This window comes from Aquila chrysaetos, chromosome 9, assembly GCF_900496995.4.
Source record: "Aquila chrysaetos chrysaetos chromosome 9, bAquChr1.4, whole genome shotgun sequence".
In the NCBI taxonomy this organism is placed as follows: domain Eukaryota; kingdom Metazoa; phylum Chordata; class Aves; order Accipitriformes; family Accipitridae; genus Aquila; species Aquila chrysaetos.
Genome location: NC_044012.1, coordinates 23,879,915 through 23,950,058, shown reverse-complemented (window position 1 = coordinate 23,950,058; position 70,144 = coordinate 23,879,915). Strand labels below are relative to the sequence as shown.

Here is a 70,144-nt window from a genome sequence, read left to right as displayed (position 1 = left end):
TTAAATTATTCTTCTATGCCTACTATGCTCCCTATCCCTGTTTTTTAATTGTTTCCTGCCTTTCACATACCCTTTCACTTAAAATATTTACTTTATATGTCTCTATTTTAGTTTGTTGTCTCTATACTTTAATGCTTTTTTCTTTACTTCTCCTAATCCTCCTTGCTTTTAAAATGTTCTATGTCTGCTTTCATCCCATTTGATATCTTTAGTTTTGAATTATTTCTTGTCCTTCCTTAGTGCTGTCTCTTTTAAAAATTTTATTTCTATGTCTACCTTCTAACTGCTGTCCCTATTTTTTAATCTTTTCATTTCTTAATCCATTGGCTTTTAAAATTTTGTCTCTATGTCTACTTTAACCTATTTTGGTGTTCCTATTTTAAATTTTATCCTGTCTGTCCTGTACCTCATAGCTTATAAAGTGTTCTTTCCATGACCACTTTTATGAACAGGCCTATCCTTAGTTTTTAATCCTTTCCTCTCTGTCATTTAATATGTTGCTTTTAAATTATCTTTCTGTGTCTGCTCTAATCCAGTTCACTGTCTTTATTTTTTTATTATTTCTTGCATTTCCTTAGTGCCCTCGCTTTTTAAATTTTCTATGTCATTGTTTATTTAGTTCACTCTCCCTATTTTTTCATGCTTTCTTCTCTTACTCCCTTTTGTTTCTTTGTCTACTTCTGTCAAGCTCCCTATCTCCATATTTTATTTCTTTCCTGTCTGTCATGTACCCTGCCGCTTTTAAAATGTACTTGCTATATCTCCATTTATTTAGTTTGCTTGTACCTATTTTTAATTAATTTTTCCTCTCTTAGTCCCATGGCTTTTAAAGCTTTTTTTAGATCTACTTCTATTTAGTTTTCTCTCTCTCTTTTTCCTCTGTTAATCCCCACCACTTTAAAAATTTACTTTCTATGTTTCTGTTTATTTAGTTGGCTGTCCTTATTTTTCAATTTTTTTCTTTTATTTTCTTAATCCTTTTTTTAAAATGCCCTTTTTATGTCTATTTTTATGCTATTCACCATCTTTTATTTTTTTTAAGTGTTTCTTGTCTTAGTGCTGTCACTTTTAAAATTTTCTTTCTATGTCTACTTTTATCAAGCTCTCTATCCCTATTTTTTAATTCTTTCTTGTTTGTCACATAGCCTGTTGCTTTTTAAGTTTTCTTTGTGTCTTATTTTTTTGCTCATCCTAAGGCTTTAGAGGGTCTCCTCAGCATGCTTTTATCTCTGAAGCGTCTTTTGCACCCCTCTGTTTCTCAGAACATCTTCTCTTCCTTAGAGCAGTCTTTTTATCCTCTCCTCCGTCTTGCTTGACTCCAGTGGGTCAGTGTCTCCCTCATGACATCTGTACTCTGTTCAAATCCTCTCCCGAGTATCTCTGTGCCCTCAAGCCTTCTTCTGTGTCTTTGGCCACCTCAGCACCCCTTTATGTCTGTCACGATGCTTCCTGCGAGCGCCCTTGTGTTCCATCGCTATCCTTGAGTTCTGCAGCAGGCTTTGCTTCTTTCTTATTCAGAGACAACTCTTCCTCAGGCTTTCCTTGTGCCCCAGAGCACTCTTACCTTTCCTTCCGCCATGTCGGATGTCTCCATTCAGTTGCTCATTCCCTGAGGACATCTGTACGTTGCTGGGACACCTTCTTGAGTTTTGCACTGTGTCCCAGAGCCGCCTTGTGTCTTTCACTCTCAGCACCCTTCTTCTCCCATCATCATGCCTCCTGAGGCCATCTTTGTGCCCCACAGCCCTCTTTTGTCTCCATTGTGCACTTTGCACCCTTCTCCCTCCCTGAGAACCCTTCCTGATGCCATCTTTCATCTCCAGAATGATCATGTTATCCTCTATGCTAGCTAGGATACTTCTGTTCAGTCCCTGGTCTCCTGAGGACATCTGTAGTCTGTTCAAATCCCCTCTGGACTTCTTCATCATGTACTCAAGCCTTCTTTTGTCTGTCCCTCTCAGAAGCCCTCTGCCACTGTCACAATGTCTCCCAAGGTCCTACATGTTCCCTGCAGCACACTTTTAGATCTATAAGCCCCCTTTGGACTCATTTTGTTGCAATTGGGCCTCTCCTAAGATCTCCATTCCCAAAAAAGAGCATTCTTTTTCTTCTCTATGCCATCTAGGATGCCTCCTGAGACCTTCCTTGTGCTCCACAGCATTTTGGTAGCACTTTGCCTCCCTTTCAATCTCTCTTACCCCACTGTGCCTTTCACGACTCCTCTGCTCCCAGTCATTGTGCCTACTGAAATCATCTTTGTGTACCACAGCCCTGTTTTAGCTCTGCAGCAGACACCTTCTGCTAGACCAGGTTGCTCAAAGCCCCATCCCACCTGGCCTTGAACACTCCCAGGGATGGGGCATCCACAACTTCTCTGGGCAACCCATTGCAGTGCCTCACCACCCTCGTAGTGAGGAACTTCTTCCTTGCACCTAAACTAAATCTACCCTCTTTCAGATTAAAGCCATTACTGCCTTGTCCTATTGCTATACACCCTTGTAAAAAGTCCCTCTCCAGGTTTCTTACAGGCCCCTTTAGGTACTGTAAGGCTGCTCTAAGGTCTCCTGTGAAGCTGCATGCTGATGAGTGGTCTGAAAACGTGAGGCGGTTGTCGGCTGGATTGGTGTTGAACAGCAGAGTATTACGTGGCTGCTCCATTAAGCATTTACCTTTTGTTTTGCAGGTGCTGTGTGGGACACCTTTGGAATTGGATGAGCATTTGAGGTGAGCTGTGGATTAGCGAGGAGGAGCATGGGGCCGGTGACTTTTCACAAGCGCCATGCTAATTTTGTGTCTCTTGGTATCTCAGGTAGCATGAGCGATGATGGCTGCAGGGTCTGGCTGTGGAATGAGCAGGTAAGCAAACACTGCGGCACTTGTGAGGAAGGGGGGATTTGGGAAAGTAGTTGGCATTGGCTGACAGGATGCTTATTGCCTTCACCGGTTTTCTGGTTTAGTTGGTTTGGGGTTTTTTTGTCTTTATTGCAGATGATGAACAGGAACCTGGTGACTGCAGGAACATCCCAGTTAGCCCTTCTGGTTTTTGTTGAGGATGGATTCAGACCCTTGGCCCTCTGAAAGCTAAGTTAAGGGACCAGGGCTGGGGAGAGGCTGGGAGGAAGGGGCAAAGTTGAGCATTGCAGGAAGGGTTTCTAAAGTTAGTGTAGGAGGGCAGGGCTGTTCAGGAACAGTCCCCTTTGGGCAGGTAGAGGGAGCAGGTTGCTTTTCAGCACAAGACCAGTGTGTGCTGGGTAGGGCAGTTGCAGCCTGTGTCTGTGGTGGTGTGTAGTTTGTGTAGTCTTCTGTGCCTTAGACCTTCCTCGGGTCTTGATGTCCTCGTCGCTCTCTGCGCCAGAGGAGCGTGACATGCGCTTCGGGCGCCATCCCTAGGGTCTCGAATGCCCATAGTCATCGACATGGTGCCAACTGGGTGCTGCTTTTCTTGTGGTATGAGCTCTAAAGCATGGATCGGTCTCGGAAGGTTCCAGTTGGTCCTCTTCTGCAGCATTCTTCTGGGCTGCGTTGACAGCTCTGCTCGCTAGCTGTCTGTTTTCTCAGACTGGGACTTCCTCCCTGCATCCTGATGTTCTTAGGTCTTGATGCCAGGCTTCTTGCACATCCATCGTCTCGGTTTTGACCGTACCGCCTTGTAACAGGCTGTTACTTCCGACTCCTCTTCTCTGGGGCTGCTGTAGAGCCTCCTGGCCTCGCAGTTGCGGCCCCATAGGTCGTCTTGCCTGATAGTGTCTCCTGTCCAGGAGTCATTCTTCTTGCTGGGAGCTTTCTCTCTTTGAAGCACCTTGTTTGTAGCATTCTGTGTAGCATTGGTCTGTGCATGTGTGCGTTTGGTTTGGAGCTGCTCTGCCCGGGCACGTAGAGTCAGGGGTAGGTGGAGTAGCAATAAGAGTCTACGGGTGAAATGATGATATGCCTAGACCATTTAGGTGTGGGTTGTACAGTCGTCTGGGATCGAGTAGCCATCGGTGGGTTGTGTGGACAGCCACATCAAAAGTGTTTTATGGAGACGATTGGAGCCATGTGGCAGGGGCTGTTCAAGGGTAGTGAAGTGGATTTGAATCTCTAAGGTGTTAAGGCTTGCATGCGATGGGCTTAAAGTTTGGTGTGGGTTTTTTGGTTTGGTTTGTTTGTTTTTTTTTTTTTTTTTTTTTTTTTTTAATGGCAGGCTGTAGTTGGACTCCAGATGGTATTCCTAGGTGGAATCAAGACCTCTGGAATTGTTAAGCTATTGCTCTGCATCCAGGTGACTTGTTCAATTTTTTATTTTTTTTTTTTTTTTCAGATGGTGAGGGACAAGATGCATGTCAAAGAGCGATGGAGGAGGGCAGCAGAGTGCTGTTAGAAGGTGGGTCTGTGAGTACAGTCGGAGGGAAGATGCGGTTGGTGGCTCTATGAGATTGCCTTGCTTTGCTGCGCTTTGCGTTGTTTTGCATTGTATTGCTCTGTGTTTGGTTTTGTCTTGTGTTGTATTGCTCTGTAGTTGTATTGACTGTCACGTGAGACTGTCTCACATTGCTTGGCCCTGTATTGTGTTTTGTCTGGCATTGCAGTGCTCTGTACTCGCGTTGACTGCCACCTCAGACTGTCTCGCATTGTATGGCTCTGTATTGCGAGTTGTATTGCTCTGTACTCGTATTGACTGCCATCTGAGAGTGTCTTGCAGTCTGTGGCTCTGTATTGGTTTTGCATTGCATTGCTCTGTGCTTGTATTGACTGCCATCTGAGAGTGTCTTGCATTGGCCCCGTGTTGTGTTTTGTCTGGTATGGCAGTGCTCTGAATTGTTCTGTCTTGACTGATATAAGAGTACTGCCTTGTATGGCATTATATTTGCATGTGAATTGCATGCCTCTATGTTTGTGTGCGTACTGTATGGCATTGCAGAGACCGCATAGAGGGTTAAACGATTTTGGGGTCTTTTATGCGAGGAGTCGAGTGGATCGCAATTGGATTGTGAGGTAGCATGGGGTAAGGCAGTAACTGGGCAATGGTGTTCATATTGTTCATGCGGACGCTTTGTGGCAAGCCTCTAGAAATGGTCAAGGCATTGAGGTCTGAGTAGCAGCGTGTCAGGCCTTGGAGCAGTTGGTAACTTTGGGACAGCTCTGTGTTTGTGACGCTCTGTTTTTTCAAGTGCCACGGAGGACTCTGACTGTGAGGATGTGTTATTTTTGGAATAGGTGGGAAGCAGGGGAGGGGAGCTGTGGAGGACTTCTCTCTCAAGGATGAAGTGTCTATTAAAAAGCTTTGTGTGTTGTTTTTGTAGGTGATCACAGGGCACGAGGCGATTGAAGGAACCTTGCGTTTAGGTGACGTGGCTGCTGTGCAGGTTGGACCGTGACATGTGGCACTGTGAAAGCTAAGTAGCAGGTTGAAAATCCACGGGTGGTGGAGATGGTGTGTGTTGAAACATTGGTGTAACAGAAGGGTAGTTTGTGGGGAGTTTGGAAGGAGGTTGGGCTCGGGCTGGGGTTTTTGCAGGCAGGGTCATTTCTGAGGCCCCCGGTGCCGCAGGCACAGGGCCATGGCCTCTTGAGGGCGGTGGGATGGATGAGTTGAGAGTGAGGGCTGGCGTGCGTGTGATCTGAAGGAGTGGTGTGTTGTGAGTGTGCGTAACCTTGTAGGGTTATATGGTTTAGCCTCTTTATATTTTTTTTCCTTGCAGGTTGGATGTAGAGTCGAGACGTTTTTCAGGCAATTAGAAAAAATAAAAAATTAGAATTAAAAAAAAACGACCTGGGGGGGGGGAATCCCCTGGCTGGTTGGTTGGTTTGTTTGTTTTTTCCCTGGTCCCGGCTGCTCCGTGAGGTGATGTTCACTGCTAATGTTCCAATGGGGGTCAGGCTCGGGCTGGGGTTTTTGCAGGCAGGGCGATTTTCTTCATGGCTCCCGGGAACGGCGTTCCTGTGGAGCGCTCCCCTGGAACGTGGCAATTGCTGGTCAGCGCAGGGAAATATGTTGTTCAGCGGATGGTCTTGGGAAGACAGTGGAGGATTTTGCAGGCAAAGGGTGTGGGGAGTTGGACTAGGGGGCCAGCATTGTGGAGGACAGGGTTGTGAAGTGCATGGGTGTAACTGTATTTTTCCGTGGTAGGTTTGTAAAATCTCTGGGTGGTCTTTGTAGTTTGTGATGTAAAGATATTTTTCAATTTTTATTCTTGTGCCTAGGTGTGAAAGTCGGCAGTCCGTCAAGATGAGGGGAGCTCACTCGTTTTCTGGCCGGGAATAGGGATCATGGAGGTAATGTCACATCGGGGAGGAAAACTCCTTGACATGAAGTGATAGATGTAATGGGAGCGAGGAATGAGGAGAAGACCGCTACGCAGAGAATCGCAGGCACTGAATAGTGGCAATTCTTCTTAAGGTAATGCTCAATTTGTGGAGTTTAAGTGTATTTGTAAAAATAATGATTAAAAGGGGAATAAATGTAATAGCGGCCAATATCTGACCGGTGAGGCCGTAACTATTTTCTATACGTTGTAGTAAAAGTACGTTGCAGAATTGAACTGTAAATCCTGACATAGCTGAATGTACTTGGAGCCAGTAATGGACCTAATGAAACAATAAAAATAAAATGGAAAAAAAGACAGGCAATTAGGCGTCCCTGTGAGAATCGCGGCATTAACGGCAATCGCAAAGGCACGTACGGAGCCAAGCGTGTGTGTTTAGTGCCCGGAGGTCAAACTTAGCTGCTGTAAGTAAGTGAAAGCGTCCATTAGAATTAGGCATCCGAGGGAGAGCTGTAGATACCTAGAGGTAAATGCAGCTGCGGACGGGTTAATAGAAAGGGTGCGCATCGCCGGCTCTAGTAATTGCGTAGCTTTCAGATTTGCTCGGTAGCTGCGTAACTCTGAGAGGGGCTCGGGCGCTGTGGAACGTCTCTGAAAGGGGCTCGGGTCAGTGTGTAGCCCTCAAATGGGCTCGGGCGCCGTGGAACGTCTCGGAAAGGGGCTCGGGTCAGTGTGTAGCCCTCAAATGGGCTCGGGCGCTGTGGAACGTCTCTGAAAGGGGCTCGGGTCAGTGTGTAGCCCTCAAATGGGCTCGGGCGCTGTGGAACGTCTCTGAAAGGGGCTCGGGTCAGTGTGTAGCCCTCAAATGGGCTCGGGCGCCGTGGAACGTCTCTGAAAGGGGCTCGGGTCAGTGTGTAGCCCTCAAATGGGCTCGGGCGCCGTGGAACGTCTCTGAAAGGGGCTCGGGTCAGTGTGTAGCCCTCAAATGGGCTCGGGCGCTGTGGAACGTCTCTGAAAGGGGCTCGGGTCAGTGTGTAGCCCTCAAATGGGCTCGGGCGCTGTGGAACGTCTCTGGAATGGGCTCGGGCACGTGTAACCCCGAAAAGGGCTCGGTCACTGTGTCTGTAACATCCGCTTGCCTCTCTGCGCCTTCCCGCGGCAGAGCTGGCATCGAAGGTTCCGGTTCCCAAGACATCAGGGACGGACGGGCACCTGATGCGGCCCCTGACGCTGGCAGTGTGGCACGGGAGGAGAGCGGAGCCGTGTCAGGCTGCTGGGGAAAAGGCGAGTCCGGAACGTGGCCCTCGGGCTGGGGGAAAGAAGAGGGATGGGCGTATGCTTCTGGTGGGTATGGCTCTTCTTCAACTCGCGGATGTAACTGATTCAGTGTGGCAGGTTGGAGCGCAGAGCACAGATCAACAAGGTTAGTGGAGCGAAGAAGTCGGGGGACGGTTTACTGTTGGTTAGGGTATTTGCCAGCAGCTGGTTGACTTGGCTTGATTTTGTTGCTGCAGGCGCACAGCAGGGAGGCTGATGCCGAAGGGAGGTGGTGAGCAGAGCACCATAAGAAGGGGAGTCGGCACGTGGCTGGGGTGGCGTTTCTTCCCCCACCCCATCTCTTGTGCTGCCCCGCCCCCCCCGCCATGCCCCACTCTTATGGAGGCAAATTAGGCCACAAACACTTCAACACTGTTTCTTTAAATCAAATCCTCTAAAGCTCTCCTGGCCTGCAAGCTGTTTTCAGCTAGCAACACAGTTGAAATACAGTGTTGGTTGAAATCTAGCTGTCATCTTGCTTTGATAACAAAAGGCTTCTGTGACTTGAACCCCTGACTCTTTTGGCATTAAGACTGCAAGGCAAGAAATATGCCTCTACTTGAACATGCAAGACACCTGCCAAAAAGCTGCGCACAGTGATATGTGGCTGCCTGTGACTGACACCAGAACATGGTTCCCTTGTGAAGAGCCCCTGGCAGTGCAGAAAGTACCTTGGCTTTTCCTGCACCGAGTCCCCAGGGAACAGTGTGTTATTCTGACTGGAGCACACAGCAGCCTCTTTTCATCCCAGCCCCTTGCCCTTGAGAAAGCAGCTGCCTGTAGCAGCAGCAGAACCGCTGCTGCCCAAGGGCAAAGGAATGACTTGGTGTAAAGCTCTCCAGGGTGTCTGTGTCCCACGCAGTCAATGACCTTGGCAGCCTGTACACAGATAGGGCCAAGCTGACAACCTGAGAAGGAGGCATAGGGTGTAGCAGTTTCTGCAACAACTGTACTTTCCAGCCTAACTAGACAGAATAAGAGGAAAGAGAAAGGGGTCTTGCTGGGTCCCTCGAGAGGCAGAATTGCTGTAGATATTGTGCTGTGGCTGTTTTGCTCTTGGCCAAGTTACTTCCATGCTGTTGGGAGACAGGTATGCTTGCATGGCCCATGTACTGCTGCTTACAGAGCAAAAGGCGCTATAAAGCAGCAATGAAGACAAGGATGGCAACAATAACATGGAGAGCCTAAAGCATTAGCTAGGCTTGTGTTGTGGTTTAATCCCAACCAGTGATGAAGTACCACACAACCGCTCACTTACTCCTCCACCAGCAGGATGGGGGAGAGAATTGGAAGGGTGAAAGTGAGAAAACTCATGATTTGAGATAAAAACAGTTTAATAATTAAAAAGGAATAACAACAATGATAATAAATTGTAAGGAAAAGCACAAAAAAAAAAAAAAAACCCAACCCAACAGAGAAAAATAAAACCCAAGACAGACAAGTGATGGAAATGAAAACTGCTTACCACCAACTGACCAATGCCCAAGCAGCACCCCACCACCACGCTCTAGCCCCAATTTTATTGCTGAGCATGATGTCACACGGTCTGAAAAATCCCTTAGGTCCACTGGGGTCAGCTGTCCCAGCTGTGTTTCCCTTCCCAGCTCCTTGTTCAGCCCCAGCCTGTTTGCTGGTCAGGCAGAATGAGGAGAGCAGCCCTTGACTCTCTGCAAGCACCACTCAGCAATAACTAACACATGCCTGTATTACTAACACTGTTTTCAGCACAAAACCAGAACACAGGAGGAAAGAGAATGGGGTGGGAATGAAGTGCAGGGAAGTAGGAGGGGGTGTCAGAGTTTGGGGGGGGGAGGGCAATAGGCAGGCTCAGGGTATAAGCAGCACCCCAGGGGTCTGGAGGCAGAGGGGTTATTGGGGGGGTGGTACAGAATATAACAGGGGGGGTTGAGGGGAAAAGGGGAGGGTACAAGATAGGACAGCAGGGGATGTGAGTGGAATGCTGTCCAGAAGAATCTACATAGGTAAAAAAAAAAAAACCTCACAGGGGTAAAGGGAGCAGACAGGAGCAAAACACGGACATGCATACGGACATATGGAGGGGGTGAGATGGACACCGGAGGGGGGCGGGCAATGGGTGAGCAGGTGGGTGGGGAAAACACAGAAAACAGGGGCTGAGGAGAGTGAGGGGGCTGTAGGGGAGGCACAGACATGGGGGGAGGGTAGCAAGGGGGCACAAGGGAGAAACAGTCACTAAGTTGGGGGGCCATCAGGGAGACATGGACACTGGGGGGAGTGGTTGGCAGAGGTCCAGGAGTCTGGAGGCAGAGGGGTTATGGAGGGGGTGTGTGGGGTTGGGGTGGGATGGATGGGGGGAGACAGGGGGAGGATGGGGGGATAAGAAAGGAGGGCAGGTGATGTGGGTGGTATGCTTTAGGGAAAAACCTTGACTGGGTAAAAGTGGCAGACTGAAGCAAGAGACTGTCACAGTGGGTGGGTGGGGAAACACAGACACCAGGGGGATTGACATGGGTGGGGGTGCGAAGGAGCAACAGACACCCAGGGTAGGGGGATCGTGGAGAGGAAAGGGTAATGGGACAGGGCAGGGGGGCATGGGGGACAGGGGTGGGAGGACTATGGAGAAAAGATGGACACAGCAGATGGAGGGAAGGGGGAGAGAGACAGACACCAGGAGTTGGGGGGGAAGGCGTGGGGGAGACAGAGACACCAAGGGCTGGAGGGAGGCATGTGGAAGAGAAGGACACCAAAGGTGAGGAGGGCAGCATCTGGAGACAGACAAACAGACATCAAGGGGCAAGGAAAGACAAACACACACAGACAGACACAGGGAGGGGAGAGACAGAGAAATGGATACAAGGAACAGAAGAAACAGTGATGCAGAAATGGGGAGGGAAAGAGAAATACCCACAGACATGGGGGGGGGGGGGGAACACCCATGGACATGCAGGAGAAGGGGCAAGAGACACCTATGGACATGCAGCATGGGGAGAGACACCCACAGATACAGGAAGGGGGATAACAGACACTCCCACACACATAGCCAGGGGAAAGAAACACACCCACGGACACAGGGGAGGCTGGAAGAGACACACTGTGGACATTTGTGGAGTGGTGGAGCAGCAGCCATGCCCCCCATGGACACGCGTGGGGCAGGGGCAAGTGACTCAGCCACAGAGTGGGGCATGGCGGGGGGGCGGGGCAGCACAAGAGATGGGGTGGGGGAAGAAACGCCACCCCAGCCACGTGCCGACTCCCCTTCTTATGGCCCTCTGCTCACCGTCTCCCTTTGGCATCTGCCTCCCTGCTGTGCCCTGCAGCAACAAAATCAAACCAAGTCCACCAGATGCTGACAAATACCCTAACCAACAGTAAACCGTCCCCATTCTGACATCTTCGCTCCACTAACCTTGTTGCTCTGTGCTTTGTGCTCCAACCTGCCATGCTGATTCAGTTACATCAGCAAGTTGAAGAAAAACAGCAATACCCACAAAAAGTATACGCCCATCCCTCTTCTTTCCCCCAGCCCGAGGGCCACGTTCCGGACTCGCCTTTTCCCCAGCAGCCTGACACGGCTCCGCTCTCCTCCCGTGCCACACTGCCAGCGTCAGGGGCCGCATCAGGTGCCCGTCCGTCCCTGATGTCTTGGGAACCGGAACCTTCGATGCCAGCTCTGCCGCGGGAAGGCGCAGAGAGGCAAGCGGATGTTACAGACACAGTGACCGAGCCCTTTTCGGGGTTACACGTGCCCGAGCCCATTCCAGAGACGTTCCACAGCGCCCGAGCCCATTTGAGGGCTACACACTGACCCGAGCCCCTTTCAGAGACGTTCCACAGCGCCCGAGCCCATTTGAGGGCTACACACTGACCCGAGCCCCTTTCAGAGACGTTCCACGGCGCCCGAGCCCATTTGAGGGCTACACACTGACCCGAGCCCCTTTCAGAGACGTTCCACAGCGCCCGAGCCCATTTGAGGGCTACACACTGACCCGAGCCCCTTTCAGAGACGTTCCACGGCGCCCGAGCCCATTTGAGGGCTACACACTGACCCGAGCCCCTTTCAGAGACGTTCCACAGCGCCCGAGCCCATTTGAGGGCTACACACTGACCCGAGCCCCTTTCAGAGACGTTCCACGGCGCCCGAGCCCATTTGAGGGCTACACACTGACCCGAGCCCCTTTCAGAGACGTTCCACAGCGCCCGAGCCCCTCTCAGAGTTACGCAGCTACCGAGCAAATCTGAAAGCTACGCAATTACTAGAGCCGGCGATGCGCACCCTTTCTATTAACCCGTCCGCAGCTGCATTTACCTCTAGGTATCTACAGCTCTCCCTCGGATGCCTAATTCTAATGGACGCTTTCACTTACTTACAGCAGCTAAGTTTGACCTCCGGGCACTAAACACACACGCTTGGCTCCGTACGTGCCTTTGCGATTGCCGTTAATGCCGCGATTCTCACAGGGACGCCTAATTGCCTGTCTTTTTTTCCATTTTATTTTTATTGTTTCATTAGGTCCATTACTGGCTCCAAGTACATTCAGCTATGTCAGGATTTACAGTTCAATTCTGCAACGTACTTTTACTACAACGTATAGAAAATAGTTACGGCCTCACCGGTCAGATATTGGCCGCTATTACATTTATTCCCCTTTTAATCATTATTTTTACAAATACACTTAAACTCCACAAATTGAGCATTACCTTAAGAAGAATTGCCACTATTCAGTGCCTGCGATTCTCTGCGTAGCGGTCTTCTCCTCATTCCTCGCTCCCATTACATCTATCACTTCATGTCAAGGAGTTTTCCTCCCCGATGTGACATTACCTCCACGATCCCTATTCCCGGCCAGAAAACGAGTGAGCTCCCCTCATCTTGACGGACTGCCGACTTTCACACCTAGGCACAAGAATAAAAATTGAAAAATATCTTTACATCACAAACTACAAAGACCACCCAGAGATTTTACAAACCTACCACGGAAAAATACAGTTACACCCATGCACTTCACAACCCTGTCCTCCACAATGCTGGCCCCCTAGTCCAACTCCCCACACCCTTTGCCTGCAAAATCCTCCACTGTCTTCCCAAGACCATCCGCTGAACAACATATTTCCCTGCGCTGACCAGCAATTGCCACGTTCCAGGGGAGCGCTCCACAGGAACGCCGTTCCCGGGAGCCATGAAGAAAATCGCCCTGCCTGCAAAAACCCCAGCCCGAGCCTGACCCCCATTGGAACATTAGCAGTGAACATCACCTCACGGAGCAGCCGGGACCAGGGAAAAAACAAACAAACCAACCAACCAGCCAGGGGATTCCCCCCCCCCAGGTCGTTTTTTTTTAATTCTAATTTTTTATTTTTTCTAATTGCCTGAAAAACGTCTCGACTCTACATCCAACCTGCAAGGAAAAAAAATATAAAGAGGCTAAACCATATAACCCTACAAGGTTACGCACACTCACAACACACCACTCCTTCAGATCACACGCACGCCAGCCCTCACTCTCAACTCATCCATCCCACCGCCCTCAAGAGGCCATGGCCCTGTGCCTGCGGCACCGGGGGCCTCAGAAATGACCCTGCCTGCAAAAACCCCAGCCCGAGCCCAACCTCCTTCCAAACTCCCCACAAACTACCCTTCCGTTACACCAATGTTTCAACACACACCATCTCCACCACCCGTGGATTTTCAACCTGCTACTTAGCTTTCACAGTGCCACATGTCACGGTCCAACCTGCACAGCAGCCACGTCACCTAAACGCAAGGTTCCTTCAATCGCCTCGTGCCCTGTGATCACCTACAAAAACAACACACAAAGCTTTTTAATAGACACTTCATCCTTGAGAGAGAAGTCCTCCACAGCTCCCCTCCCCTGCTTCCCACCTATTCCAAAAATAACACATCCTCACAGTCAGAGTCCTCTGTGGCACTTGAAAAAACAGAGCGTCACAAACACAGAGCTGTCCCAAAGTTACCAACTGCTCCAAGGCCTGACACGCTGCTACTCAGACCTCAATGCCTTGACCATTTCTAGAGGCTTGCCACAAAGCGTCCGCATGAACAATATGAACACCATTGCCCAGTTACTGCCTTACCCCATGCTACCTCACAATCCAATTGCGATCCACTCGACTCCTCGCATAAAAGACCCCAAAATCGTTTAACCCTCTATGCGGTCTCTGCAATGCCATACAGTACGCACACAAACATAGAGGCATGCAATTCACATGCAAATATAATGCCATACAAGGCAGTACTCTTATATCAGTCAAGACAGAACAATTCAGAGCACTGCCATACCAGACAAAACACAACACGGGGCCAATGCAAGACACTCTCAGATGGCAGTCAATACAAGCACAGAGCAATGCAATGCAAAACCAATACAGAGCCACAGACTGCAAGACACTCTCAGATGGCAGTCAATACGAGTACAGAGCAATACAACTCGCAATACAGAGCCATACAATGCGAGACAGTCTGAGGTGGCAGTCAACGCGAGTACAGAGCACTGCAATGCCAGACAAAACACAACACAGGGCCAAGCAATGTGAGACAGTCTCACGTGACAGTCAATACAACTACAGAGCAATACAACACAAGACAAAACCAAACACAGAGCAATACAGTGCAAAACAACGCAAAGCGCAGCAAAGCAAGGCAATCTCATAGAGCCACCAACCGCATCTTCCCTCCGACTCCACTCACAGACCCACCTTCTAACAGCACTCTGCTGCCCTCCTCCATCGCTCTTTGACATGCATCTTGTCCCTCACCATCTGAAAAAAAAAAAAAAAAAAAAAAAAATTGAACAAGTCACCTGGATGCAGAGCAATAGCTTAACAATTCCAGAGGTCTTGATTCCACCTAGGAATACCATCTGGAGTCCAACTACAGCCTGCCATTAAAAACAAAAAAAAAAAAAAAAAAAAATCAAACCAAACCAAAAAACCCACACCAAACTTTAAGCCCATCGCATGCAAGCCTTAACACCTTAGAGATTCAAATCCACTTCACTACCCTTGAACAGCCCCTGCCACATGGCTCCAATCGTCTCCATAAAACACTTTTGATGTGGCTGTCCACACAACCCACCGATGGCTACTCGATCCCAGACGACTGTACAACCCACACCTAAATGGTCTAGGCATATCATCATTTCACCCGTAGACTCTTATTGCTACTCCACCTACCCCTGACTCTACGTGCCCGGGCAGAGCAGCTCCAAACCAAACGCACACATGCACAGACCAATGCTACACAGAATGCTACAAACAAGGTGCTTCAAAGAGAGAAAGCTCCCAGCAAGAAGAATGACTCCTGGACAGGAGACACTATCAGGCAAGACGACCTATGGGGCCGCAACTGCGAGGCCAGGAGGCTCTACAGCAGCCCCAGAGAAGAGGAGTCGGAAGTAACAGCCTGTTACAAGGCGGTACGGTCAAAACCGAGACGATGGATGTGCAAGAAGCCTGGCATCAAGACCTAAGAACATCAGGATGCAGGGAGGAAGTCCCAGTCTGAGAAAACAGACAGCTAGCGAGCAGAGCTGTCAACGCAGCCCAGAAGAATGCTGCAGAAGAGGACCAACTGGAACCTTCCGAGACCGATCCATGCTTTAGAGCTCATACCACAAGAAAAGCAGCACCCAGTTGGCACCATGTCGATGACTATGGGCATTCGAGACCCTAGGGATGGCGCCCGAAGCGCATGTCACGCTCCTCTGGCGCAGAGAGCGACGAGGACATCAAGACCCGAGGAAGGTCTAAGGCACAGAAGACTACACAAACTACACACCACCACAGACACAGGCTGCAACTGCCCTACCCAGCACATGCTTGTCTTGTGCTGAAAAGCAACCTGCTCCCTTTACCTGCCCAGAGGTGACTGTTCCTGGACAGCCCTGCCCTCCTACACTAACTTTAAAACCCCTCCCTGCAATTCCCAGCTTTGCCCCTTCCTCCCAGCCTCTCCCCAGCCCTGGTCCCTTAACTTAGCTTTCAGAGGGCCAAGGGTCTGAATCCATCCTCAACAAAAACCAGAAGGGCTAACTGGGATGTTCCTGCAGTCACCAGGTTCCTGTTCATCATCTGCAATAAAGACAAAAAAAACCCCAAACCAACTAAACCAGAAAACCGGTGAAGGCAATAAGCATCCTGTCAGCCAATGCCAACTACTTTCCCAAATCCCCCCTTCCTCACAAGTGCCGCAGTGTTTGCTTACCTGCTCATTCCACAGCCAGACCCTGCAGCCATCATCGCTCATGCTACCTGAGATACCAAGAGACACAAAATTAGCATGGCGCTTGTGAAAAGTCACCGGCCCCATGCTCCTCCTCGCTAATCCACAGCTCACCTCAAATGCTCATCCAATTCCAAAGGTGTCCCACACAGCACCTGCAAAACAAAAGGTAAATGCTTAACCCAGCAGCCACGTAATACTCTGCTATTCAACACCAATCCAGCCGACAACCGCCTCACGTTTTCAGACCACTCATCAGCATGCAGCTTCACAGGAGACCTTAGAGCAGCCTTACAGTACCTAAAGGGGCCTGTAAGAAACCTGGAGAGGGACTTTTTACAAGGGTGTATAGCAATAGGACAAGGCAGTAATGGCTTTAATCTGAAAGAGGGTAGATTTAGTTTAGGTGCAAGGAAGAAGTTCCTCACTACGAGGGTGGTGAGGCACTGCAATGGGTTGCCCAGAGAAGTTGTGGATCCCCCCTCCCTAGAAGCATTCAAGGCCAGGTTGGATGGGGCTTTGAGGAACCTGGTCTGGTGGAAGCCATCCCCACCCATTGCACGGGGGGGTGGAACTAGGTGCATGGTCCTTTCCAACCCAAACCATTCTATGATTCTATGGCATCCAAATCCAACTGCAAAACTGATCTGAGAACGGCTGATGAACCCTCCCTCCCTTTCCCCAGCAGTCCCATATCTTTAGAAACCCCTTTTCTTCTTCTGAACTGCCAGGAAAGGAACCCCACTGCTTCCTGACACCTCCTGCCCTGTATTTGCACCCCTGAACCCCCTTCACCGACTACTTCTCAGGGGCTGCTCTTCTGAGCCACATCCTGAATTCTGTGGGCACCTCCTAACTTACAACTTCGCAGACACTGAGCTCTGCTCCATACCCACAAAATAAAGTCAAGTCCTAAGGTTTATAATCTACAAGGGGCCTGCCACAAGCTGCAAAGGTTCTAGGGACATGGCACTCTCATAAGCGATCAGGTGTCGTGGTTTAACCCCAGACAGCAACTAAGCACCACACAGCCGCTCACTCACTCCCCCCCACCCAGTGGGATGGGGGAGAAAATCAGGAAAAGAAGTAAAACTTGTGGGTTGAGAGAATAAGGGTTTAACAGAACAGAAAAGTTTAATAGAACAGAAAAAAAGAAACTAATAATTATAATGATGACACTAATAAAATGACGACAGTAGTAATAAAAGGATTGGAATGTACAAATGATGCGCAGTGCAATTGCTCACCACCCACCAATCGACACCCAGTTAGTCCCCGAGCGGCGATTCCCCCCCCCCCCACTCCCCCCAGTTCCTATACTAGATGGGACGTCCCATGGTATGGAATACCCCGTTGGCCAGTTTGGGTCAGCTGCCTTGGCTCTGTCCTGTGCCAACTTCTTGTGCCCCTCCAGCTTTCTCACTGGCTGGGCTTGAGAAGCTGAAAAATCCTTGACTTTAGACTAAACACTACTCTAGCAGCAACTGAAAACATCAGTGTTACCAACGTTCTTCATATACTGAACTCAAAACATAGCACTGTACCAGCTACTAGGAAGACAATTAACTCTATCCCAGCTGAAACCAGGACACCAGGAAAAGCAATGAGACATCCCAGACCCTGAAAGACACTGTGCCTTAGGTCCCTGCTGCTTTCTCAAGAAATACTAAAACTCCATATACAGATGCATACAAGAGACTCGCCCTAACCCCTGCTAAATGCTGTCACCATAGGTCCTATTAAGAGAGATAATATCAGCAACTTACACAGTACACAGCAAAACTGGTGAAAAATACAAGGTTCTGTTTTCAATAAAGTCAGGAACTCCAGGAAAACACAACGCATCAAGAATTTCAGAAAAATAATGCACACTATTAAATCATCTTTTCACCACTGAACACTCAAAACAAAATTACTGATTAAAAAAAAAAAAAGCTGCATGCAAGCGTTACTTTCTACTACACATGCTGCTGAACCTTGAGTGGTCCTGAAGCTGTTACCTTAGACAGACACCTCTTCCCAGCAGGCTGAGCCAGCTCAAAAGGTGCAAAAGACTCAAGGAAGAGCTGAACACCAACACCAGAGAAACCCAGGAATACAATAAGCTCCCTGAGTAGAGGCTGTGGCTCACATACCCCGGGCCCTGCCCACCACCCTTCCCACAATCACCTGGTAAGGGCAAACCACCAGAAGTTATAAAGTCACCTGGAGGAGCAGCAGGAGTGTTTCCACCTGCCTTAAGTTTACAGCAAGCAAAGCCCTAAACAGAGAAAGTGACCCTTGATGGAAATGATGATACCTGCTCTTGTGCTACAGCTACACCCATTGCATTGGCAACGTGACCGGGTAGGGAATTAAACTTAATTCTTCTGGGGTGTAGATAGAAAAAGACAGAAGTCCATCTAACCTATGTAAGAAACTAGCTTATTAAATGCAATAACAATGTTGTTATCAAAATTTATGTGCTTTAGTTTCCTAAAAAAAAAAAGCCAAAATGCTCTGGGGTTATGCTTCATTTCTAGCAAGACTGCGCATACCGCCTAACTTCTACCAGAACTACCTTCTGGATAGGAGTGAACCACAAAGCAGAATTAGATTCCTTAAGAATTCCATCTCAAAAATATCTCTGGTTGTGAAATAAATTATTTAGTGTGAATTGCTGATGATTCAGAGTCACCCTGACTGTATCTCCAACTGAATGCCTTAACAGAGGTGCAAGAGTCCCAAAGTGCAAAAGACACCAAAAAACCATGGAACTACACGAACACGTGGGGGACCGGCAGCCCCAGACTCCTCCAAGTAAGTTACTCGATATATTTTTTTCACCTATAGATAAATCTCTCAACTCAGGGATGCACCTGAGACTCCTCCCACGCATCTCCCAGAGTCTTTTGACATCTGCTGTAGGTACCTAAGATCTCAGGTAGGAGCACAGAATCCTCCAAGGAAGCTACCCTTCATGATTTTTCTATTTTGGAGGAAGCTCTCCTCTCCGGGATCCACCTGTGACTCTTCCCAGCAACTCCCAGAGTCTTTTGACCTCTCTTTTGGGAACCTGAGATCCCAGGTAGCAGCCCCAGACTTCTCCAAGTAAGTTACTCGAGATATGTTTTTCTCCTTTAGATAAATCTCTCAACTCCAGCAGCCACCTGAGACTCTTCCCAGGCATCTCCCAGAGTCTTTTGACCTCCTATTTAGGGACCCGAGATCCCGGGTAGCAGCCCCAGACTTCTCCAAGGCAGCTACCCAAGATGATTTTTCTCCTCTGCAGGAAGCTCTTTCCTCTGGGATCCACCTGGGACACCTCCCAGGCATCTCACAGAGTCTTCTGACCTCTGCTTTATGTACCGAAGACCTCAGGTAGCAGCCCCAGACTCCTCCAAGTGAGTAACTCTTCCTCCCAGACCCTCAACAGCCATGACGGGTCTTCAACGGTTGCCAGCGAGTAGTGGAGCCAGCTGCACCCATCGCTGTCGCACTTCCCGGACAGGCTCCGGACACGCTGGCGGGGCATGGGGGGGCTGCGCTCCCCGTGCGCAGCAGAGAGTCTCCGGCACTGGGGACCTCTGGGGCCCTACTGCTGCCCCTGCCACCGCAGCCCTGGCCCCGCATACGGATGGAAGTGGCCGCGGGGACAGAGAGCCACCCCAGGATGGTCATCCTCCACCGGCAGGCAGTGGATGGCCATGATGGGCTGCCGGCAGAGCGGGCAGGTGGCAGCAACGGCAGTGGCAGCCCAGCGCTGGGTGCAGGCGTGACAGAATTCATGCCAGCATAGGTCCACGTCAGCAGGGTCTTCAAGGGGGCTCAGGCAGATGGAGCAAGTGTCCTCCTGCCGGGACCTCATGATGGGTCCCGGCACCCCCGGCTCATCCCTGGACCCCTCTAGTGCTGCTGCCGGGACTTGGTGTCTCCTCTGCTGCTGGTGGGACTCAATGGGTGCCGCTGGTGGGACAGGAAGGCCCGGGTTCCACTGGTGGGACTTGGTGGCTGCTCGGCTGCTGGTTGGTCACAACTTTTGGTGTGCTGTTGGCAGGACTCAGCGTCTCGGGTGCTGCCCACAGGACTTGATGCCTCGTGTGCCGCTGGCAGTACGTGACGCTGGCATGTATCATTGCCCACCACAAGTGACGTCATGGGGTGACTGTGACTCTCTGGTGACATCTCAAAGCTCTCGGGGGTGCACTCAGGAGCTCCCCCAGCCTCAGAGACACACCCTGTGATGCAAAACCCATCTGTCAGCGTGCTTCACAGCTCTGCATTTGCTCAGGCCCCTTTCAGGCAGTCCCTGCTGTTGTTGTGCCAGCATCACACACTCACAGAGTGGTTGGGGTTGCCAGGGACCTCCAGAGCTCATCTGGTGCAAGCCCCTGCTGAAGGAGGGCCACCCTGAGCCAGATAGACCCTGAGCACCCCTGAAAAGAGCCAGGCTCCATCTTCTTTGTACTCTCTCTTCAGATATTGATATATCTGGAGGAAATTCCCCCCAGCCTTCTCTGCTCCAGGCTGAACAGTCCCATCTCTCTCAGCCCCTCCTCATTGGAGAGATGCTCCAGTCCCTTCCCCATCTTGGTGGCCCTTTGCTGGACCCTCTCCAGTCTGTCCCTGTCTCTCTTGTGCTGGGGAGCCCAGCACTGGACACAGCACTCCAGCGGTGGCCTCACCAGTGCCGATCTCCTCCCTTGACCTGCTGGCAGTGCTCCTCCTCATGCAGCCCAGGACACTGCTGGCCACCTTTGCTGGCTCAACGTCAATGCGGTGTCCACCAGGACCTTTTCTGAAGAGCTGCTTTCCAGCTGGGCAGCCCCAGTGTGTCCTGGCGCCTGGGGCTGTTCCTCCCCAGGGGCAGGATTTTGCGTGTCCCTTGGTTGAACTTCAGGAGGTTCCCATCAGCCCATTTCTCCAGCCTGTCGAGGTCCCTCTGGGTGGCAGCATGATCTCCTGGTGTCTCAGCCACTCCTGCCAGTTCTGTATAGAACCGTGACTGATTTTGTTGGTTTGGTTTCTACATTTTGACTATCAAATAAAAGCAGAGGAAGGAAATCAAGGGAACGAGGGGTTGCATACCTCCCATTTCTTTAATTTGCAAATTTTGACTAATCAGAGACCGTTGAACTTTGAGAGAATGAAGAACCTGCTTATTATAATATCCTATTTGGTACTAGCTCTAGGTCAAGAGAATTTGGTTTTACAGCTTATCCAGTCCTTTGAGCGAATCCAGAATGTTAGCAGCGTAACCGCTTGTCTCCCTCCATCTGAGTCGGCCAACAGTCCTTTAAATTGGGGGATATTAATATTAATTAATAAATAATGATATTTTTTTCGTTAGTCTTGGGATTAGGGAAGTGGTCCCCCATGTTTCAAAACCTTACACACAATAATTCACACACTGTCGATAATTGGTGCAGAGAGACCTGTCCAGGAGACGTTACTCACGTCCTCAATTCTGTTGGAGGAAACAAGAATTTTCTCCTGGCAAAGGCAATAGAACAAAATATGACCAGGAATTGCTATTTGTATCCATGGGGATTGCATCTTAAACCATTATGGTCCAAACACGAAGAGAGTAAATGGAATCACATGAGGGGTAATAACTGGTGTATAACGTGGGGACCCCTAAAAAAGAAAAAAAACCACCCAACACCCTGAATGGAATTGCACTCTGATATTCAATTGCTCTGCTGACGATTACGGGGTTCAGCGATTAGGTCCTGTAGCTAAAGCTCTACAACAGGGATGCCTGTGGAAGAATCAAATTACTAGCATAAATGACACTTGGACGGGTGTTGGGATCCAAACTAACCCTCTCAATGGGCCCTATAGTATGGGTAAGTAGCGATGGAACATGGGCCGCTCATTTACCTCTTAGGAAAGAAAAATATCAACATACGTTAGATATGTTGCTTCTCATATTCCTTGCCAGCCCCATTGCCCACTAAGCCATGGGTGTGGGCACGTATATTCCTGAATGTAGCAGCAAGTCTGCTACGTAAATAGTAAATCAGGCAAGGAAAGTATGCGCCTGCTTGCCAAGCAGGTTGAGTGATACAGCAACAGTAAATGCAGGCAAAGCCGAGGTACTCAGTGCCGCCTTCATCTCAGTCTTCACTGACACTGTTCCCAGCCATTTTAAGCTAGAGACAGGGCTCAAGGAGCAGAGGAATTCCGGTATCAAGAGGACGTTCAACTCAGGGGTCTCCTAAGAAATCTTGTCCCATACAAGTCCATCGACCCTGATGGGATTTGTCTGAGGGTGTTGAGTGAGCTGGCTGTTGTCACTGTGAGGCCGCTCTCTGTCGTCTTCGAAAGGTTGTGGAGCTTGGGGGAGGCACCAAAGACCCCATCTTTAAAAAAGGCAAGAGGATGATCTGAGGAACTCCAGGACAGTCATCCTCGCTTCTGCCCCTGGGGAAAGTATGGACCAAGTCCTCTTGGTAGCTATTTCTGGCCACATGAGAAACCAACACGGGTGGGGATGGTGATGCCAACGACATTGTTAGAAATACCCAGACTATTTCTGTAGTTTTCATACATTTATTGTATTATTTGATCATTAGAGCTACTAATGACCATCTCGCGGTCCCTTTGGGGGCTGGTGGGTGCCCCAGCTGCTGGCCTATCCCTGGTTTCGCCAGCTCCTGGGGCACCCTCCTACCGCTGCCGGTGGGGTGGCCTCTTGTCCGGAGGTGACGTGGCCTGAGGGCTGCCAGCCCTCCTCTTTGGGGCTCTCCGGGGTCCCCCAGGGGAGTGTTCGCTGCCCCAGCTGGGAGTGGAGGGCCCGGGCACAGCCTCCCCTGGGTCCTCCTGTGGCTCTCCTTGCTCCCTGTGGGTGGGAACAGGGGCAGACGGAGGGCTGCCAGGACCCCCACGAAGGGCAGCCGACGAGGTGCTGGGGAGCTCTTCTGCCTCAGATGTGTCAGGGCTGCTGGAGAGGGCTGGGCTGGGGGCAGGAGGCCCCCTTTGGGAGGCAGCGGGGCTGGGGGCAGCCGCAGAGCTGCCCTCCCACTCCTCAGCAGCACGGGCATCCTCCAGGCCCATACGGTGTCGTGCCTCCCCGCCGCACCGCTCCACGATGGTGTCGATCAGCTGGCGCACGAAGGTCCTTGTGTACCTGCCCAGGGCCCCCCGCAGCAGCTGGAACAGGGTTTCCTCGTCCAGGCCGAAGAGGTGCAGGCTGGACAGGACGAGCCTCTGCACTGCTGCTGTTTCCCAGCGGCCACCTTCGAAGAACAGCCACAGCTCCTGTCGCAGCCAGAGCATCACGGGCCGGAGCAGAGCTGGGTCCTCTCGGAAGAGGAACGCCCAGACGTGGGGATGGAGGCCGCCCACAGGAGCCCTGGGCAGCGGCTGTGCAGTGATGAGCACTGATGGCTGGGATGCTGCAGCTGGACGGCCAGGAGCACCTCCTGTCACGTGGATGACAACTGATGGTACTGCAGATGGTGTGAGAACGTGCTCCTTGAAGTTGTTGTCCGCCTGCACCGAGTGCAAGATGGAGGTGACCTTCCTCTTGCAGAGGGGGCACTCGGGCTTGCTCTCAGCCCACCGCAGGATGCATGGGTAGCAGAACGGGTGGAGGCATGGCATCACGTAGCTGGCCTCCTCCCAGCTGTCCAGGCATATTGGACAGCGGTTCTCCAGCTCCGTGGCCATGCTCTCCACGTGCTGCGGTGGACTGGGGGGAGCTGGGGATGTTGAGCTGCTCCCTGTCACCGGCGCTGCAGCAGCGGGTGTCACGCTAGAAAAGGAAGAGAGGCCAGGGTCATTGGCTGGCCCGGGGAGGGCTGGAAGCAATACCCAGGTCCCTCAAGAAGGAAACCCTCCCAGCCCCCCGCCCCAGGCTGAGGTTTCCCCTGCCAGCTCACCTCTGCTGCTGCGAGCGCACCTCCTTGGTGCCCCGGCTGCCTGAACCTGGCAGGGCTGGGGAAAATCCTCGGATGGCTCTGAGGTTGGACACGGAGAGCTGCAAAAAGCAACTGCCCAAGCCCAACACCAGCACCAAAGGCCTCGCTCGATGCTCCAAACCTCGCGACCTCGCTCAGCTGGAGTGCAGGCACGAGCCGGCTGGCTGAGACTCGGCGCCCGAAAATAAGCAGCGAGGGACGCGTGGTCACAATCCATCGCTCGGGGACGTCATAGTCCGTCCCTCGGTCACATCAGAATCCATCGCTCGGGGACGTCATAGTCCGTCCCTCGGTCACATCAGAACCCATCACTCAGGGACATCGCCGTCCACCTGGGGGATGTCACGACAGGCCATCCTCACCCGTGGTGCTCACCCCACATCTGGGGTTACCGCGACGCCACTGCTCACTCCATCCCCCCATCTCTCATCTTGTGCTCGGCATTGGTGCTTCGCGCCAGTCACGGAGGCCTCGGCCGTGTCTTCCCAGGGCCCCGTCAGGTCGCTCTGGCCAGGGCAGACGTCTCCAGGCGCATACGGCAAGAGGGTTCAGTGGATAACACCTCATGCCTCCCTGGGAGGCTGCAGGACAAAGTCCCACAGACCCTCCCCACAGCCCAGCACTGCTGGCCACCCCTCCGGGCTCCCCTGCTTCCTCCCACAGGGGTCACAGGCAGCACTGGGCTCGCTCTCAGGGGCTTTCTCTTCTCTTTTTCCCCTAGCCAGAAGGCACAAGGGTGATCCCCCCCCTGCTCAGCACCCATCCAGCCTCATCTGGGCACTACATCCTGTTTGGGGTCCCAGACAGGAGATACATTGACAAACCAGAGGGGCTCAGGGGAGGCAAGGAGGGACTGCGGGACTGAAGTACGCACCCTGAGAGGAGGGTCTGATTCAGCATGGAGCAGTGAAGGGTTTGGGGCACCTCACAGCACCCCCCCGTGCCTATGGGGTTGGGATCAAGGGGATGGGGACAGGCTCTTCCCAGTGGTGCCGGGCTGAAGGGCAAGAGACAGAGACGTCAGCTGAAACTAGAGAGGTTCAGCATGGTTAGAAGGGAAAAAAATGAGAAGAATTAAGCCCTGTAGGAGAAGTCAGAGAGGCTGTGGGATCTCTGTCCTTGGAGGTTTTCAAAGTCTGGCTGGATAAAGCTCTGAGCACCAGGGTCTGAATTCATTCGTGACCCCACTCCAAGTAGAAGTTTGGACTAGAAGCTACCCACGTCCCTGCAAACTACAATGCTTCTCGGGTCTCTGTGACCTAGGAATTAGTAATGTTTAGATACAGCTTTATGTGGACAAAGTAGCTACACATGCAAGTGAATTCCTGATGAATCCAGAGGACTCGCACTCTCCAGCGGTCAGGTTACACACGTGCTAGGAAAGCAACGTACTGCAGCAGCTACATTAGTGTCCCGATCCAATGTCGGGGAAGGTTTCGATATGAGCCCAAGAGTGAGATTAAGACACAAACAAGGTCAAATGCCGTATACCCAGAAGAGCTTTTATTATCAAAAGTATCAAAAGTGGAAAATAATGGCGATAGGATAGAATGGAAGAAAAGGTAGAAATTAAGCAAGCAGTCGGGACAGGATTGCTAGGATAGTCACCACCACGGATCCAGCGGCGTCCCGTTGGTCCTCAGGCAAGCAGTCGGTGGTGGGAGTTGCAAGGATGGTCACCACCACGGATCCAGCGGCGTCCCGTTGGTCCTCAATCTTCAATTCTTCGGTGGTGAAAAAAAAAGCCCCACGGCTTGCCTCTACGGGTTTTTATAGGGCATATTTCGATGATGTCACACGCTGCAGGTTTCGTCTATCACACATCCTTCGCATGATCAGCACCAGAAACCAGTATCTTATCAGCTCCAGCCCCGTTTCCTCCCCTGGATGCCTCAATGGCCTGGTAATCGTCCTTATGGACAGAGGAGTGTCCTGCTTAAACAGGCCATCTCGGAGACAAAGGGCTCGAGATAAACAGTTCACAGTTCCTTGAGATGACAGTCCAGTCCCTCACACCTAACAATCTTTGAGGCAAACGGTTCAAGATAACAATTCAGTCTCTTACAATTAGTCCACAGCAGATGGCCTGTACAAGCTATGAACACTGTGACAAAGCCTCAGAGCATAGCATATTGTCCTCTTTTCTCTGGCAGTCGGGATAAAAAGCAAAGTGTTGGCAAGTGCATGCTCAAAATCAAGCAGTGCATAAATCTATAGTCAGGTCTCTATAGAAAGATCTACTTTGGTGTCCCATTCCTCACAACACACTGGAAAAGATTGGTCTGTGTGTGGGGCAGGACAGTCGAGGCCAAATTTGTTTCAATGAGTTTTAACTGCATTTTGATTAAATTAAAATACTTTCAGATAAACACAGTGATGCCTGTAATATGATTAATGAGTCATACAAAAATAAACTGATCTAATTTATTCATAGTAGCCCCAGTTAGACCTGTAGGATTTGATTCATTATTTTTCAGATAAATACTATGCTTGGATTCAGTGTTCCAGATTAATTGCTGCCAATTTCTGATGTCATTTCCCTAGGAGTTTTCATAGTGCCCTCAGCAATCCATTCTGCAACTGTTCAGTCCAGCCCTGAAGTTGGGAAGACCCTCACTGTGACACGGTCCAATTGCAGAAATAGCAATGGGCTTCCCTGGCTGATCGCATTACTTGCCATTCTAACGTCTCGTGCAATAACTGGCCTTGCTTTGGAAATACTGAGACATCTGGCCTTTCCATAGCAGGTCTGCAGAACTACAGAAGGCCGATATGCAGTTTCCGGCTTCCATTTGTGCTTGTTCTTACAGCACAGGCAGGGACCAAGACAGGACAGAAGCTCAAAGCAAGCCTGAATATTAAAACAGTTGGCAAAGAGTCTGCACTCTGAAACACTGTAAAATCCCCCCACAGCAGCAACAGCCCTTCCTGCTAACAGACCCAGCCATCAGATAACTGTCCTCAGAGACACACATTGGCAATTGTCAAACCCCCACCATTTTAATTCCCTTCCCTTTCAACTGTCTAGCACTCCAGCGAAACCAGTTATTGAATAACGAAAGTTTTCACGGATAAAAAGATTTGTGCGTTTCCAAATAAACTCTCTTGAAGCATACAGAAGTCAGAACCTTCCTCTCCTTACCTGTACTTTAGGTACCTAAGATCTCAGGTAGCAGCTGCAGACTCCTACAAGTAAGTTACTCAAGGTATTTTTTTTTTTTTACCTTTACATAAACCTCTCTCTCCTCCAGGATCCACCTGTGACTTCTCCCAGGCATCTCCCGGAGTCTTTTGGCATCTGCCTCAGGTACCTAAGCTCTCAGGTAGCAGCCTCAGACTCCTACAAGAAAGATACCCAGGATGATTTTTCTCTTTTGGAGGAAGCTATCTCCTCCAGCATCCACCCAAGACTCCAGGCATCTCCCAGAGTATTTTGACATCTGCTTTATGTACCTAAGATCCCAGGTAGCAGCCCCAGACTCCTCCTAGGAAACTACCCAAGATGATTTTTCTCCTTTGGATGAAACTCTCCTCCGGGAACCACCCGAGACTCCTCCTAGGCATCTCCCAGAGTCTTTTGAACTCTGCCTTTGGGACCAGAGATCCCAGGTAGCAGCACCAGACTCCCCTAAGTTACTCAAGATACTTCTTTCACCTTTAGATAAGTCTCTCTCTTGATTAAGTACATGCCTAATGTATTTGAAAAAGGACCTTTCCAGTTTTCCTTACAATGTATCATTCAGGCAGGGGGGCAGGAGGAGGAACTCCAAACGCACAAGCGATCGGCTGGCAGGAGGAGGCACAGCCACAGCCACCCTAACCACCAGCCACCCTCTGGGCCCGGCTGCTGGATGGTTTTCCATCCAGTGCACTGCTCATCAGCCCATGTGCTGTTTGCCTTCTTCCAGTCCTCAGGCACATCTGCCTTTTGGAGGGTCCTCGCAAGCCCATCTGCCAGCTCCCTCGGCACTTGAGGATGCACCCCATTGGGGACCAGCAGGGGCTTGTGCATCTGCACTTTGCTTAAGTGTTCTCTCATCTCTTCCTCTGACACCTGATCATCTAACTGGATCCTCTGCACTAAGGGTACTTCTCCTTTGCTCCAGGCTTTCCCCCAGGTCTCCAGAGCCTGGGATGTCTGAAGGCTGCTCTTGCTAGCACTGTCATGCCCCAGAAGGATTGGCAGAACCTAGAGCAACCCAAAGCACTGGCATAGCCCATGAAGGCCAGGAGATTTTGAAGAGGGAGCAAAATCAGTCCGAGATGTGACTGTATGATGAGTTCTTGTGGCAGTGGGGAACTGGGCATCACAACTGTTTGCGTTTCCTTGTCCTGTGTGCAGTCCTGCCTTCCAGTACTCAACAGTGCTGATCTTCACTTTTTGACCAGCGGTTTTGTGGGGAAGCACTGGTGGCTGGGGTTTCCAATCAGCATGAATGCAGTGTTGCCATCTGCTTAGGAAGGAGGTCCCTAAGCCACTGTGCCTCACTCAGGGGAGTGTCTGGCTTTCCTTGTGCCTGGGGCATCCACAGCCAGTCCCTCCCTCTATCCGCAGCCCTCCCTGGGCCACTGGGATGAGGATGACAAGTGCATCCTACCTCTTTCCAAAATGGGAAGGCTACCTCTTGTTAGGGGACAGGGAGAAAGAGGATGAACCTTGGTGAGAGTCCAGAGACAGAGTTTCCCCAGAACTCCGTCTTTGTTCCTTAACTCCATCTTTTTACACCAGCTCCGTGTTTTGTGCTTTCTGCATTGCTCAGCATGCATCCCAGATTTACTGCATCATGTCACATGAGAAAGCACCTCTCCTCCGCCCATCCAAGCCAGATCTCTCCCATTTACAGGACAATATACTCTGTAAAGTCAACTGAATTTTATGAGCTCATTAGGAAAGAAAACACCCAACCATGGCAAACAAGGGCTCGATCCCCTTTGTACAGAGCAGTCTAACAGGTGATTTCTCTCATTCACCACGCAGTTCCTGAGGTTTCTAACTGACAAGTTCTGTCATTCCTGACTCGCAACTGGTAACTGCTGCCCCAGTGTACTGGTTTTGGCTGGGATAGAGTTAAATTTCTTCCTAGCAGCTTGCATGGGGCTATGTTTTGCATTTGCGCTGAGAACAGTGTTGCTAATCCAGGGATGTGTTAGTTATTGCTAAGCAGTGCCTGCACAGCATCAAGGGCTTTTCTGCTCCTCTGACTGCCCTGCCAGCGAGCAGGCTGGGGGTGCACAAGGCTCTGGGAGGCAACACAGCAGGGACATCTGACCCCAACTGACCAAAGGCATATCCCACACCATAAGATGCTGTTGTGCTCAGCAATAAAACCGGGGGGGTGGAGGTTGACGGGGGCTGCCCTTGCTCGGGGACTAGCTGGACATCGGTTGGTTGGTGGTGAGCAAGTGCTTTCCTTTGCTTCACTTGTTTTTCATGGGCTTTATTTTCCTCTCTCTTTCTTGTTCTTTGGGGTTTTCTTACAATTTGTTTTTTAATTGTAAAACTGCCTTTACCTGAAACCTTGAGTTTTCTCCCTTTTACCCTTCTGATTCTCCCCCCCATCACTCTGGGGGGGGAGGGAGCGAGTGGCTGTGTGGTGCTCAGCCACTGGCCAGGGTTAACCCATGACAACTTGTGAGCAAAACAGTTACCTACCTACCATTGCCATGAGCTGGGGGAGGTCTGAAGAAACTGCCTGACAATTAGTGTGCAAGGAGGATGGCTAAGTGAGCCTGCTTGAGCAGAGGGGTTGGATGACCTCCACAGCTCCCTTCAAACCCCCACCCTCCTGTGTAACTGTGCTGTGGTTTCACTCCTAAAGCACCTGAACTCAGCCCTGATGCCCGCTGGAAAGGATGCTGGGACAAGGCATGATCCCAAACTCCTCCCCTAGAATTCATCACCAAACAACAGCTCTCCACTCCAGAATAGCCTATGGCAGACACACTCGGAAGGGAGAAAAGATCATTTTATTGTGGACATCAACTGTGGCAGGGAGTGGGCCCAGGAGTCACGGGTGTCCAGCAGTAACAGAAAAATGGCACCTACAACAACAGAGCCAGAAAGCTCTGATAAATCCACAAAGGCAGGAAGAGGCAGGATTCGGTTCCCCTTTCTTTGGGGAACACTGTTTACGAGGAATTTTTTATAGCCCAGAAGAGAGAGCTATGGCTGGCATTAACTAGGGGACGGCTCTGGTGTTTTATCCCCATGGGTAATGCCTTTAGAGACCTGTGCACGTGCAGAGATACACAGGGCCCTGGTGCCACACAGCAGGGCTCGATGGGGAGCCCCTGGGGAGCAGCCACAGAGTTATTTCCAAACCCTGTGCAGCACCATCCCTCGCCATCCCTTGCCAGCGGGTTGGACTGACTTAGAGCAGTGCTGAGAGTTGGGAAAGATGGGCAGCAGAGCCTGGTACACACCTGGGCTTCTTGACCTGCTGGGCCTTCCTGCATCTTTTCATTTTTCGATCCCCTAGAGTGTTTTCTCTCCTCCTCCTTTTTATTTCTTTTTGGCTTTCCCTCTTATGCCAGGCCCTCGCTGCCACTCCCCTCCATCCCCTCCTGCGGACCAGATGCCTGGGGAGCTCCTGGCATTGGGGCTGAGCTGCTGCCCACATCTGCCTGCCACCTTGGCAGACCTTGCTTCCCAGTGAGCAGACCCAAACGTTGGTGTCAAGAGTTTTGGGGACCATGTCTGCTCCAGCAAGGGCAGCCAAGCATGGGGTGAGGCTCCTCAGGGCGACCACGGCCTTTCAGTGCCTTCTGCCCCAGAGATGGATGCAAAGATGAAAATCTCTCAAATACTGCAGAAAAAGCTACTTGGGCCATTCCACTGTACTTACTCTCCTTCTTGTAGAAGGAAGAGCTTACGAGGTTCTTCTGTTTCCTTCACTTCTTCCCAGTATAAAAGAAGCCAAGGAGAGTGTAAGCTTCTCTATCTGCTCCTTTCTCTCTTTCATCGGCTTTGAAGATGGAAGTAAGGACCAGAGGAGTGCAGGCCCTTGCTGAGATGGTGGTCTGACATGGATACTAGACACTTGCCTGATGTTCCAGTGATCAGGTTTTGTGAGCAAGAGGAACTTGAAGTCCAGCGGCAGGGACAGGCTGACCAGCAGCACTGAGCCCGAGGCAAAGTCTGCCGTGGGTGTAGCCGAGGGTTGGCACAGCCTTAGTCCTGGCTGGCCCTTGGCACCTCTGGAGAGCGCTGGCGTCACGAGAACTGTCTCAGTCTCTTTGCATCGGTGTCCTTGTCACCAGGGGCAATTGCTGCCAGAGACGCAGGGCCCCCCCCGGGTCGCTCCCCGGCCCCTGGCAGTGTCCCTCTCCATCTGCCCGCCCACCTGCCCCTGCCGTGGGCAGGAGGTCTCTGAGCCCACGCTCCCCCACCGGAGCGGCACTGGACGAGGAGCTGCAGCACCCGGTGCGCGGTGCAGACGGGCCGGTTCCTGCCCACCATCACCTGCTGCTGGAGGAGCCGCACCGCCTGCTCTGCCCACCCATGCTGCTGTGCCTGACTGCCTCTGCTCAGATCGGCTTGGCTCCGTTTGGCTCGGCTCAGCTTCACTGGGATCGGCTTCACTCAGCTAAGCTTGGCTTGGCATGCTTGTCTCCACTCGGCTCGGCTCGGCTCTACTCTGCTCGGCTTCGCTGGGCTTGGCTCCACTCGGTTGGCTCGGCTCCATTCAGCTTGGCTCGGCTTCAGCGTGCTTGGCTTACCAGCCCCAGACTCCTCCAAGGAAGTTACCCAAGATGTTTTTTCTCCTTTGGAGGAAACTCTCTTCTCCGGGATCCACTCAAGACCCCTCCCAGACATCTGCCAGAGTCTTTTGACCTCTGCTTTAAGTACCAAAGATCTCAGGTCACAGCCACAGATTCCTCCGAGGCAGCTACCCAACATGATTTTTCTCCTTTCAAGGAAGCTCTGCCCTCCAGGATCCACCCAAGACTCTGGACAGGCTGCAGAAGTGGGCCTATGTGAACCTTGTGAAGTTCAACAAGGCCAAGGGCACAGTACTGCACCTAGGTTGGGGCAACGCCCAGTATCAGTACAGGCTGGGGTTTGAAGTGATTGAGAGCAGCCCCCATGCACGACTTGGTGGATGAAGAGCTGGACATGAGCTGACAATGTGCCATTGCAATCCAGAAAGCCAGCCATATCCTGGGCCACATCAAAAGAAGCATGGCTGGCAGGTCGAGGGAGGGGATTCAGCCCCTCTACTCTGCTCTGGTGAGACCCCCACCTGGCATACTGCATCCAGCTTTGGAGTCCCCAGCAAAAGAAAGACATGGTCCTGGTGGAGTGGGTCCAGAGGAGGGCCACAAAAATGATCAGAGGGAGGAGTACCTCTCCTGTGAGGAAAGGCTGAGAGAGTTGGGGTTGTTTAGCCTGGAGAAAAGGCGGCTCCAGGGAGACCTTACTGCAGCCTTTCAGTACTTTAAAGGGGGCTTATGTGAAAGATGGGGACAGACTTTTCAGCAGTGCCTGTAGCAATAGGACAAGAGGGAACGGTTTTACACTAAAAGAGGGTAGATTTAGACTAGATATAGGGAAGACACTTCTTACAATGAGGGTGATGAAACACTGGCACAGGCTGCCCAGAGAGGTGGTGGATTTCCCATCCCTGGAAACGTTCAAGGTCAGGTTGGATGGGGCTCTGAGCAACCTGATCTAGTTGAAGATGTCCCTGCTGATTGCAGGGGGGGGGGTGTTGGACGAGATAACCTTTAAAGGTCCCTTCCAACCCAAACCATTCTATGATTCTATGATTCCTCTGTTGTTTCCCTCTTGGCTCCCATTACCTCAGGAGCCCCTGGCTCATCTCTGTAAGACTTCACAAGTGTGTTCCAGTGTGCCCTGCACATCTTTTTGAGCAACAGGCTGAGGGCCCTCGCTAGCATCCTGTCCCTCTAACCTTGGCGTGTCATCCCACAGCTTGTCACGGGCGAGCCTGATACTATTCCCCTCCCCCTTCGAGTGTAGATTAAAGCTCTGCCAATGAGCCCAGCTAGCTCATGAGGCAAGACCCCCTTCCCCCTTTGAGAAAGGCGAATCCCATCTGACACCAGCAGGCCTGGGGCCATGCTGGCCATCCCATTATTGAAAAACCCCAAACTCTGGCAGTGACACCAGCCACAAACCATGTATTAATAGACTGGGTCTGTCTCTTTCTTCCAGTGTCGCTGCCTGCAACTGGAAGGAGAGAGGGAAAAATAACCCATGCTCCAGATTCCCTTCCCAACCGTCCCAAGGCCCTGAAGTCTCTTTTGATTGCCCTTGGACTATGCGTCGCAGCTTCATCACCACCCAGGTGGAAGAGCAGTAAGTGGGCAATAGCCCGAGGGCCATCCCAGGCTAGGAAGTTTCCCAGTGCTGCCCTGAACCCAGGCCCCAGGGAGGCAGCAGGCTTCCCTAAGAGGAGGCCCTGTCCAGCATCTCGGACCCTCTGTTCCCCTCAGAAGGGAGTCACCCACAACCCTAACCCATCTTTTCTTCCTTGTGGAGGTGGTCATGATACGGGGGTAGGCCTTTCTGACCTTGGCAACACCTCTGGCATAGCTGGCCCATCCTCCACGTCCCCCCTTGACTGGCCTTCCACCTCCTGAGCCTCATGCCTGTTGTAAAGAGGCACCTGGGAAGGCGTGGTGGGTGAGGAGGGGGTTTGCCTGCTGCCCCCAGCCTGGCCTTGCCTCCATTCACTCCTTTCCTTTTCCACTGCTGCCTTCAGCCTGGCAGCGGGAGGATACAGAGTCCCCTGGCTCTTGGGTGTTTTCCGGCGGCTGTTTCTGTCTCGGGGAGGGCAGAGCATGGTTCCAGCAGCCTCTCTCAGAGTCCCTGGTGCGCCTTCACCTTCCTGCTGCCTCCTGGGGCTCTGCCAGCGGGCTGAGCAGATTGTCCGATTGGTCCCACCTCACAGGGCTGTTCCCGCTCCTGCCATCCTTTCCCAGGGCCAGGCTCTGGCACGCCCTGCCGCCTGAGGCCGGGGCAGCTGCGTGCTTTCTGGGAGCTCTCTCTGGGTCGCCACATCCCTTCTGGAGAGTGCAGAGGACGTGGCTTTCTGCGGGGGGATACCGTCGCTAAGGGCCTTCTGAGCGGGTGATGGCCACCGGCCGAACTCTCCTCTGGAGCGGGCGGGGGGACGCCGCCCTTCCCCGCCAACTGCCACCCCGGCTCTCTTTGCCCGCTCTGGCCACGGCTCTCCGCAGGCCGCTTTGGAAAGGGGTGGGGGTGCCGCGGCCCCTGGGCCGAGACCTGCCGCTCCGCTCCGCTGCGGGCCGGGCCGGCTCCGGAGCGACTCCCCTCGGCGACGGAGCGCTCTCTCCGTTACAGCGCCTTCAAACCTCCCGCCGTTGCCCGTTGCCCTGCCAACGCCCGGGCCTCGCGGCGGCTCTCGCGAGAACTGCCGGCTGCCGGCGGGAATCTCCGCTGCCGCGGCGTGTCCCTGCCTCAGGAGAGCTCCGAGCGCTGAGACCTGCCGCTCCGCTCCGCTGCGGGCTGGGCCGGCTCCGGGGCAGCTCGCCTCGACGACCGACTGCCAGTTGCAGTGACAGCCGCGCAGCGGCCCCAGGGTCCTCCAAGGAAGCTCCTGGAGATGAGGGTTCTCCTCTGGAGGAAGCGCTCTCCGCCGGGAGCCACCCGCCACTCCGTCCGTCCTCGGGTCCCCCTTGTCCCGGCAGGCTGCGCTGGTGCCCGGGAAGGGCATCGGGAGAGCTCCGGGGCTGGGCTGGGGCCGGCTTTGTCCTGGCGGCGACCCCCCTGTGGCGGGGGCACGGGAGGACCCCCTCCGGTCTGCCCCGGGGCACCGGGACTGACTGACAGCGCTGCCCTCACAGCGGGTGACTGACTGAGAGCGGCGTCACGCACAAAGCTCTGGGGAGCTGCCCCGGGGCGGGGGAGGGGCCGCCCCCCCTCCAGGCGCTGGGGGACGGCATCGCATCCCCCTCGGCCGCCCCTTCCTTCCCCAGGCAGAAGAAACCCAGCGCCCTCCTGCTGTCCTCCTCCGTCGGCGGTGGGGGGCGAGGCGGCAGACAAAAGGGGGTCCCTCGCCTCCCTTGCGACACGGCCATGGGGGCTTCCTGCCCTGAACGGCTCTGCCACACATTGCCACCAGTGCCGCAAGGTCCCCGCTAGCAAGTGTGCCCGGGATTCAAAAAGCAAGTGTCTGTGTGTGTGCTGGGGGGGGGGGCTGTGTATCTAGCTAGCTAGCTCTCTCTCTCGAGCTAGTACAACTAATTGCCAACAATCGATAACAGCAACAATCAATCAGAGGAGCACTGGGTGCCTATATAGTATTACACAAACTTATCTCCAAGAAAGTAAATCGCTAATAAAGCAAAGCCAGCAGCAGGACAAACAGCGCCAGGGCAGAGATCTCCCCTTTTGGGGAGTGGGTAAGCAGCACAAAAACATCCTGCAGGAAGAGGAAAAACGGAAAAGCCTTTTCCAGTTCCGACTTCCCTCACCAATGAGCTCTCCAGCCTGATCACACTGACTTCAGCAGCTAGGAGCATCAAGGTCCATAGTCACCAGTGCCAACAATACAGCATTGGTGCCACGAGCCCAGGTACCGCTGGACACATGTGGCTTTTTCCAGCTTTTATGGGATGCCAAGGGGAAAAGAGGGAAGAGTCCCCTCGAGAAATAGCCTGGCTTGCTTGTTTCTGCTTGTTCTTTTTTAAGTACCTTTCCCTTTCCTTTTAGAAGGCAGCCACTTGTTTAAAGAACAAGGTGCTTTCTCAAAGTTAAAAGAATGCCTATCCCAGTTAAAATAAAACTCATTTTTGTTTAGATTTCATTAAACCATTTTCTTTATCACCTAAAATGATTTTCCAAAATGGATACACATCTTGCAAATATTGCCCATAATTCTATAATGGCATTATCCAGATTGAGACATCAATGTCTTTGTGTGTATGTTGTAGCCTCAGCCAGCCCAGCTCTTGCAGGGCAAAGGCCCTTTCTTATGCAGCTGCATCTAAGATTAGGGAAGTGGGACATCCTCCTCTTGACAGAACCAGTGCTAAAGATCAACTCATGGATATCTTCCCTTATTTATGGCTTGTTATCCATCTGGTCAACTCTTTATCCATTCCCTGGTCCTCACTGCTGTCCATCTCACTGTACAGCCCCCCAGCAGAAGGGACTGAACCCTGGTGCGCTCAGCCTTTACCACAGTTTGTGGGACAGGACTAAGGAGAACGGCATAAATGGAACCAGTTTCTCAGCTCCATTTCTTCTTGGAGGGAAAACATTCTTTCACTGCTGATGAGAGTCCTGGAATGAATACAGCAGTATGTAGGGTGGATAATCTGCACCAGGGTGGGAACAAGCCAAACAGACCCCGTGTTGCATTATCTGACTCGCTTACAGCATCGCCTCATTCTGCCAGACATGTTACCCCTGAGATGCAGTCAGATGGCTGTGCGCCGCTACTGCTAAAGTAACAACCAGTAACACAGTGTTATGTGTTAGACCAGCATTGTGCATGTACGTGCTGACAGTGCCTCAGCTCAGGAGATGGCTGAAGAATGATGGTTTATTGTAAATGCACTAGCGTGATGTCAAAAAGCTGCCTGAGCATGCCCTAGGCATGTCTGAAATCTTAACTCCCAGCCTCCTCCCACTACCTGTTGAAGGCATAAATAACTACACAACTTGTAGCGGAGTGATAAAAATCTAATCCAAAATATTTTCACCAATTTTGACCTTTTTAATGCTGTGAAGCATAGTGCAGGAGTCCATTCAATACTAGAAACCTCTACTTCTTGGAGGGAAGGAGTGTTTTCTGCTAGGTTAAGACTGATTAAAAACCCACATGATTCCAAGCTAATGCTTGTTTTATTAGAGTCTCATATAATGATTTTTAAATGTAAAATTCCCAATTTATGACACTCAAGAATCAAAATCTTAAAGCTTGTTGCTCTTTTTCCAAAAACTCTAGGTTGTGAAGAAAAAGACATTCTAACCTGACATCTTCAGTACATTAATTTGAAAATGTAAACAAAGTAGAATTTAATTTAAAGCATTAATAGTGGAGACAAGCAATGTGAAAAGCTGAATTACAAAAGAAACAATACAACTCGATATTCATGCTACAAGTTTACCTTTCCACAACCATTAGTGCTTCCAGGTCAGTTCTTCCCACCAAAGAGATGCTGTAGTGGTGAGAAGATTATGCTGAGGAAACAACAACAACAAAAAACCCCACATTATACTTAAAGTACTTCTCTGAGAATTCTAACAACAAGGTAATTTCTGTCCACCAGAAAGACACAAGTCCAGCACAAAATAATAGAGCAAGACTGAAAAAGTAGAGGAAACAAAGAACAACCTGTGCCATAACGGTCTAGTCTCAATAGTTAAGGAGACTAGCACACATTATGATTTACAAGGAGTTTCATTGCTTCCAAAACCAACCCACCTATCAAAGAAACAGTTACTGCCTATGTTCAACACGTGCTGTGCAGCGAATAGACCACTCTTGCGGCATACAGCTTCAACAGCTTTAGAGCACTAGTTTAGTCAGCAATGTCCAGCAACTGTTGGCATGGTTACTTTCATGTTGGTTTAAAATGGTGTCTTTGGGAGTCAAAGTTACAAAGGCCACAGTTGCTAAGCGGCCAAATAAAGGCCATACTTACCTTAATGGGACTGAAGGTCCCTCCCAGGAAGGCCCTGCAAGAAGGGGGAGCGTTTAAGGCCTTTAAAAATCGGGCTGGAGATGGCACTCCTCAGCTGATAAAAGCCACATCCTATGAGGGCTGTGACTGAGGTCAGTAACCCTCCCGTGAGGAGTTTTTGCCCCAAAAACAGCTCAGAAGAGGAACATTTCCTGGGAATGTTGCACCTTACCGCAAGACAAAAGGACATCCCTGAATGCTCCTTTGCCTTGGCAGACTTTGGTTTAACCACAGAAAAGAGGTACCCATTCTTCAAGAGAATGCAGAATCACCTGAACTGCCAGAATCAGGCACAGGCTCTGACACAGGCTCGGACAGAGCCAGGACTGCTCATAGCTGCAGTATTAGTACCTTCTCCAGAACCTGGAGAGACCTCTTCCTCCTGACTCCACGTTTCGTTTGTTTATCATTTGGTCCATTTGCTGCAGTAGCTGCACCGCACCCTCAGCCTGACCGGTTCCTGTTCTTTGTTCAAGGTTAGATCCCACACGTCCCCCTGTAAGAAACAGCAGCAAGAACAAAAACACAAGCTTGCTCTCTCCACACTCCCTGCAGACCCAACGGCAGGCCCTGAAACTGAGAGGTGGGTCCAGGCTCTTGACTGACGTGACACCTGGGAGCTTTCAAAGCAATCACAATGCAGACTGGTTTGGAGGTAGGCTCCCCTCCTGCAGCCCAGCTCTGAAAGAGCTACATAGCCTGGCTCTATGGGTGGGATTTGCTTATAGCCAAAATCATTGCTGACCTACCGCTCTATGGTGGTTCTAATTCCTAGTCTCACGTGCTGGAAAATACCAAACACCATTTTTAAAGGAAAACTAATACCAATGTCATCCTTGCAGCTTTTGATTTCACACGACTAATCTGAATGAAGCAAACCAGGAATTCCTTACTTACACAAACTCATTTGGTTACTGCCCACAGTAAGGGATGCTGGACTAAACTCACGCTCATTTTCTTTGGAGTAATTCTGAAAGGAAAAGGAACCCAAGAACTGTCACACAATGTAAAATTCTGTTCTACAGGAGATTTTTGTTTCTTTGCTTGCTTGCTTGAAGAACTAAAAGGCAAGGTCTACTCTCTTGTTCTGTGATTTTATTTTCTTTCCTGCTACTATGAGGGCTTTCTTCACCAATATCTTTCTACCCCTCCCTCCTCAGGACATTCCCAGGCCTAACATAAAGCAGTAATTCATTGTGTAGACTTTAATATAGCAGAAAGTGAAAGAGTAACAGCAGCTATGGCACAGAGATTTTAAAAAACATCAACAGAGGTGCTGTGGGAAATAACAGCTGCTGGACAATACAGGTCCCTAGACATCAGCCCTGCTAAGACACAGTCATAGGAAGCAGAGTAACAGGGGAGGGACAAAAGTGAAAAGTGCCAGAAGCAAGAGGTGAGCCAGGAATACCTATTAGCAAGGCTATCAGCAATACAAAGGACCACAAACAACAAAATCACCATGTAAGCTTCTTTAGGAGACCGTAAAACAACTTTGTCACAGACATAAGATCAGAGAAGAATAGATCCACTCCCCGATGGTGCTTCTCTTGCACTAAGCTCAGGTTCATGTGAAATTCCAAACTTCAGATGGCCAGAGATCTTTGCAGCTTAGTCTTACAGCATTAACTAAGTTACGAAAATTATCTGCAGTGACAGGCTGAGCGGCTCTCAGTTCTCTTTCTTCCTTTCTTCCTTGGACTTCTACTGGTGCTCTTGGTAAGCCGAAAGATGCATAGGCTCGACTCCAGTCATCCTGACCAGACAGCCTACTGTCAAAATCGCAGGCCTGGAAGGCATTTGGAGGAGAGCTGAAAATGCAATCTATTTAACAGCCATCTGACTGCAGCACTTCCATGCTCCTCCTTTTGAATCGAGTGCTGATGCTGTAAAGTCAGTCCTACGTGTACTAATCAGACAGATTTCCTCCATGTTTTAATGAGACCGTTCCCTTTTCGAGATGCACTCTAAAACACCAGCTGGATTTGGATCTGAATTCATACACTGCTGATAAACTGAACAAGAGCCCTGGAGGAATGATCAGAAGAATCCTGAGAAAGTACAGGAGCTACTGAGATGTTTTTTCCTAAACCTGATCTTTCTTCTCATCCTGAATACCAAAAGAAAAAAAATGGCAATCAAACCAAATGGAAAGCATGTCACAGAAGCACCTGGCTCTTATCTCCTAAAAATGCACATAAGGGAGAGGTCATCTGCCCAGGATTTCATGTTGTGCTCCTGACACCTGGTCTGGTATTCATAAAGACACCAGTTTGTGTCTGGAGCTCCCCTCAGTGTAACAGTGCCCTGACTAGTGAAAATTGCAGGTACGAGTCATGGTGGCACAAGCATCTCTTCTGGAGAAGGTTCTCACCTGAACTGGTATTTGCTAAGTTGATGATTCATTCATCATAGTTCCAGTTTACCTGGAAAGAGCTCAGGACATGTCCTCCCACATCAGTTAACAACAGGAGGTTACGGTGATGTCTGCCACCTACCACATCATTTCTCAGGGTCCAACATGCTAACCCGGAGCTCCAGCTTCCAAGGACCCTAATGTTTGGGAAATTCAGCCACTGTACAAGGAGCGGAGGCATTCTGGGGACAGCGATTATAGCAAAGCGGGAATAAAAAAAGCATTTCAGAGGATGACCTTATCCCAAACAGTGTTTGGAGCACCTGAGGAAAGAAGCCAGAAAGGGCATGTGTAGAGAGACCTGTCACTAATCCTGCAAAGGTAAGCTGAGGGGAAAAAAAAGGGATACAGGTTTTGGAGACTGCAGCCTGCTTGTTTTAGAGAAGTTCTTCTGTACTGAATGCTCCTGAGGAGTTACCAGGCAGTCTCCTTCCTATCTTGAAAATCCAACAAACCTGTCAAAAACCCCTCTTCTGAAAGAAAGTTTTGGGCTTACAACAAGGCGAGGGCTGTTTCAATACAGGAGTTTACCTGTGCAGGCTGAAGGTAACCATGCAACTAGCAGCACCTGAAATTGCAGGCCACTGTATATGCAGGGGATCCCTGCAGAGCAATTATGCTGAGATTGGCCCTTTGAAACCAGTTCTACAGGAGCAAGCAGGCAGTATGACCTGGCCACCAGGCAGCAAGCCCACAGACAACATTTCCGTAAAGCTCAACCAGTTGTGGAGAGGTCCAAAAGGTTTCTGAAACGGGGGCAGCATGTCATCATGCAGAAACACACAGAAATCTGGGCATCTGATGCAACTGTTCACCTCCCAAGGAACAGTGGGAGAAGAAGCTGTTCCTTTTATACCACTGGGCAACTTCCTTTCTGGACAACCCCAAGAGGAATGAGCTTGCCTCCTCGGAAAAGACTCTCTCCAAAGAGCTAGAGAAGGAAGGCGGCCCAGAAGGCAATAGTGTGGCAGGGATTTGAACTAAATGCAGAATGGCTATCAGGATCCAGGAAATGGATGAAATGCACTGGGACATTTGGGAGGATGGGCAACAGACAGGAGGAGGAGAACAGGGGGGTGAGGGAAGACCCTCTTAACTAAAGGGTGTGCCTAACAGCAGCTCTGTCAAAGCAGCCGTTTAGCCTGTGGGCTAAAAAAGAAAGAATCTCACCCTCCTGACAAGGTCTCTGGAGAACAGTGGGTTTAGAAAGCAACTGCCAATCCCTCTGAAACAATCCTGTCGTAAATCTGCCTTCTGATGACATAGCGAGAAAAGGCATGACACTGTTTCAAGAAGAGGGAGATGCTTGCAAGGCCATCTACACAGAGAGAGGACACTGGTGGGGAGTGGCAAGTACTCGCAGCAAAGCCAGTGTCAAGGTGTCAGCACCCACTGTTGGCCCTTCATGGAGTTCTTCACAAAGGGGCATCTGAGGTAAAAGAGGACTGGAGTCTCTTGAAGACAAGGCAGGGCATCCTTCAGGTTCAGCTCCGAGAGGCTAAGCTCACCCCTAGAGTTTGTAGCTTCACAGTCAGAAAAGCCTGTGTTGGCTCCTGGTAAAACTCATCCCGTGGCTAAGTTTGATAAGCAGGAATCACAAATGTCTCCATGCAGGTGATGCAGGTGAAAAAGGAAAAAAAGTTACCTGAAGGCATTTTTATGCTTGCCACTTTAAGAATCTAGGACTAAACAGATGCTGTTGTCTCTTCTTGAATATTCTGTAGCTTACCATTTCAAATCCATGCTCTGCTTTACTTGTATGGCGAACACACTCGGCTCCAGTTCTAAAAATAAGTCAAACAGGTAAGAACTGAGTTTACAAAAAGTCACAAAAAGGAAGCAATCTTGTAAATGGCTACTCAAGTATTTCATTAGAAATTAAGGTTTTATTACCTCTAGCCAACAAGATAGATACCCTTAATCTGTATTTGTACTCATGTTTCAAAGTCTCATTTAAAAAATGAAAATAGGCACTCATTCCAGTATTAGGCTTTCTCCTTTTCTAGTAAGCCCAACAAGCAGTTAAGGAGAAAAACAGCGTGACGTGACAGGGAAAGGCGGATGAGCAGCGAGGTGAGAAAGCTTGCAAATCCTACAAGATTACTGACACAAGAGAAGGGCAGGTAGCAAAGAACCACAGAAAGATCTTACAAGACTCAGTCGTGGAGCAATAAAAAGGTACAGAGGTACAAAGTGATGCACGTGGGGAAAAAGAGTCCTGGCTTCACACACAAAATAGTGCTCTTGGAGCTGATCAGCATCACCTGGAGATTCTGACAGCTCAACACTCAATAGCACCCCAAGAAAACCGAAGTCCAAATGCCCCATGAGAGCTTATGAGCAAAAGAGCTTGTCCAAAAAGAAAAAAAAGATCAGAAGTGGTCTGACTACAGTAGGCAAACTCCTTCCGAGGGTGGGGGAATGCTTAGACTGAATTCTCAGCTCTTCAGTCTAACAGAGAGTAATCAGAAAAATGACAGAAGGCTTGAAGTTGATGCCTGACCAGTTTAATTTTGAAATCAAGAATACACTTTAGACTCATTAATTTTTTTAATCTTTTCTGGAATAGCGTATCTGCTGGGGCAAGACACAGGACTAAGAGAGAACTGCCAGACAGTGCCATGAAATAGCCCTTTCTGGCCTTGTATCTTATGAATCTACAAATCACGCCTTGGCTAAAAGAGATTAGAAAGCATTCTGGATCCTGGTCTCATTCTTCACTCATGTCCAGCAGTTTTATTGTGACTAGAAACTGATGGGGGGGCGGGGTGGGGAATGAAAGGACTACATTTGTATGAGCAGGAAAAGAACTGGCTTCAGACTTCTCCCATTATAATCTCTGCCTGAAATACATTTGGGAATTGGGTAGAATATAAGGCAACAAGGGATATGATTTGACATGGTCTGTACGTCGCCATGGAAGGGGAAAGGTGAGCATAAACACTTCCGACCACAACGCTGGATCTGGGACTCTCTGCCACGTACTTGTGAATATTAAGAACAGACATGAATCTTCTGTTTTTAAAAGCTACACTCCATGAAAGAAAGAAGCCTGCTAGACTATAAAAAATAACAGCCTGCCTCTGAAAGGTAGTCAAGAACTAAGCTTGAAATTAGCCACCATGATCCAGCATTGCACCCTCACGCTGAAGGTGGCCAAACACTCTGAGCTGCGTTAGGAAGAGTTTTGCCAGCAGCTCGAGGGAGGTGATCCTTCCCCTCTGCTCAGGGCTGCTGAGGCCAGTCTGTGTGCTCTGTCCAGACTGGGCTCCCCAGGACAAGACTAGGACTCACTGGGGTGAGCCCAGCAAAGGGCCAAGAAGATGATGAAGGGACTGGAGCACTTTCTCTTGTGGAGAGGCTGGGAGATCTGGGACAGTTCAGCCTGGAGAAGTCTCAGGGGGCTCTTATCAATGTATACCTGATGGGAGGGAATGAAGAAGAGGGAGATGGGCTCTCCTCAGCAGCACCTTCTGGCAGGACAAGAGGCAAAGGGCACAAACTGCAAAACATGAAATTAAAGCGGAACACAAGGAAAAACTTTCTGAGTGTAACTGTGGTCAAGCACTGCAAACAGTTGCCCACAGAAGTTGTGGCATCTCCACCCTTGGAGTCCACTCAAAACCTGAGGGGACACGTCCTAGGCAACCTGCTCTGGGTGACCCTGCTTGAGCAGGAGGGGTTGGACTCGATGATATCAAAGGTCCCGAAAACCTCAATGATTCTGTGAAAGCCACAGATAGAGATCTCAGCCGCAAGCCAAGAGGTAGCAGTCATCAGCCGACTCAGAGGAACAAGCTGGGAGGCAGCTAGAAAACTGTTCCCAGTTCTTCCCTTGTCATCCCTGCCTCAGGTGTGCAAGCCAGTGCACTGCTTTGTTGAGCTGCCCAGTTCTCATCCCGCTGTGATTCTACAGGTAACGTTAACATAAAGGATTTAGACAGTAAGAGCTCTAGTTAATGGCATGGGAACCTGAAAGCACAGGACAACTTTTCTCCAAACATGGACAATGCTGCTTAGATTCTGTCACCTATGGAAGAGAAGGAAGAAGACAAATGGGCCAAAGGGTTACACAGGAATGAAATATGAGGAAGGTACAAGAGACATCAAAAACATTGATATGTGCCCCGGAAGACTGTTTTGTAGTCAACTGACCTGTCCATACCTGACTGTGAGTGTGAGGCCTCTGCTCCAACTTCCACTGTTCTCCTCTTCACCGTTTCTTCCACTGCAGCACTTTCTGACACTTCATTTCTTCTCTTGACCTTCAAAAAATTGCAAAGTTGGTATTGATAAAATTTGATTTTGACTTTTCTATTTTAGAACAAAAGTCAGACTTAATATACATCCATATTTTGCAACATTGTCCATGCTTATACAACAAAAACCAAAAAAAATGATTCAGGAATAAAAGATTAGCTGCCTTATTCAAACAGAAGGTAAGCACTGAGAGGCCATCCAGAGAATTATGCTCAACAGTTTTAAACAAGAACTGCTGCTTCCCAGGACATCCTATTTGTTCCATTTTTAGAGGAGGGCCTAGGAATGTAATTAGCAGGAACGTAATGCTAGCAGAGAAAGTGGGATTTTCTTTGGGGGAATTTGGACAGGACACCTTCACTAATTCACTCCATCTTCAGACACTTACCCGTATTGAAAACAAACCCACCCTGAGCTCTCACTAAACAACAACTTTCCAAAGAAGCCTGACTTTGTTGTTTAGGACACATACAGCACTTAGGAAACTACTTAATTATTCAGCAATATTCCTCATACAGACTCTCATGGTGAAGAAACCATTTGACAGCTCAGCTCAGACTTGCAGAAAACACATTTAATTGAAGCCAGCATGGCCCTCGCAACCTGAGGCAGGACTTCATTCAAAGTCTGCTGGAATTGACAGGAAGGTTTCCCTCAACTTGGATGGTTCTACGTGAGAATTCAGTCCCACCTTACAATGCCTGACTGACACACAGAAACAGGAGAACCATAGCATTGCCTAGATATGTATTCTGCTTCACCAGACTATCTAGAATATAACTTTAAAAAAAAAAAACAAAACAAAACACAACCACACACACAACTTACAAGCTCATCACTGCCCTTGTTTACTTCTTTACCTGTAACAGAGGTATTATAAAATCTGGTGAATATCTGGTGACTGGACTTTCTTTAACCAACTTTAAAGTACATTTTTGCATTGCACCTCACTTCCTGAGAACAAGATAAACTACTTAGAAACAATGCTGGACTTGCATATAATATCTTGAAACTGAAGAACTGCAAATACAGCTCTTTAAGAATTCCTGGCTATGAATAACACACGCCAATGGGATGGGGACAATTGCTTTGGACTACTTGTCCATTTGATAAAGGAGACCAGAATATCTACTAAGCACTCACAAGAAAGACCAGCAGCTTTTCCCAGGGACAAATAATCAGAACAGGAAATAGTAAGAAAAAACACTCCGTTTTCACAACAGAGGAGGTTAAACGCAGAGTCCCACAGAGGTCTCAGCTGGGGCCTGAGGCTGTTCAGGGAATTCATAGAAAACCTGGAAGATGAGACACTAGGGAGGTGACAACATTTGCTAATTATACAAAAGACATTATTACCATTATTACTATCATTATTTAGAAAAACAAATGCATTCTTTCTTTAGGAAAATAGAAACGAAGAGTGTGAAGTTCAATGTCAACAAATGTAGTCAAGCAGAAGGAAGAAAAACGTGTGTTCCATATATATGTGCTGGCTCCAGCCTAGCTACTGACATTCAAGAATGAAGGTTGGGAGCCACTGGGCGTTGCTTCATAAAAATACTAGCTGAAGAGTCAGCAGTGGGTGAAAAGGCAAAGAGAAATTCCAGAAATTTTCAAAAAGCAATACAGGACAAAAGAGAACACATTGCTACGCTCTATTTCAAATCCATGGTACAGCCATACCACATATAGTTTTCCACCCTCTAATTCAAAGACACAGTAGAGGAAGGGAAAGGGAAAAGCAAGACACAGATCATAGATGTTTCCAGACATTATCCAAACATAACCATAGTGACTTACCACAAGATACGCTTTGCTGAAATGAGTTGAGTTCTAGATACATAGTGCAAATGTAGGGATAAGGCACAAGGTGGACATTCTCATGTTTGAATCTCATCTTCGATACTCTCTCCCATTTACTCAAATCTGAGAACAACGATAAGACTTAAGAACATAGCACTAACATTTCAAAGGAGCAGGAGTCCTGACAATGACTTCTTGTAAAGCTTCAAAAGTCATACCACGCTGAACATATATGCATAAGAGAGCAACTACAATCTGTCGGTATGAACTTTGTGAAAAAACACTAGTAACACATTACAAGAAACACTCATCCAGGTGATACTCTCCCATCAGTCGCTTGTATTAATAGCGTTGTGTTTCCTTAACTGTATCTGGCTTCAGTCCTGGCATCTTCCCACAAGAAACAACATGACAGGCTCTTCCAACCCTGTGAATAAAACCTCATCAGCTTTCCTAACTAAAAAGTAATTCTTTTAAAAATTATTTTTAAAACTGAAAAGGACTAGGATTCATAAGGAGTAGCATCATTACATTCCCTTCACAGTTCAAAATGGGAGGAAAACAGATAATTGACATGACAACTACCAGAGTCACAGATGTTCCTTCCTGTGGGTGCAGTTCGCACACCTAGGAGCACATGCATGCAAGAATGGATGACGCCAGACAGCAGTCTCCTTACATGCCTCTGATCTCAGGAAGAAACAGGTAACACGAATACTTTTAGTCCATTTGCTAGCAGAAACTAACATCCTGAAGAGTGGAGATGAAGCCCAAGTTTTGCCTAGATGAAACACTGGCGCAATCAGTTGCTTTAAGGGATGAAATTGCTCGTTTGAGTTTGGCTTCAAGGACTCCCACAGCTAGTGATTAACTAAGAGGTTAATCTTGCTGCAGCAAGGAGGCCGACACACAGATTGCAGGACAACTCATCACGCCAGGCCTCTGAGCTTGCAGTTCTCATCAGGGCCCGGTGCTGGCTGAGCAGGTGGATGGACTTCCAAGTTCTAGAAATACAAGTTCGTGAATCAAACCCTCCTCAAGCACATAGGCAAAACTGGCTGTGCTTCAGTGAAGCAAACAAACAATGAGGCTTCGTTTGGTTGGGTGCTTTGTCTGACGATGCTCTGGGCTACTCTCTCTTCCTGGCAGTAACAGGAATAAGTTGCTCTCATACGTACCAGCTTCTGACAGAGAAAGAGGATGACCTCGTTCTTGCCTGCTAGTAGGAGGGGTGGCAATAATTCAGTCTGCCAAGACTGGAAGGGAATGCCTTGGAGGCGGAAACACGTGGGTGTTCATTACTCCTGGGCACTTGGAATCATAGGAGGTGATGCCAAAGGGCCTGATCCAATTCACAAATTGACACACCTTAGGACTGAAAAGGCTTCTCCTTCAACTAACTTACTTTTCTCTTCAACAACAGCCTCAGGAGAGTAACTTCTTCTTAACCCTTCACACTAAGCAACTATAATATTTAATCCTAATATACCTTACAAGAAAACTACTGCAGTCTTCTCTACTAGTGGACCAATGCTGCTGAGCCTGTAAGGAGCGTTTTACATTTTATTAACCTTCTGAAACAATGCACTAGCTTTGCTTGCAATCGCATTACGTGGGCTTCCTGAGACTTTATATATACACGTTCATTTTCTCTGGCTAAGTCAGATTTGGAACGCAGGGGTGTTCATCCAAAAACACTGCAAAACACTCTTTTCCCATCAGTTCTCTGAAGGCAACAACTGAGAAGGATCTTCAGCTAACGTAAAACTGCAAAGGTCAAAGGATTTGTACTCCAGCTAAAGATCTGCACACTACTAGACATGAATGTCGAATTAAGCAATGCCCAACAGGTGCAAGTCATTGAATCTTTAATTTACAAGTAGGAAAGAAAGGATACACGGAAAGATAGTGAAGTGGTCTGTAGAAAATGGACGTAAATCATCAAGATTTCCAAGGATTACTCGAATCGCTTCCTGGAGAGGCCAAAACAAGAAAGGAAGGAAGAATATTAACAATATAGCCACAATTCCACTCTCAAGTACAGTTTTGAGGCTTTAAAAAAAATTAACATTACAGTTTGCATGAATCGTGGAAGAGCAGGTTCTAGGTATTTTGCTTTTCTTCCTCCCCTTCTTTCCCCTGCTCCTTCCCATCACCTTAGAGCACGCTGCCCTAACAGATTCACAGAAATTGAAGTGAATCAATGTCTTAATCTTGAATTAACATAGAAGCATTGCTATGGAAACTGGAGATGTGCTTTTAAATTTAAGAAGTTTTACATTTAAGAAGCCTCCTTCTTGCCAGCAAAACACATGTAGTATTGACCTGTTGCAAAAATAAACGTATTCCCCTTTTTCTGAATATTGACGCAATTCAGTTACAAAGGAACTGTAATTCAGCCCCAACAAATTCCTGCTTTATAAACGGGAAACTTTTTCTAGTAATACCTTTCAATATAATCAAAAGTGAAAAAGAAAAAAAATTAACCAATAATTTTCCACATCAATTAAAATCAGCACATTTTCTTCTATGATATTTACAACACTGTTACTGTACTCTGAAGATTTGTTTAAAATTAAGTAACAGGAGCATTTTTAAGCAGGCAGTATATTGGTCTCATTTCCTCAGGAAAGGCAGGGTCTTTCTCCTGTCTCAGGAAGAAGATGACAAGAACAGAATTCATCAGTTGTCACCAAGCTTGGTCACAAAGTAATGGCGTCATTAAAAGAACATCCACTGGCTCCCCCAGCTCCACAGCTATGAGGAAAGCACGTGCAATTAAGCACGAGATTAGCTGCTGTCAAGCTAGCTCACCAGTACTGCCACAGCTCCTGAAAAACTGGCAGGGTTTGAGAGCTAGTCAAGCCTGAGAAGTTCAAAGCAGTGGTCAGGTCTGGGGCCGAGAGTGAAACCACGGGAAACTGCTACTGCAGAACGAATCTGAACAGGAACCAGAAAGGGACGGGGTGCAACTAGCTCGACAAACAGGAGTTTTCATTTGTCTAATTTTAACAGTCAGTAGCTTCTTTGAAATATTTCTGATAAAAGCATTACTCGCTTACGCTAATGCTCCCTGTTGATGACATTTTTCATTTACGTAATTTTTTTCACCCTCGTACTCTCCAGAGAAGTTCCCCATTACTCACACTTGAAACCCTGCATTTGACAAAACGTCCTCCGTCCCATAACGAACAAAAGATTTGCTCAACCTAACATTCAGCTAAGGTCCCATTGACCTGCTTCATCTCCTACCTCTAACTCCTTGACAGCACTTTCAGTGGTGTCGAGATCCAGAGCACTGCAAAACAAACAGAGAGAGTTAGTCCCACCCCAATCAAAAAGTAATGGAGCTACATTCCTTGTAAGAGTTTAAACAACAAAACATCATTCCCATTGCACAGAGAAAATACTTAGCAGGCAGATGAATTCCCAATTTATTGTTCTTAAAATACATCCCTTATTCCACAACGACTGTTTCTTTTCACTTTTCTGCCCATTTGTATTTTGTGTGTCTGAGGATTCAATGGATGAGAGATCAGATCCTTTCAGTCGATTCTCAGCAACCTTTAGGATTGGGTTTTCTGACAAGGTGCCCTCAAACCAGCACCTCTCCCTTCCAGCCTATCGCAATGTCATTGTGCTCAAGGGACTAAAAGAAGGAACCAGCAGGATGTGTCTCTTAATCCCCTCCATGGTGCAAACCTGCAGAGAACAGGCCTTCACAGCATTGGAGCTAGGCCCTGTGATGCTGGGAGTTGTGTACTGCCTGCATCAAACTGTGTTCCCAACTACTAACTACATCTTTTGTAAGCCAGCTTCTCAAAAGTTGTTTGCTGCTAGGTAGCGGCCAACAATAAAATGCACAGGGAGAGAGGAGGTCTCAAAGAAAAGCCGAACCCATTAAAAAGCAAACAAGTGTCGCACAAACGTCACTTGGAAATAAGGAAATACGGTGGAGTGTAAGGAATTATGGCATGCAAGTATTCTCTGGTATATGGTTTGGCAGGCACCCATTCTCATATCCTCCACATTCAGGGGCCCCAGCCAGAACTCGGTCAGAGATGAGAACTCTCCTTCCTCTTCAGAAAGGCTCTCTCCTTGCTTGATACGGAACAAGTTAATGAAAGGAATTACACAGTGTGCCACAGCAGAAGGACAGATTATCACCCACCCAAGACTTACGCTGTGGTCATGAAGTCTTCATGGATCAGCAGGGACACAAAAGCACGATTCAGGAAGGGACATTGCCGCAGTGATGAGGAGAAGAGGGTAGAAAGAATGGAAGAAAGCAAGGGGCAATGACAGACTGCCAAACTCAAACAAATGCAGTGCACGCTCTACCATCAGGAGATCAAACACCTGCAGGCTGTTCAGAAACATATGCGCATTACTGGCTGTGCCTTCTAAAGGGATTACACTGAAGGAAAGACCTTAGTCACAGACAAGAACAATATTTCAAGCATATTGGCATGGTGTTCATAGCACATTCTCTTCAATTCTTCTGCAGCTAACAGTCACTTCCAGAGTAAATCCAGGCCCTGGCAATGCCTGTGCACATCTGATTGCAAAAGCAAATTCACTCACACTCATAAAACCACTCTCTAGGCAGAGGCTTGAGTCATTGCCTAAGGCATTTTATCCCTGCTGCAACCTCACTGGCAAGAAAACAGGGTTTTCAGGATGCCACAATGCTTTTCTCTTTCTCTGATGCAGGGATACTTCCTGGCTCAAAAGGATCTCAGTCCTAGTTTCTGCATGGGTGCCACCACCTGAAAAGAGACTTAACCTCAACAGTTTAGATGACTTTCCAAAAGCCTGTGAGGGCATCAACCTTGAACTGCTGTCTGATGATGACCACAGCCTTGAAGGATGTACACAGGGAGCCAGATTATGCTGAGTCACTGCTTTGGCTTATTAATACTATCATTATTAATTACTTATCAGAGGCTGAGACAGCAACAACTCATAAGTTTCAGACCAAGTTTGAGCCCTACAGAACACTCCTTCAGCAGGACCCAAACTATAAGCACCTGCTTTGGAATACCACCCTTAAACCCAAGCAGCTCCAGCTCCTTTTTCAGAGCAGCTCAAACTTCTGGAATTATTATAGATTGCAGCCTCCAGGATTCTGAGTCCCCTCTCAAACTAAAGGCTCCAGAGCTCCTTGAGTGAGCTGGTCAAGATTTTGCCCACTCGCAAAAGCACTTGCCCATCATCTCTGTGTGCCTGACTAGCAGACACAAGCAGATTCCTCCAGGGCAATACCCTCACGGAAAGTCTCTTTTTCACTTCTGAAGGACCATCCTCTTCACTTGTTTTACATCTTCCCCAGCTGACCAGACTACTCAGTACCCTGTGCTTTAGTTACTTTGCTGGCTACTAACTCAAACTTCCCATTTGAGGCTTACCACACAACTGTTACCTCCCACAACCCTCCTATTCATTGTCCCTTGCACACGCAAAGGCCGCTTTGCTTTCTCTGCCTTGCATGCCAGCAGTACCACAGACTAAAACACTCTCCCTTCACTCTCATTTCTCAGGCTTGCTGCTACAGTGCCTTCTAGAAACGGAGAGCAGCAGTTACCGTAAAGGTCCTGCTCAGCCCCTCTGCCTGCAGGAGAGGCATGGTGCTGTTTCAAAACCACAGGACAGGTTTGTCACAAACACATTTGAAAGAGGAGTGGCAGTGCAAAGGGAACCTTGAGAGAGAAAAAATCCCAAGAGCACAACAAACAACTACTGCCAACAGCCAGTGAGAGTTTCCAAAGACTCTTTCCACATCCACACTTGAGCGCAAGATTGCCAGGCCAGCGAAAGGCACATTGCTAACAGCAGACAGCCCAAGAAATAAGTACATACTTTGAGTACAGAGCTCCACGGCTGTGCTGGTTAATTAATGTGAGAGTTAATTTTCCCCACAGTAGCTTGGATGGGGCTGTTTTGCATTTCTGCTGAAAACAGTGTTGATAACACAGGGATGTGAGCAGTGCTTACACAGCATCAAGGCCTTCTCTGCTCCTCTCACTGCCCCACCAGTGAGTAGGCTGGGGGTCCACAAGAATTTGGGGGGGGGGGACAAGGCTAGGACAGCTGACCCCAACTGACCCAAGGGATATTCCAGACCATAGGACATCATGCTTAGCAATAAAACTGGGGGAAGAAGAAGGAAAGGAGCGCATTCCCAAGAAACCGTTAGGCATGATGAAGCCCTGCTTTCCTGGAGATTAAATGCCTGCCTGACAATGGGAAGCAGTGAATGAATTCCTGATTTTGCTTTGCTCACATGCACAGCTTTTGCTTTACTTATTAGACCATCTTTATCTCAACCCACGAGTTTTCTGACTTTTACCCTTCCGATTCTCTCCCTCATTCCACTGCGGGGCAGTGAGCACGCGGCTGTGCAGGGCTTAGCTGCTGGCTGGGGTTAAACCACTACAAAGGCTCTAGAGCTTCTCAGTTAAACACTTACAAAATTTAAAAATACCATCAGTAAAACCAGCCTCTTTTTCCACTGAAGCACGAAATCCACACATGGCAGTGAAACAGGAGAGGTTTTTACAGCTCACATTACTCTCTCAGGCTGATGCTCAGCCCGTGCAAGGAGAGTAGCCACTTGGAAGTGTCCACTTCCACGGTCAGTGAAAGAAGACAAGAAAAGAGCAGCCCTCACAATCTGAATTTAGGGTCTCCTATTAACCCACTGCTACATGCAGTCATCAAACTGCAGGTTGTAGCTTTAACATGCTTACCTGTTGAAGCTGCCATAACGGATTTTAAATTTGTACACAAGCCTGCCTGCATGAAGAAACCTTGTTTCAGGCAACCGACAGGTAAATGGTTTCAACGACATCTTCCTTTCTTCCGGAATGCCAGCCTAGGGAAGGAAGCAGGAGAGTCAATGGGACATTACTGCTCTGGAAATGCCACTGCCGACCTCCATGAAGCTTGACAGGCCTCTTGCCCCGGGGGCTGCCAAGAACGCCCGGGCAGGACTGTGTCGCAGCCCGCCACCGACGCCAGGCTGTGAGGGACACCCCCGGCGGCTGCGGGTCCCTGCGGGGACAGACAGCCGGCAGAAACTCCTTTCTCTCCAGAGCCGCACGTCTCCCCGGTGCCCGCCGGCCTCCGCCGGACAGCCACCAGCGGCAGGCCGTCCCCTGCCGCCCCCGCAGCCCCGGGAGCGGCAGGGAGCGGCCGGGGCTGGCCAGGCCTGTGGGGGGAAGGCCGGCACCCGGCGCCCCGGCCTGCCGCGAGGGGTGATGCTGCCGCCGCCTCAGCCCCGCTGCCTGCCTGCGAGGCCCCCCGGCTGCCCCGGCGCTGGCGACCGCCGGGCAGCCCACCGGTCCACGGAAGAGGAGGAGCCCCCGCCAGGGCCACCGGTCCCGCCGCGCCCGTCGCCCGCCCTTGCCTCAGGCGGGGCCGGGCCGGGGCTGCGGCCGGAGCAGAGCCGAGGGGAGCCGAGTCAAGCCGAGCCGAAACGAGATGAGCCGAGCCCAGCCGAAACGAGATGAGCCGAACGGAGCCGAGCTGAGCCCGGCCCGAGTGGAGCCGAGGCCGGCCCGAGCGCCCCCTCCCTCTGCTCCAGCTCCCCACGGCCTCGCACTGCTCTGCACTGGCGGCTGCTGCTGTTGCGCTGCAGAGGCAGCTGCATTTTGGGGCTTGGAGCGCTTTGGGTTCCAGTGTGAGCCCAAAGCATCAGAGGAGTGGGCCTGTACCTCCTGGCAGGTCTTGCAGCTGCTTTCAAGGGGCTCTGGGCTCTGCCCAGGCCTCTCAAGTCAATGTTAACTCCGGTGCCTAATGGCAGTACCCTGGCAGTGTTCTTGGTAGCTCAGCCCTTTCTCTCCCAAATTGCGATGATGTCAGGTTTGCCTTTTCTTGTTTTAGGCACCCTTCATGCAAAGATTCCCAGAGATTTTTTCATTCCTCCCCTACACACACAGTGGGATTCCTGGAGGGCTGCAGAAATGCAACAGCAGCAGCATTAGTCTCTTCTGGGGTTTTGGGGAGGAAATGCCCTCCTAGATAGCTCTCTGGAGCCTTTCTGGCAGCCACCTTTTACTTCTCAAACAGACACAACCGAAAAGCTCCGATGGTCAATGATCAAAAAAGAAGCCACTTTTCATCCCACAAAAGCCTAACAGTGATGTTTGTAGGAAAAACAATGTCCCAATTAGTTCTCTTGTGCCAAACACAAAAACAGATTTTGGTGTAAAAGAAGAGGCTCCTAGTGAACTAAATAAAAACCTAAACACAGAACAAAAGCAGACACTGATCTGCCTCCTCAGGGCAGGACAGTCAGCATTTCCTTTTGCTCTGTAAAGAACATCCTTTCCATTAAAATGAGGAGCTTCTCTTTGTTGAAGTAGGAGGCGGTCAGTGCTCACGGGCTTCTGATGCTGGCTCTGCCTGAGGAACCTGGCTCAGACAAGTGCTTGCACCACTTTGGTGCTTCTAGGGAGCATCTGTACTCTTCCTGCCTTTCAGGAAACACCTGGATCAGAAATGAGCTCAGGCCTTCTACTCTGTCTGGGGAACTGCCTGCTGGAAACTGGAACAGCATTTTCCAGGAGGAATCCTCTTTTCTGATTGCTTTTCCTTGCAACTCACGTACCCATGCATCTAGGGTCAAGGTAGCTTTTCCATCCCACTTCCTCATGTCCTCTCCATGGTCACACAGGTAAAACCACAGGGTACACCATGGTGTGTACCTTCTATCTCCTCTCTCTTGAGCAGAGGAACGCTTACTCCTAATAGCTGAGATGCGGGCCCATACAGGTGGGGAGGACATATCCTCTTTGAATTGCTGGAACTCCCGGGACAGTTCATCTACAGCCGAGACATGGGCCCATAGGGAGGAAGAGAGACTTCCTTTGTATTGCCAGAGTCGGCCAGCCACTTCATCCACAATTTGTCCCTCGCCTTCTTTCTTGGACATCATTGCCAGTGAGTTGGCACACGACACTGGTGCACGTCGTAGAAACTTCCGCCACGTGGGTTGTGTTCATTGGACTTCATCTGGATCTGTGGGTAACTGCTCATTATCCGGATCATTATAAATCACCTCCAGCATGGCTAATTCCCTCAGGTACTAGATACGTCTCTCCACGGTGGTCCACTTGCCTGGGTGACATGTAACATCTTCCTTGAAGGGGTACTTTTCCTTCACACCTGACAGAAGTCCCCTCCAGAGGCTGAGGACTTGTGTCTTTTTCCCAATTGCCTTGTCAATGGCCCCTTCCCTAGACAGGGATCCCAGCTGCTTGCCTTCCCTATCCTCTAATTCCAAGCTACTGGCCCATTACCCCAGCATCGGAGCAGCCAGGTAACAATGCGCTCACCTGGATGGTGGCCAAAATCCTTTCGCATATCTTGCAGCTCGCTCAGGGATAGGGAGCGGGTGATTATCTCGGGTTCTGCCTCTTCCTCCTGTTCTCGTGATGACCCTGGATAACTTTCATCCCTTGCTAAGCGAACTGATTTCTCTGTGTATTTCTTCTTCTGTATAGGGGCGACTGACACTGGCACAGGTTGGTTCTCTGGTTCAGCTGCAGTGCCTGGCGCTGGGGTTGGGGTAGCTGCAGTGCTTGTCACGAGGGTTGGAATAGCCGCAGTGCCTGTCAGTCTCTTTTCCCTCCCTCCTCCCTGAGGGTGCTGCATAATATTGAGCAGTGTTTGGTAGGTACTGGCCCAGCACAGTGCTGTAAGTTGTGCCTCTTTGGAATAGACACCCAAAAGTTAGAAAGAGGTTTTGATGGCAAATGCCTATGATTGCTTTTTGTTTTTCAGAACTCCTGGATTTTAATTCCAAGTAACTTGATCTCCCTGGTGCAGTTGCTCCAACTTCATGCCACCGTGGCTTTGTCCTGCTCAGCTCTTTTCAGTTGTCCAGGATTCCCCAGGAACTGCTGTCTCCCAAATGAAGGTGTATGTTTTCATGTCTTACAAGTTACTAGGCGAAGCCATTAATTACAGCTGGCTCTTGCAGAGGGGGAGGAAAACACAGTGAAACCAAAATGTGGTAGGGAAGGTAACGGGAAAGTATTTGTGCTTCTGGTACACCTTTCCCGGCAGCCAGGTTTCCTTGTGTAACCCCAGTGCTTCTGGAAGTTGGAAAGATGCGCACTTTTAAACGGCACAGAGATAGGGACATGAGTCAGTGCTGTCCCCTTTCTGACTGAAAGTGTTATCCAAAGCTTAGGGCCTTGCTGGTAGTTTATCAGAGTGCGTATATATGCCACGGAGCCCACAGTAGCGAGCAGTTGGAGCCTGTGAACTCCTAGGTCTCTGCCAGTGATGTTACATTTAATGGAAGAAGCATCTGACTGCTGAGGCAGGTCTGATGCAAGCCTGCTTGTTTACAGCAAATGTGCAAGGACCTGATTCTCTCAGCTGCTCATGGCCCAGTAAAAGCAGTTTTGCTGCTGTTGGTAACAGACCACAGTCCTTATGCTAACTTTGTGAGGCCAGAGGACCAGGGTCTATTGGGTTTGTTGGCTTGTTGTGAGAACTTATGTTGTGAAAAGAAGCTTTGTAACGGTGTCTCATGTTACGATGTGCAGTTTGAGTATAAGGTAATAGCAAAGGCCTTGAAAACATGGGTGTGGGCTAAAAGAGCATCCCTGAGGCTATAAAAAATTCAGTAGTAGTCAGTTCCTGGTCATAGAAGAAGTACAGCCTTGAGACCTGAGAAAAACTGTATCATAAAGAGAAAAAAGAGGAAGAAGCTAAGCAAGAAAAATGTTGAGCAACAGGACAATATGCCTGACAACCTGGGAAAGTAACACCTTCAAGCCTTGTACTGCGTGAAGTCCATCAGGCAGAGGCCTAAGGCTAAGACCCTGCTTAGAGAGTCAAACATCTTACAATAAGATCTCACCACTGAGTGAATTTTCTCACTACACATTCAAAGCTGTGAGCAGATTCCTGGTTTCAAGTACCGCGACTGTTATGGACCCTTAGACCTGACAGCATTGTCCAGGGCTGTGCATAACAAGATCAGTGTGTACATATCTGTGTGTTTTCACCTCAGGTTATGTGTGTTTCAGCCCCTATTGCATGTTACTACAGTTAGTGCAGTCACTCTTGGTAAAAGGCTCTGCAGTTTCTCTGGCAAACATCAAGGGAAATACTTGCATCATTCAAAGCTCATGGTAAGTCAGTGCATTCAATCTCTGCACTAACTTGCAATAAGTGCCTACGCACTGTTGCCTGGGTCATCCCACTGTCTTAGATACCTGTATGTTATTAAGGCTGCCAATCATTACTAGCATAACCATAGTTTTTACAAGTCCTACCCAGACATTAGGACTGATGACAGATAAAGAATATGAAGGCGATTCTTACCCCAAAGAACTGACAGTCTAAGGATGCAATGAATGAAACTGTGCTTGCAAGACAGCAGCACATTCATAGCAGAAGTTGTGTTTCAGACCTTTCGGAGGCAAGTGCTGACTTTTCAAAACCAAGTGAGAAGTGACAGGAACAGTAGCATGGCCTGCACAAGGCCCTAAAGGCGGAGAAAGCAGCTTGTACTGGCCATGCTGAACTGGGGGGGGGGGGTATGCAGAGGTCAGTACTCCAGGTGGATGCCTGGGAGGCTGGATACCAGCAGATGAGCAGCAGCAGAGATATGGAAGGAAGAGTCAAGATTTTGAGCTTCTGATGGTGGTTAGGAAGAGCTGTTACTTAGGTATATGTGTAGAAGGACTCCAGAAGGGCAGCACAGTCTGGAGGAGCTTTGGATCAAGTGGAGCACACACTGGTAACAGAGAGGTGAGGGAAAGCAGCAGGGTGACTGGCAGGCAGCAACACGAAGAGCTCCCTTAATGAAAGGCAGCATTTTCGCCTTTCACAACGAGTGACCTATCCCAGAAAAATGTTTCAAAAGCAGGCATTTCCCTCTGGCTGTTGACATTAAATGAGCATGAATCAGTGTGAGGTGTCCTAGGATGTAGAGTTTATTTTTCTGTTAGGGTGAGATTTTCCATTGAGTTGACTGGTCTCCATTCCACACGCCTTTATGCAGAGCTCCCATTTGCTTTCTCTGTAACAGGTATTAGCAAAGAATGCCAGTGCACCTTTCGGGTGCTGCAAGCATGTCTCTGGAGTAGGTGAACCGGTACTTAAGATTCCGAGTTGCAGTAATCAATACAGTGTAAATTAATTCACCCTTAATCTAATTGTGCATGCACTCAGGAGCTTTATCTGTCTCCTGTTGGCAACGTTGTTTCTTTCACTACAGGAATAATTTAGAGGTTTACTCGAGGTATGAAACTGCTACCAACCTTCCGCAGTCATTTGTATTTATTGTGCAAGACGACACTGAAGCAGCTTCACACTGTTTGTCATGACAGTAGAGAGCAGCTGCTCAGGTTAACCAGCTTACGAGACCAGGAGGTGTTAGGCAGTGACCATGGGAGCAGTGGTAACTCGCAGCCACTTCAGCCGCTGCCAGCTGCAGGCAGAAGAGGGTCTGGATGTTACTTTTTGTTGGCTTTATCAGCGACCTCTCACGCCTGCATGCCTCAAGGCCTGAAAAAAGTCATCAAAAGGGACTGGAGCCTTCAGACTGGGAGAAATCCCGCTCCGAAGCAGTGGTGCTCCCTTGGATGCGGGAAATCATTGTGTGCGTTTTCAGCACCACACCCAGAAGCGTGCAAATTCCCATTCAAGTTTCCATCAGCACTTGGACACCACGGATCTGGGCACTGGAGTCTGCACAGAAGCACCTGTAGTTCAGACACACCGACATAAAGTTAGTATGAGATCAAAATGAAACCCAGCCTTTACTGATACAAGGGGACCGAAATGCCTTTTAAGTAGGCATTCACACGTGGGGTCTTTTATTTTGAGAGCGACTGCTTTCTTGTTGTTAAGCTTTTAGCTTGATTGGCATTCAGACAGCTCCCAAGAACACTGGGAATTCGCTATAAAATAACAGCGCGGCAAGTCCATTAGGCTATCGTCTTGACAGGCTTCTATATTTATTACACTAATTATGTGGGCGTAGTAATTGTATTAGGAATATCTAGACGGTGTTTCCCATCTGTAAAATCAGCACCAGGCATGGGGAAACCCACAGAAGGTTTCTCAGCTAACTCTAATCTGCAAATTTTCCTTAAACTTATCAAAAGTTTTCTCCTTCAGGAGCAAAACCTGTGATTTTTCTCCCCCCCACCCCACCCCACCCCACCCCGCCCCATACAGAGATTTAAGTACCGTAAACAGAGCAAGTACATGAACTTCCTACTTTGAAATCACTGTTAATTCATTTTATCCCATTTATGAAGGAAGCAAGGGACAAGGAGCGGGGAGAGGAATCGCAGTTCAGGGAGTGGCTGCAAGGCATGCTGCCTCTGAGAGCTATTCCTAGAGCGTTGCTTCTGACAGTCCAGCTTCACGCCAGCGCTGTGCCAGCAGTCAGAATCTAACCCCTTCCTATACATTTTGGATTGTTTGTTTACAGGCTCTCTCGCAGTCCTCTCAGTGTCACCGTGCTACTCCAGGGGAAGAGGTTTGCCAAGAAAGGCCGATGGGAGCTTGCAGTGGAATACCAGGCTGCATCCTGCACGCTGCCCAAAGCATTTTAAAGCAGAGGTCATCTCCCAGGCTTGTAGCAGTCATGGCTAGTGACTCTGGAAGCTTAGCCCATCAGCATCAGTGCCCGGGAGAGGCTATTGACTGGGCATCGGAATTAAACTCTGTAAACCTCTGTCTGCGTAAAGACTACTTGTCAGCGAGGAGAGGACGGTACTGACTTCTGTAGGCTTCAAGAGAGTTTATTTGGAAACGCACAAATCTTTTTACCCGTGAAAAGTTTCGTTATTTAATCACTGGTTTCGTTGGAGTGCTAGACACTTGAAAGGGAAGGGAATAAAAATGATTGGGGTTTGACAACCGCCAATGTGTGTCTCTGAGGACAGCTGTCTAACGGCTGGGTCTGTTAGCAGGAAGGGCTGGCTGTTGCTGCTGTAGGGGGATTTTACAGTGTTTCAGAGTGCAGACTCTTTGCCAACTCCTTTAACGTCTCGGCTTGCCTTGAGCTTCTGTCCCGTCTTTGTCCCTGCCTGTGCTGCAAGAACAAGCATAAATGGAAGCCGGAAACTGCATATTGGCCTCCTGTAGTTCTGCAGACCTGCTAGGGAAAGGCCAGACGTCTCCGTATTTCCAAAGCAAGGCCAATTATTGCACGAGACCTTAGAATGGCAAATAACGCGGTCAGCCAGGGAAGCCCATCGCTATTTCTGCAAGTTGACCGTCTCGCAGTGAGGGTCTTCCCACCTTCAGGGCTGGACTGAGCAGTTGCAGAACGGGTTGCTGAGGGCACTATGAAAACGCCCAGGGAAACGACATCAGAAATTGGCAGCAATTAATCGGGAACACTGATTCCAAGCAGAGTATTTACCTGAAAAACAATGAATCAAAGCCTGCAGGTCTAACTGGGGCTACTAGGAATAAGTTAGATCAGTCTGCTTTTGTATGACTCATTAATCATATTACAGTCATCACTGTGGTTATCTGAAAGTATTTTAATTTAATCAAAACGCAGTTAAAACTCATTTAAACTAATTTGGCCTCAATTGTACTGCCCCCGACCCCCGACGCCCCCAACTAATCTTTCCCAGGGTCACGTGAGGCGTTAGACGCCAAAGTAGATCTTTCTATAGAGACCTGACTACGGATTTATGCATTACTTGATTTTGAGCATGCACTTGCCAACACTTTGCTTTTTATCCTGGCTGCCAGACACAAGAGGACAATATGCTATGCTCTGGGGCTTCTGTCACGGTGTTCGTAGCTCGTACAGGTGGCCACCTGCGGTGGACTAATGGAGGGCTTCTGTCACGGTGTTCGTAGCTCGTACAGGTGGCCACCTGCGGTGGACTAATGGAGCTGCTGCACTACGTTGCTTTCCTAGCACACGTGTAACCTGGCAGCTGAGAGCGTGAGCCCTCTGGATTCATCAGGAATTCACTTGTACGTGTAGCTACTCTGCCCATGTAAAGCCAAATGTAAAACATTACTAATTCCTAGGCCACAGAGGCATTGCAGTTTGCAGGGACGTGGGTAGCTTCTAGTCCAAACTTCTACGTGGAGTGGGGTCAGGAATGAATTCAGAGCCCGGTGCTCAGAGCTTTCTCCAGCCAGACTTTGAAAACCTCCAAGGACAGAGATCCCGCAGCCTCTCTGACTTCTCCTACAGGGAAGACACGGCTGAGGCCTCCGGGACTGGTGTGAAAGACACGGCTGAGGCCTCCGGGACTGGTGTGAAACACCGATGCCGAGCACAGGACAAGAGATGGGGGGATGGAGTGGGCAGTGGCGTTTGGTAACCCCAGGCGTGGGGCGAGCACCGTGGGTGAGGATGGCCTGTCGTGACATCCCCCAGCGATGGACGGCGGTGCCCCCGAGTGATGGGTTCTGAGGTCACCGAGGAATGGACTGTGATGTCGCCGAGCGACGGATTGTTACCACGCGTCCCTCCCTGCTTGAATTCGGGCACCGAGCCGCAGCCAGCCGGCTCGTGCCCACACTCCAGCTGAGCGGGTTCGCGAGGTCTGGAGTGTCGAGCGAGGCCTTTGCTGAGCAAGTGCTGGTGTTGGGCTCGGGCAGTTGTTTTCCGCAGCTCTCCGCGCCCAGCCTCAGAGCCGTCCAAGGCTTCTCCCCGGCCCTGCCAGGTTCAGGCAGCCGGGGCACCCAGGAGGCACGCTCGCAGCAGCAGAGGTGAGCTGGGAGGGGAAACCTCAGCCTGGAGTGGGGAGCTGGGAGGGTTTCCTTCCTGAGGGACCTGGGCACTTCTTCCACCCCTCCCCGGGCCAGCCAGTGACCCTGGCCTCTCTTCCTTCTCTAGCGTGACACCCGCTGCTGCAGCGCCGGTGACAGGGAGCAGCTCAACGTCCCCAGCTCCCCCCAGCCCACCGCAGCACGTGGGGACCATGCCCGTGGAGCTGGACAACCGCTGTCCCATCTGCCTGGACAGCTGGGAGGAGGCCAGCTACGTGATGCCGTGCCTCCACCAGTTCTGCTATGCATGCATCCTGCGGTGGGCTGAGAGCAAGCCCGAGTGCCCCCTCTGCAAGAGGAACGTCACCTCCATCTTGCACTCGGTGCAGGCGGACGACAACTTCAAGGAGCACGTTGTCGCACCACCTCCAGTACCACCAGTTGCCGTCCACCTGGCAGGAGGTGCTCCTGGCCATCCAGCCGCCCACAACCAGCCATCAGCTGCACAGCCGCTGCCCAGGGCTCCTGTGGGCAGCCTCCATCCCCACGTCTGGGCATCCCTCTTCCAAGAGGACCCAGCTCTGCTCCGGCCCGTGATGCTCTGGCTGCGACAGGAGCTGTGGCTCTTCTTCGAGGGTGGCCGCTGGGAAACAGCTGCAGCGCGGAGGCTCGTCCTGTCCGGCCTGCACCTCTTCGGCCTGGACGAGGAAACCCTGTTCCAGCTGCTGCAGGGTGCCCTGGGCGAGTACACGAGGACCTTTGTGCGCCAGCTGATCGACACCATCGTGGAGCGGTGCGGCGGGGAGGCACGACGCCGGATGGGCCTGGAGGACGCCCGTGCCGCCGAGGAGCGGGAGGGCAGCCCTGCGGCTGCCCCCGGCCCCGCTGCCTCCCAAAGGGGGTCTCCTGCCCCCAGCCCAGCCCCCTCCAGCAGCCGGGGCACAGCCGAGGCGGAAGAGCTCCCCAGCACCTCATCGGCTGCCCTTCGTGGGGGTCCTGGCAGCCCTCCCTCTGCCCCTGTTCCCACCCACAGGGAGCACGACGAGCCACAGGAGGACCCGGAGGAGGCTGTGCCCGGGCCCTCCGCTCCCAGCCAGGGCAGCGAACTCTCCCCTGGGGGACCCCGGAGAGCCCCAAAGAGGAGGGCTGGCAGCCCCCGGGCCTCGTCACCTCCCAGCAAGAGGCCACCCCACCGGCCACAGTAGGAGGGTGCCCCAGGAGCTGGCGAAACCAGGGACGGGCCAGCAGCTGGGGCACCCACCAGCCTCCCAAAGGGACCCGGAGACGCTCATTGGTAGCCTAGCGCTAATGATCAAATCGCACAATAAACGTATGAAAAGTGCAGAAGCAGTCTTGCTATTTCTAACAATGTCGTTGCCGTTGCTATCCCCACCCGTGTTGCTTTCTCACGTGGCCACAAATAGCTACCGAGAGGACTCGGTCCATGCTTTCCCCAGGGGCAGAAGCGAGGAGGACTGTCCTGGAGTTCCTCACACCATCCTCTTGCCTTTTTTAAAGATGGGGTGCAACATTTGGCGCTCTCTAGTCTTTGGTGCCTCCCCCAAGCTCCACGACCTTTCAGAGGCGACAGAGAGCGGCCTCACAGCGACACCAGCCAGCCCTCTCAACACCCTCAGACAAATCCCACCAGGGTCGGCTGACGTGTATGGGACAAGATTTCCCAGGAGACCCCCCGAGCTGAACGTCCTCGTGCCGCTGGAACTCCTCTGCTCCTTGAGCCCCGGCCTCTAGGCTAAAATGCCTGGCAAGAGTGTCAGGGAAGACCGAGATGAAGAAGGCACCGAGTACCTCGGCTTTGCCTGCCTTTGCTCTTCCTGTATCACTCAACCCGCCTGGCAAGCCGGCACGTGCTTTCCTTGCCTGATTTACTATTTACGTAGCAGCAGACCTGCTGCTCTGTTCAGGAATATGTGTGCCCACGCCCGCGCATTAGTGGGCAGTGGGGCTGGCAAGGGATAGCAGAAGCAACGTACCTAACGTGTGTTGCTATTTTTCCTTCGCAAGAGGGAAATGAGCGGCCCGTGTTCCATCGCTATACTTATCGCATCCTGCATGTCCCATTGACGGTATTCCTCCTTTCTCACAATCGAGAGGCTTAGTTTGGATCCCAACACCTGGCCAAGTGTCATTTATGCTAGTAGACTGACTCTCACGCAGGCATCCCTGTCACACAGCTTTAGCCACAGGACCTAATCGTTGAACCCTGCCATCGTCAGTAGAGCAACTGAATATCAGAGTGCACTTCCATTCAGGGGGCTGGGCCATTTTTTTTCTTTTTTAGGGGTCCCCAAGTTAGACACCAAGTATTACCCGTCACGTGATTCCACCCACCCTCTTCACGTGTGGGCCATAATGGTTTAAGATGCAATCCCCATGGATACAAATGGCAGTTCCCGGTCTTATTTTGTTCTATTGCCTTTGCCAGGAGAGAATGATTGTTTCCTCTCCGATAACTGAGCACATGAGTAATGTCTCCCGGACAGGTCTCGGTGCACCGATTATCGACAGCGTGTGGATTATTGTGTGTAAGGTTTTGAAATGTGGGGGGCCACTTTCCTAATCCCAAGACTACCGAAACAAATATTATTGTTTATTAATATTTATTAATATTCCCCAATTTAAAGGACGGCCTGCCGACTCAGGTGGAGGGAGACAAGCGGTTGCGCTGCTAACATTCTGGATTCGCCCGAAGGACTGGATAAGCTGTAAAACCAAATTCTCTTGACCTAGAGCTAGTGCCAAATGGGATATTATAATAAGCAGGTTCTTCGTTCTCTCAAAGTTCAACCGCCTCTGATTAGCCAAAGTTTGAGTTTCCCAGCCTGGGTGGCTGTCCGCTTTTCTCCATCGGGTTCTGGTGCTCTTTTCACTCGCCTGTAAAGAATCCAGGAGTCAAGTCCTTCTACTTTGACTGCAGCACAGGCTTTCAGTAACACGGCGTAAGGTCCTTCCCACCTCTCCTTTAGAGCTTCATCTTTCCAGGTCCGTACGTAAACGATGTCCCCTGCTTGGAATGGGTGAACTGGTGCATCCGACGGGAGAGAGACCTTCCGATTTAGATACCTGTGCAGTGAAGATAAAGTCTGAGAAAGAGAAAGCAAATACGCTTTAACGTCAGCCTGCCCTTTTACATGCATTCGGTCTCCCGTGACGTTAAGAAGCTTCGTGGGATCTGCTATGCCATACACAATCTCAAAAGGACTTACTTTCTCTTCGACCCCAGGAGTTATTTGAATTTGTGCAAGAGCTATGGGTAAAATTTCTGCCCATTTAAGATGCGTTTCTTGACGGAGTTTAGCAAGTTGTCTTTTAAGAGTTTGATTCATTCTTTCTACCTTTCCACTTGATTGTGGCCTCCAAGGGGTGTGTAATTCCCACTTAATCTGTAAACATTGAGAAATCCCTTGCACTGCTCCTGCAATAAAATGAGGCCCATTGTCAGAGGAGATTCCCTCTCGAATACCGAATCGGGGTATTATTTCCTTCAGTAAGATTCTAATTACCTCTCTAGCTTTGTGGGTACGGCAAGGGAAAGCCTCTGGCCAACCAGAAAAGGTATCCACCAATACCAACAAATACTTATATTTAGGTGACACCTAGGTAGCTCTGAAAAATCTATTTGCCAGTATTCCCCAGGAGTTATTCCTTGTTTCGCAATTCCTCCTATAACCTTTTTCCCAATTTTTGCACTATTAGCACAGCCGATGGTGCACTTCTTTACTACCATGTCGGCTACCCTTTGCATTTTTGGTCCAAAAAAACTTCCTTTTGCAGTTATTGTCAAAGTGTCTGCTCCTGTACGAGTCTCCTGAGGTGATCTCTTGAGCAAAGTTTCCATCATTCTTTCAGGAGTCAATAGTTGCTTGACCGGTGTTATCCACCACCCTTGTTCAGTTTTGGAGCAGGCTATTTGTTTGGCTAATTGATCTTCCCTTTCAGTATATTTTGGTGGTGGTAATTCTAAACGAGGCCCTGGAGTTAAAGCTCCTTCAAATTTTGGCTCCTTTAGAGCCGCCTTTTGAGCAAGACAACCAGCCTTCTGCCTTCCTTTTATAATTCCACTGTTTCCTTTTTGGTGCGCTTTACGATGCATTATTGCAACCTTCTCTGGGAGGAGAACCGCTGGCAGCAGTCTCATAACTGCAGTCCCATATTTTATTGGAGTTCCTTGCGAGTTTAACCGTCCCCTTCCCTTCCAAACTGCCCCACGGGGGTGGACCACCCCAAATGCATATTTAGAATCTGTATATATATCAACAATTTTTCCGTGGCTAAACTCCAGAGCTCGCGTCAATGCTATTAATTCAGCCTTTGGAGCGGATGTGTTGCTAGGCAGTGCCTTAGGCTCTAACGGTCGGGCATTTGTTACCACTGCATAGCCAGCTCTTCGTTTTCCTTCCAGCATATAGCTGCTGCCATCGGTGAAGAGCTCTACTTCTGCATCAGGCAGGGGTTCATCCTGTAGGTCTGGTCTGCTGGAATACACTTATTCAATAGTGGTTAGACAATCATGTTGTAATTCATCAGATTCCAAGATTGGGAGCAAGGTGGCAGGATTCAAAGTGGAGGTCAAAGAAAGTGTGACATCGTCCTGTTCCAGTAACACAACTTGATAATTTAGCTAATCTACTCGGGGAAATCCAGTGATGCCCCTTATTGTCAAGGAAGGATGATTGACTGATTTACTATTTACATAGCAGCGAAAGACCTTCTTGTTGCTTCTCATATCCTTTGCCAGCCCTGGCTTAGCTCTCATTTTCCTGATTGCATCTCAGCACACCTCAGCAGCATTTCTATATCCTCTATCATAATCTGTCGTAACTCCCACCACCCGTATACATCTTTTTTTGTATTGCTCTGCCTTGAATTCCCTGTTTAGCCATGCCAGCCTCCTGATACTTCTGTTGTGTTTTTTTCTTAAGCATCAGCATGGACTTTTTTTTGTGTTTGGAGAAGATTATCTTTAAAGGTCTGCTAGCCCTTTTGAGCATCTTTGCCCTTCACAATTGGGTCCCACAAGAGCTGCCTCCCACCTACTTCTTCCCTGAATAAGCCACAGCTTTCTCTCATGAGGTCCAGGGCTACTCGCCTTTCTAACTCCCCCAGGATCTTGAACTCCTCTGTGTCAGGATCATTACAGTCATGGCTCCTATTCACTATCACAGCCCTGACCAATTCTTCCATGTTCTTAAGTAGTGCATCCAGGACAGCATCACCCCAGGTTGGTCCATCCAGCACCTGTGTTATTCCTGACACCCTCCAGAAATTTCTCTGATGGCCTTTCCCTTGCAGCAGGTGCCAGGGAGGTTGAAGTCCCCTGGGAGAACCAGTGCCAGTGACCAGAAACTCATCCATGCCAGGAACACTGTAGTTTGGTGTCCACACATGGTGCTCTAGCTCAACCATAGAAACTAAGAATGTGAGACAGGGCCAGCACATGAAATATGACTCCTTGTTTCCTAGAAACATCTTAAAACAAATTAAGGTTGTTTTTTTGTTGTTGTTGTTTGGTTCAGGGATTTTTTGTCCTTATGACACTAGCAATGAAGTATGATGGGTCAGAAACCCCCTCTTCTGAAACTGAATGTCTTCCTGTCTCCAGCATAAATGTATTTGTGATCAGTTTAAACCTTTTTGGTCTTGGGGCAGCATGGCCATTCAGGATTTCAGTATTCATACCGTATTCATGTACAGTAATTGTACTCCTCTTGGCTTTCATTTTGTGAGACTAATATGCCAAGGTTCTATAGTTTTGCCTTCTTTCCTATGATTATTTTAGTTGTCCTTCCCTGCACCTGTTCCAAATTGATTTAATCTTTCTTGGACTTGAACTGGACCTTACATGATATCTCACTAGTATGATTTGTGCTTCTGGATCTTGCTTTGCACCTGCCCTGTGAAAGCACTTGCCCTTGTCACAGCACTGTCTTCTTAGTGACATGTAGATACATTAGGACCAGTAATGCACACTTGCCTGGCTGTCTTGGCAGTTTTCAACCACTGATCTCCAGCTTAGAGCAGAAATTCTTGCTATTGTTGCTGAAGGGATGACTTTGGAGTTTATACTGCTTACATTTATATACCTTCTTCCAGTTCTCAGAGTCACATCTTTTTCCACATGGACACTACCTGTAAACATTGAGCTAATCACTAAGTTTCTGCACAGTGTTTCACTTTTCGCAACAGTCATTAAAGGAAATTTCCAGTAAGGTGAGTCCAAACGGCAGTCCCTGAAGAATATCTCAAACAACTTACTTGCAAGTTAATGATCCCCTGCTGTCATTACAGATCCCTCTGTGTCTCTTCTTCCTATAATCAGCTTCTTACCTGCTATACCATGATGGTACTAATCCCCATTTTTGCCAGTGTCACTAATTATTTCTAAGATGACATTGAGTCAAATGGATATTGTTTCTGCAGTGCAAAGGGCATCAGCAGAACATCCAGTATTTTTTGATGGCTCTTGGCACTCAAGGCTATTTTTACATGACTATAATGGAAGGTAGTACAGCCTAGACTGCGCTAGCAAGCACAGGTTTTGGATTGCTTCAGATTACTTGGGCTGAATGATAACTGTTGTGTCTAGACACTCCCTAACACACAGGTGGATACACACAGACACACACACACATCCCTGCTCTGTACTTCTACCTTCCCTTGTACATTGTCGTTGTCATTTTTTAGCAAAGCATTCACAGATACTCTCATGTGAACTGCCACAGCAAGTGTTTGAATGCTAATGGGGCAGCAGACTCACTGGGAATGTGCCTTGCTTCATTAGGTGACCAAGAAGCGTGCTGGGTGCTGTCTTTTAGAAGAGATCTGTATAGATTCTTAGCTAGCTGTAGTACACACTCCAGTTGAGCACTACTTACCAGCCAAATTTCAAGGTTCAGCAAGCAGTTCAACTAGGGCAGAAGGAATACTTACAGAGTTGTGAAAGGCTGAAGTGTAAAACAGACAAACAGATTGTTCCTTCCACCTGCCAACCCTGGGGAGAAAAAAAATTCAGTTTCTAGATAACAGCAAAGTCTTTTAGCTCGAAGGGACCTTCCCTCCCTCCCAAAGCCATGAATGATGGTCAGATTGCATTGCACACTTCAGTATCAAATCTTCAGTTAGTATGTTGTGTATTTCTGATATCCAGCTTATCATCAGGATTCCTGTGCTCACGGTAGCTGGTGCAAATATGAGATGCTTGTAAAATACCACATCTGAGGGTGCTGTTACCTGACTGAGCTCTGAAGAGTCCATCAAGTCCATTAATGGACTTGCCTGTTCAACTAGCTATTATTTCACATTTAGGGTTGGGTCACTACTGAACTTCTCAGGTAAAGCCTTTTCTAGTGCTGACTGAAGCAAGGATATGTCACCTTTAATTCATATGCCCCTTTCCATTACAGCTTTCCGGCTCTGTCTGCACTGTAGCGAGGGATTGCAGTACATGTGAGGATACCAGGTTTGGCTCTGATTTCACATGGCTGCCAGTAAAATGAAATATGGATAAAACAGAAGGCTGATTTTCTTGGGATTTAATAGCATGCTTTTCCTTCTTTACTCCCAACCAATTGGTTTTCCTTCTACCACTGTGTTCCTAGGCTTCCAACTGCAAGTTTAAGAGGTAGTTCAGAGCAGTGGGTAGGGCACCTGACTGGGAGTAAAGAGGCATGCCTACTAATCCTGCCCAAAGTAACCGATCAGCTAACGATTTTGATTTTAGCTGTATGCTGTTCTGTCCTCTCTGTGGGGAGGACTCAATAGATCTGCAAAGTGCAATAACTTAAAAATTAGCTTCATAATATTTTTTTAATTAAAATGAAGAAGCAAATTAAATTACCAACAGTGAGAACAAGAAATAATGGTCATCCACTAATTGTTTGTCGGGAGGCAGGTTCAGTGAAGGGAAAAATCAAATTAGATAGGTATTGCTGGATTTGTCTTCATGTCTTCATGCTTTCTTGGCTAAATGGTGTTTTCTGAGATCAAGTAGAGGACTGAACATGCAGAAATTCCATTTCAGGATTTATGCAGTGTTCAGTTGCATGTCTGGTTACAAATATTGATGGTTAGAGTAACACTTTCTGCTACAATTGTCACATACAAATAAGTTTATTAGGAGTGCAAAAGGCCTGAAAGGGATAATTTGTTTGAGGTGAGAAGGACTTTAAAACTGCAAAGCCAGGAGGGAGCCAGTCAGGGCACCCCCCAGGGAAGAGAAGCAATATCTGGATGAGGAATGACCCCACCAACCCAGCAGTCAGGGCACTGGCTGCAGCCCCAGCCCTGCGGGTCCCCACTCTCTGCCAAAGGCTGCGTGTGAAGCAGGAGCTCAAAAGCCACCCGAAGAGCCAAGAGCAGAAGGACATTCCTGTGTGCGTGAGACGTGCCCAGCTGAAAAGTACAGAAATGGGACACTTGGATGCCTAATGCTGCTGCCTCCCCATTTCTCCCTGGGGAAGAATGCCTCGTTTTGTAGTGAGATTGTACTACCCAAATAATAATATGCAGCAATCACTATGCTATTCAAAATGCGAGTGTAAAACTTTGGAAGGGTAGA

At 49.5% G+C, this 70,144-nt stretch overlaps 3 protein-coding genes and 1 long non-coding RNA gene across 5 annotated transcripts; 1 reads left to right on the top strand and 3 right to left on the bottom strand.

Annotated features, from left to right (window-relative positions):
- Positions 1–22,431: 22,431 nt before the first annotated feature.
- Positions 22,432–24,278, bottom strand: LOC115345887 (E3 ubiquitin-protein ligase Topors-like). The gene is made up of 2 exons (XM_030025402.1): positions 23,646–24,278; positions 22,432–23,518 (listed from the first exon to the last, which is right to left on the bottom strand). Exon 2 carries the CDS (start codon positions 23,431–23,433, stop codon positions 22,432–22,434), a length of 1,002 nt encoding a protein of 333 aa, XP_029881262.1. The 5' UTR covers positions 23,434–23,518; positions 23,646–24,278.
- A 12,064-nt stretch (positions 24,279–36,342) lies between these two features.
- Positions 36,343–53,262, bottom strand: MAJIN (membrane anchored junction protein). 2 transcript variants are annotated; one of them, XM_030026199.2, is made up of 11 exons: positions 53,184–53,262; positions 52,593–52,717; positions 49,096–49,141; positions 47,741–47,816; positions 45,841–45,966; positions 44,869–44,900; positions 43,936–44,045; positions 41,510–41,564; positions 38,262–38,334; positions 37,716–37,860; positions 36,682–37,531 (listed from the first exon to the last, which is right to left on the bottom strand). In XM_030026199.2, exons 2-11 carry the CDS (start codon positions 52,691–52,693, stop codon positions 37,327–37,329), a joined length of 969 nt encoding a protein of 322 aa, XP_029882059.1. In that variant the 5' UTR covers positions 52,694–52,717; positions 53,184–53,262; the 3' UTR covers positions 36,682–37,326. The 2 variants fall into 2 exon arrangements, with proteins under 2 accessions (XP_029882060.1, XP_029882059.1); XM_030026200.2 differs by lacking the exon at positions 53,184–53,262 and having other exon boundaries at positions 36,343–36,861; positions 52,593–52,842.
- A 4,887-nt stretch (positions 53,263–58,149) lies between these two features.
- LOC121233547 lies at positions 58,150–61,063 on the bottom strand. The gene is made up of 3 exons (XR_005933228.1): positions 60,717–61,063; positions 59,978–60,657; positions 58,150–58,571 (listed from the first exon to the last, which is right to left on the bottom strand). It is a non-coding gene; the product is annotated as an uncharacterized LOC121233547 (long non-coding RNA).
- A 34-nt stretch (positions 61,064–61,097) lies between these two features.
- On the top strand, positions 61,098–62,908 carry LOC115345518. The gene is made up of 2 exons (XM_030024409.1): positions 61,098–61,566; positions 61,694–62,908. Exons 1-2 carry the CDS (start codon positions 61,280–61,282, stop codon positions 62,769–62,771), a joined length of 1,365 nt encoding a protein of 454 aa, XP_029880269.1. The 5' UTR covers positions 61,098–61,279; the 3' UTR covers positions 62,772–62,908.
- The last annotated feature ends 7,236 nt before the right edge of the window (positions 62,909–70,144 follow it).

Coding starts and splice junctions, on each gene's coding strand:
- LOC115345887 (XM_030025402.1), bottom strand. CDS start 23,433: ATGGCCACGGAGCTGGAGAACCGCTGTCCAATATGCCTGGACAGCTGG.
- MAJIN (XM_030026199.2), bottom strand. CDS start 52,693: ATGTCGTTGAAACCATTTACCTGTCGGTTGCCTGAAACAAGGTTTCTT. Junction 49,142..52,592: donor CGTTATGGCAGCTTCAACAG/GTAAGCATGTTA, acceptor TTTGTTTTGCAG/TGCTCTGGATCTCGACACCA. Junction 41,565..43,935: donor TCACAGTCAGGTATGGACAG/GTCAGTTGACTA, acceptor ACTTATTTTTAG/AACTGGAGCCGAGTGTGTTC.
- LOC115345518 (XM_030024409.1), top strand. CDS start 61,280: ATGGACTGTGATGTCGCCGAGCGACGGATTGTTACCACGCGTCCCTCC. Junction 61,567..61,693: donor GCACGCTCGCAGCAGCAGAG/GTGAGCTGGGAG, acceptor TTCCTTCTCTAG/CGTGACACCCGCTGCTGCAG.